This window comes from Sorex araneus, chromosome 1 (genome assembly GCF_027595985.1).
Source record: "Sorex araneus isolate mSorAra2 chromosome 1, mSorAra2.pri, whole genome shotgun sequence".
Lineage (NCBI taxonomy): Eukaryota > Metazoa > Chordata > Mammalia > Eulipotyphla > Soricidae > Sorex > Sorex araneus.
The window spans coordinates 334,475,767-334,536,714 of record NC_073302.1 but is presented as its reverse complement, the minus strand read 5'-3'; the positions used below and the strand labels follow the sequence as shown (position 1 = coordinate 334,536,714).

General features: G+C 46.3%; 1 protein-coding gene across 4 annotated transcripts; it reads right to left on the bottom strand.

Moving 5' to 3' along the window:
* Positions 1-215: 215 nt before the first annotated feature.
* On the bottom strand, positions 216-32,335 carry PLAT (plasminogen activator, tissue type). 4 transcript variants are annotated; one of them, XM_055138970.1, is made up of 14 exons: positions 32,272-32,335; positions 18,281-18,365; positions 17,097-17,136; positions 13,961-14,098; positions 13,318-13,428; positions 12,804-12,978; positions 11,587-11,678; positions 10,065-10,239; positions 9,261-9,346; positions 6,201-6,396; positions 5,965-6,101; positions 5,694-5,834; positions 3,245-3,411; positions 216-797 (listed from the first exon to the last, which is right to left on the bottom strand). In XM_055138970.1, exons 2-14 carry the CDS (start codon positions 18,350-18,352, stop codon positions 639-641), a joined length of 1,689 nt encoding a protein of 562 aa, XP_054994945.1. In that variant the 5' UTR covers positions 18,353-18,365; positions 32,272-32,335; the 3' UTR covers positions 216-638. The 4 variants fall into 4 exon arrangements, with proteins under 4 accessions (XP_054994945.1, XP_054994953.1, XP_054994939.1 ...); XM_055138978.1 differs by having other exon boundaries at positions 32,268-32,315; XM_055138964.1 differs by having other exon boundaries at positions 32,145-32,305.
* Positions 32,336-60,948: the final 28,613 nt, after the last annotated feature.

The following is a 60,948-nucleotide window of genomic DNA, read 5'->3' as shown; positions in this document are numbered from 1 at the left end:
TGGTCAAGCCAAGAACACCTTTCTTCTCTTATTTCACTGTCCACAGACCTAGCACTCTGTTCTATATGCAGTGCATAGTTCATATGGATTGAATGAATGAAAGGAGGGATTTTAGGAGATATTTCAAATTTTTTTTATTTTTTTACCAAATTGAATAACATGAGTAAGTAAGTTGTAGGATTCTGCAAGGGTAACAAAATGTTTCCACTCTGATGGGAAGTGTGTGAAAATATATTTGAATTTATTATTCCAATACAGTATACAGGATTGTGACCACAGAAAGTGAAAACTAAAATTATTTAAACAAATAGGCTAAACCATTTCTATCATTCTATTGTTAAAATACTATAATTTTATTTGATCAAGGTTTATAAAGAAGATTTACAATGAACACAATAGAAATTCCTTCTAAGTGCTGTAGAGAAAGCAAAAGTCAACTAATTGATTTGAAGGATGATTTTGAGGAACTTAAGCTGGCCAGCCAGCCCATCCCTTGCCAGGAGGCTCCACTTGGGTTCCTTATGACTATAAATAGGCATAAATAGCTTCCAAAGCTGCTCACATTAACAAGGCCTTGATGTGTCTTTGAGGAGAAATAGGCAGGGTCTTCCACTATTTCAGGGAACTGGGTATTTCTGTCATGGTCGAATATTGTTTTGAATCCAGTCTAGGTAATTAGTAACTTTGGTGTATACTCCTGGAACATCTTTCTCCCCACAACCAAGGCCCCAGCTGATGATACCAATCAGGGTCATGCGATTGTCATTCATACACACCAGAGGGCCTCCTGAATCACCCTGAAAAAGAGAAAACAGGCAAATTGTTTTGGTTTTGGGTCATACCTGGCTGTGCTAAGGGTCTATTCCTGACTTTGCACTCAGGGACCACTCTTGGCTGAGCTCAAGGAATTGAACCCAGTTGGCCAAAAGCAAGGCAAAGTGCCTTACCCACAGTACATTCTCTTTGGCCCCCAAACAGGTAAATTGTTAGGGAAAAATGTAAACTACTTGGGGAAGGTAGGTGTAAATATTTGTAGTGTTCATATTATACTCATCAAACTACATGGTTTAGAGAGAGAAATTATTTAAAATAAATTTATTTGGAAAGTAAGGGGAGGGAGAAAGAGATGATACTCAAAGAGAACTCATGCTTCTCCAGAGTGGAAAAAAGCACAGTACCTATCTCAGGGAGACTGGGGAATGTGCATTCCACAAAGTATACGCATCTCAGGTAGAGACGTGGGCAAATGTACACAAGGTGAAAGAAAGAAATACATATTTCAGGCAGAGATGCGAGTGGGTTTCCAGAGAGGATAATTTTCTTCTCCATCTATATGTGGAGGGGGGCATGGTTGGGCCACATCTGGGCTCAGGGCTCACTCCTGGCAGCGCTCAGAACTATATTATGGTTCCTGGAATTGAACAGGATGAGCCTAGTACAAGACAAGTACTATCTCTCCTGTCCCTTATCTCAAAAATCTTGACTGTAGATAATTAGGCTAATAATATCTGATAATCTAATAAAGATATTATTAGAAAGTAGGATGGAAAGAATTACTCAAACACTTCAGCTTTTACCACCTTTTCTTAGCTGTGTAGCCTCAGGCTAGCTGTGATGTTGACAGGAAAGTCTATATTGCTTGGTGTGGTTATTAAAGAGATGAATTTGGAGAAAGCAGGAGAAATACCATGAACAAAGGATGTGAGATAGTAAAAGTCTTGGTGCTTGTTAAAAGTCTGGCTATTGTCTTCTTGACTCCAAATAATTTTGTTGCATTTGTTTTTAACCTGGAGTCTTTCGGGAGATAGTGGTTTCACTTTGCATATTGTCTTTTTATGGTTGTTGACTTAAGTGGTGCAGTTGAAGTCTCCAAAGAAGCCATTCAAGAAGAGCTCAAAGGTGGTTAAGGGTCCAAGGGAAAAGGGCGAAGCATGCTGACACCTAAGAGTCAAGAGCCAGAGCTGGCTTCTGCCTTTCTCTACCTCCCAGCCCCTCTCTGAGGGCAGCCTGGCAGGCACACTGGGGCACGGAAATATCTGATCACTAAGAGTTCCAGAGCTGTCCTGGGGCTACTGCTGCTGGTCAGTCTGTGTCCCAAGTCTCAGTTTCTTGTTATCATAAAATAGAATCCTAATAAGTTCAACACAAAGATCCTGAAATAGTTTGCTTTCTAATGAGTTGGGGTCTTTTTTCATACACAAAAATGAACTTTGTTTAAAACTAAGCAATTTAATTCTTAGAGTTTTAAACATTTTTGTTTAACATGAAGTTAATGTTTATGGTTTGGATGTACACAGTGATCACATCTCACCACAATCCAAGTGCCAAAGAGCCACCAATGTCCCTAAATTACTTCCAGTCCAGCTCACCAGGCCCCTCCAACTCTTCCCCTTGATTAGTATTCTTAGTTCTATAATGTAGGACCAATAGATTGTTTACATGTGATACTATCTATGACCTTGTTTTGTTTTTCTGTATGCCACAAATGTGTAAAATCATCCAGTTATTTGCCCTCCCTCTGACGTTTAACACGACAACCCCCAGTTCCATCTGGGTAGTAGTGAAATGCAAGATTTCATCTTCTCTTATAACTACATAACTGTTTGAAATGTTTTTCCCATAAATTGTCTATATCTTACATAGATGCCCATTTCTGCCCCACGCCCCTTCTACAAATCAAACTCCAATTCATAGTCAAGAATTTCTCATAGGCCTGGGGTCTATGGTGTGGCTTGGCGGTGCCCACCGTGTATGAGACTCTCCAGCATCATCAAATATTAATATATGTATATATTGGTTTGGGGCCATATCCAGTAATGCTCAAAGGTTACTCTGGCTCTGTAGTCAGAATTACTCTTGGCAGGGTTCAGGGAACCTGGGTCAGTCACAAGCATGATAATTGCCTTATCTGCTGTACTATATATCCAGTCCCTCCCACCCCCAACCCAGTTTTTTAAAATTTGTGTCATTTTATCATTTTGAGTATAAATCTAGGTTTACAAAAAATCCTGTACCAAGTGGAGTTTCCTGTGTGGATGCTGGGGAAACTCCTGCAGTTTTGTTTTAAGTTTGAGTCACTTTGATCTTTCTCTAACAGCTTTATTCTCTGAGGCCCACACCTATTGTTCTCTGTGGTTCTCTGAGATGAAGTCACTCCATTCTGGATACAGCTTCTTCCCTGTGTAAGCATCTTGTGCCCAAAGGCCCTGGCTCTGCTCGAATTTGGAGAGAAGCTCCAGCTTACCTGGCAGGCATCATGCAAGTTGACGTTGTCTCCATGACTCCGTGTATCCCCAGCACAAAGCATGTTGTCTGTAACAGTTTTGTTAGACAAATACTGTGGCGAACATAGTCTGGCAGGGTATAGCCTGACATGGCCCTCCTTCAGACGCTCAGAATAGAAAAGAGCAGCTGAAATAAAACAGAGAAATGTGTTGATTTCAGAAAAAATTCTTTGAAAATAAAGGGAAGGAGAGAGGCAAATTTCTTAATACCTGATGTTTTTCAAGATTTGACACATACTAGATGGGCGCCTGTGGGACTGCTGGTGTTTCATTTATTGGGCTTAACCTAGAGCTTGACACTTGTAGTACAACTAACATTTTGGACCAGCTGCGGGGAAGGGTGACTCTCACACATCGTAACTAGTAGCATCCCTGGCTTCCACTCACTCCATGCCAGCACACATTTCTTTCATGTGTTGGAACAATCAAGCTCTCCTCGGGGTCAAAATTGCTCTACTGAGCACCACCAGTTTAACCTAATATCTCATTTAATAATTAAAAATCATCTATCCCCATCTGCCCAATGAGGAAACTGAGTCTTGACACAATGTAAGATCAAAACCTAGGTCCAGGCTATGCTGCAGGTCTAGGATTGGAACTCTAGAGCTACAGAATCCAAGACCTCATACTTCATTTCTTATCAGAACTTTTATGCAAAGTAGCACTGTAGCACTGTCATCCCGTTGTTCATCAATTTGCTCAAGCAGGCACCAGTAACGTCTCCATTGTGAGACTTGTTAATGTTTTTAGCATATTGAATACACCACAGGTAGCTTGCCAGGCTCTGCCATGTGGGCGGGATACTCTCGGTAGCTTGCTGGGCTTTCCGAGAGGGACAGAAGAATGGAATCCGGGTCAGCCACATGCAAGGCAAACACCCTACCTGCTGTGCTATCACTTCAGTCCTCAGGAAAAGTAAGCTCTGCAAAGTGTTTGTGCTATTCAGTAAGGCAGGGCAAGAGATGGGCAACCACTGAGCCTGAGCCCCACCATGCCTGCCTGCTTCCTTCCTTCCTTCCTTCCTTCCTTCCTTCCTTCCTTCCTTCCTTCCTTCCTTCCTTCCTTCCTTCCTTCCTTCCTTCCTTCCTTCCTTCCTTCCTTCCTTCCTTCCTGCCTTCCTGCCTTCCTCCCTCCTTCCCTCCCTTCCTTCTTCTCTTCCTTCTTTCCCTCCTTTCCTCTTTCCCCCTTCCTCCCTTCCTCCCTTCTTTTCTTCTTTCCTGCCCTTTTCTTTTTTTGAATCACCATGAGATACACAGTTACAAAGTTGTTCATGATTGGGTTTCAGTCATACAATGTTCCAACACCCAAACCTTCTCCAGTGCACATTTCCTACCACCAATGTTCCTGGTTTGCCCCCTTCCACCCCTTACCCCCAGACTATCTCTATGGCAGGCACTTTCCTTCTCTCTGGCTCTCTCCTCCCTCTTCTTTTCCCTTTCTCTCTTTCTATCTCCTTCACAGTCCCCTTCTAGGCACTGTGATTTGCACTAATGTTACTGAAAGGTTATCATGTATATCACTTTGCCTCTTTTCAACACCCAGTTCTTGTGCAGAGTGATCATTTCCAATTATCATTGTTATAGTGGTCCCTTCTCTGTCCTAACTGCCCTCTTCCAGAACTTGGACCAGCCCTCCCATGGACCACCCTTGTTTCTGCTGTCTTTGGGTATAATTTTCATACTATGATTTTTTTAATTAGTGAGTCTCCATGAAGGGTACAGTTACAGATTTACACATTTTCATGCTTGTGTTTCTCTCATATAATGTTCGAGAACCCATCCCTCCACCAGTGTCCATTCTCCACCACCAATGAACTCAGTGTCCCTCCCACCCTCCAAACCCATCCCCCCACCCCCACCCCGCCTCTGTGGCAGGGTATTCCATTTTGTTCTCTCTCTCCTTTTGGGTGTTGTGGTTTGCTAGGGGTATTGAGTGGTCATCATGTTCAGTCTCTAGTCTACTTTCAGCACGCATCTCCCTTCCCGTGCAGGATCTCCAATCACATTTTACTTGGTGTTCCCTTGTCTCTCTGGGTGAGGCCAGCTTCCAAGCCATGAAGCCAACCTCCTGGTATTATATACTACTATTCTTGGGTGTTAGTCTCCTACTCTGTTATTTTATATTCCACAGATGAATGCAATCTTTCTATGTCTGTCTCTATCTTTCTGACTCATTTCACTTAGCATGATACTTTCCATGTATTATTACTACTTTGCACTTAAATGCAAAGTTCATGACTTCATCTTTTCTAACAGCTGCATAGTATTCCATTGTAACATACTATGATTTTTATATCCTGCAAATGAGTGTGATCATTCAATGCATGACCACTGTTCGCATCTGGTCAACCACTGCATCCCCTGCTGTTCTGCAGGCTGCCAGGATGAGCCCCAACTTCCTTACACTTACATGCCTCATGCTTGCCGTAGCCTGAAATCTCACACTCCGTCCAGTCGGGCAGCTGCAGGCCGGCCTCCGGGAGACACACGGGGCGGACTGAGTCACTCTCCTGGGCGCAGAAGGGTGAGTCTGATTTCAGCTGAAGCAGTGCTGGGAAGAGAGGGAGAAGAATGAGCCGGGGAAGAACTGCTCCTGAGTAGGGGAGTGCGAGGGTGTGGAGGGAGGTGATGCAGGCACACGCCCCGACTTAGAGCTGGTCGGAGGAGTAACGGCATCTTACCAATGTCATTGTTGTAAGTGTCATCATCAAATTCCTTATGGATCAAGTATTTTTTTACTTCAAACTTTTGCTCCTCCTCTCCAGGAACCACGCGGTAGGTTCTGCCCAAGACCACCGTAACGTCTTTGGGAGGAAACCTAAAGAAATAATAGTCTTATCTAGCCTCTCGCAGCGAGTTTCCCTCCTGGCCTGGGGTGACCAGTAGGAGCCCAAGGCCCTGTTTCCTGAGTGCTTACCGGTCCAGGAAGCAGTGGGCCGCAGACAGAACCCAGCAGGAGCTGATGAGCATGCCCCCACACAGAAACCTTTCTCCTGGCGCCCTCCTGTTCCTGACGAAGATGGCAGCCTGCCACGGGTGCGAGGTGATGTCTGTGAAGAGTCCCCCTTTAATGCGGAACTGAGGCTGCTGGGAGCGTCTCACACCACAGGTGGCTGGGAGAGAAAGGTGGTCAAGCACATGACCCAGAGGTGCCCTTTGAGCACCCATCAAGGTTTCTTCCCTGAGGACTTCAAGTTTCTACAGGTTTATGGCACTTTACAGGTTGGTACAGAGGAATTTGGTCATCTCCGTGAACAAAAACCGCAGTGTTGGATGGTTGAGTATAAAGCACAGACCAATCACTACATACTAACATGCATATATTAGACATAGACATATACTCATGATAGATACAGGATGCATGTACAGTTTATCCCTTCTTACACAACATCAGAGAAAGTGAGAAACTTTTCCTCAAGTTTATAACAACCCTGGGATTAGGACCAGGATTGGTTCGACTTCTTCCTATGAAGTTTCATTTCCTCTAGTTGTTTTTCCTGGCTTAGGAAATGGTAAAGCATTGCAAAGTTACGTGGGGGTGAGCTCCCCCCCTTGGCCAGCATTCCCACCTGACCCGCCTTTCAGGCCCTACCAAAATAGCACCTTGCAGAGCTCCTGGCTGTTGCCTTATGTTTTTGCTTGGAGGCTCAAGGGACCATGTGGCATAGGGGATCCATATGGGGTCTCCTGTACAAAAAGTATGCACTCGGCTGGCTGAGCTATGGCTCTGGCCCCACAAGCTATTTTAAATGGATTGTTTGGTTTCTTTTTTTTTTCTTTTTTTCCTTTTTTTTGGTGTGGGGGGGGCGTCACACCCGGCAATGCACAGGGGTACTCCTGGTTCTGTACTCAGGAATTACCCCTGGCAGTGCTAGGGGATCATATGGGATGCTGAGAATTGAACCCAGGTCTGCCATGTACAAGGAAAATGCCCTACCTGCTCTGCTATTGCTCCAGCCCCTTGTCTGGTTTCTTGTTCCTTTGGTCTTTGACTCACACCTGGTGGTACTCATAGCTTACTTTCTACTCTGTGCTCAGGGATCACTCCTGCTAGGGATTGGGGGACTACCTGGGGTGCTGAGGAACAAGCACAGGTTGGCTGCAAGCAAGGCCAGTGCCCTGCCTGCAGTAGTATGGCTCTCACTTCTCCAAGAAGCTTTCTCTACACCCCAGCCTAACAGGAGTGAGCTCACAGATGGCATCCACGGCCTTGGTTGGAAGTTGTGATAGTGGGCTGGAGTGATAGCACAGCGGGTAGAGCATTTGCCTCACATGCGGCTGACCCGGGCTTGATTCCCAGCATCCCATAAAATCCCTGAGCACCACCAGGAATAATTCCTGAGCACAGAGCCAGGAGTAACCCCTGAGCATCGCTGGGTGTAACCCAAAAAGCTTAAAAAAAAAGAAAGTTGTGATAGCTGGTATCTGACTTTGCCGTTTAAACTCTGCGTTCCTTGAGGGACACCCTATGTGTGCATAGGAACCAAGTAATTATAATCCATCCTCAATTCCCATACTAGTTCACCAAAGTGTGATCATTTGAAGTGTGTCTCCAAGTCCTATCACTAGTCCAGTTCTTGGGGAAGGTGGAAGTTCAGTAAGGCCCTCTAGGCTGGTCACTAGGTTCTTGGAAACCTGAAGCTACTTGAAGTGGAACAAGGTCACTCAGAAGAAGACCCTTGATATTGATGCTTTGTCCAGCAGTGACCAGTGGACTTTCCTTCTTCTCATCAATGATGAGCACAACTACACTGAACAAAACAAAGCGACCTGAGGACCTGCTCTACCAGCCTTAGACTCAGACCCAGTGTTACAGATGGGGGGGAGGGGGGAGGTTCTGGTAATGTGAATTGGAACCTGGCACTTAACCCAAACCAAAGGCACAAAGGCTCTGGAAACACAGCAGCATGGAAAGCCAGATCAAGGCTGGACCCAGGCAAGAGGCTTCCCCACTGCAGAGACAAAGGCTACTGAAACTTGAGGATGGACACCAGGAGTTCAGAGCCTTCCCCATGAACAGCCTGATTCACTCCTACTTGCGTGAAGAATTCCAGATCACTGGGCTGGAGCGATAGCACAGCAGGTAAGACATTTGCCTTGCACGCGGCCAACCCGGGTTCGATTCTCAGCATCCCATATGGTCCCCAGAGCACCGCCAGGAGTGATTCCTGAGTGCAGAGCCAGGAGTAACCCCTAAGCATTGCCGGGTGTGACCCAAAAAGAAAAAAAAAAATTCCAGATTGAGGCAATTACAGTAAATGTCTCTATCTAACCCCATCCCCAAAGTGACCAAGTTCTCTCTGCTCTGGAAAGGCCCTCACTCTCAAGCACAAAACTTCTCCTCTCACTTCTCAAACTTGTCTTATTTCACTGTTCGTCTTCCTGAAATCCTTTTTTTGTGGGGGAAGCAGCATCCCCGGGCCCGGCTGGAGTCTAGTGCTGACTCTCCCTCACTACAGAGTGCCCGTCCTCACTCCAGACCAGGCACCTGGCTCTGAGATCAGGTGGTAGGGTCACTTCCCCATGCTGGGCAGAACAGTGTGACTCCAGTGCAGTTTGACAGCTTCTATAAGGTATGCACCCTGCAGGTGCTCCAGCCTAGACTTTTCCAGGCACTCCTCAATGTGACAGAGGTGTGTAGAGAGCATACTCCCCTCTTGAGGCTGCCACCTCATTTCTCACCACTTCCCATAAGTCACCTACAATAATGGGATCAAACCTCAGACCTATCACTTAGAGCCCAGTGAACCCAGGCAGGCCCTGTGGCTGGTAAAAAACTAACACAGCGCACTGACACTGGCACACAATCTGTGTTGATTAACCCACCTACAGAGTGAGCTGCTGGTTGTGTACCCTGGAATTCCTGAGTTATCACACAGAAAGCGGTAAACATTTCTGAAGGAAAACCACACTGCAGAGAGAGAGAGAGAGAGAGAGAGAGAAGGGGTGGGGGTGGGGGGGCAAGAGATGTGCTTACAGCACTGTGGCACATCACAATATTCCCAGGTCAGCTTTCTGTCCTTCAGCACGTGACACCAAGGCTGGGAATCCCCATCTGGATTTCTAGAAGAAAAGGAGCAAAAGTTTTCAATCACTTTTATAAAAAAAAAAAATTTGTTTTTTTATAAGCCATACCTGGCGGCACTCAGAGCTGACTCCTGACTGTGCCCTCAGAGATTACACCTGATGGTGCTCAGGGGACCAGATGGCATGCCAGGAATTGAACCCAGTCAGCTGCCTGCATAGCAAGTGCCCTACCCTCTGTACTATTCCTCCAGCTCCTTCAATCACATTTTAAAATCACATGTTAGACCCAAGAAGAGGGGTGGGGGTAGTTCAGTGAACCAAAGGCAAATACATGGAACATGTAATGGGCCCCCGAGTGCTAGATTCAGCTCTGTCCAGCCCCAGCATTGGGAAACAACTGTGACTGGTTTTCTATCAACAACATAACATTCACAGCTCACGTCACAGGTCTGCTGTGAGCAGCTGGGAGCTCTGCTGTGAAAAGACTGACATCCTTTGAACAAGGCGCCTGGACGGGCAGCCTGAGTGTTGAGTTGGCCATGGGGCAGCACCTCTAATGGGTTTCCCATGGAAAACGTGCATCTTCCTTCCACAATAGGAATCTGACTCTAGCCAGAGCCAGTTCTGACCAGATAATATCCCAGCTCACTCCCACCATACTTTGTCTTTCTGGTGGCATCAAATCTCCCATCTCATGCCCTGATCCTTCCATGATCAAAACACCCAGACACGCCCCTCGTGCTCTGCCACACACCGACAGTAATTGTGTCTGCCCAGACCCAGGGCTTGGGCATTCGCAGTCCACGCCGTGTACTTCTTGTCCACCAGAATCCTGGAATTCCATGGGAGGCAGGAGACCCCAGACATCGTGCGACTATGGGGGCCACGGTACGTTAATCCAGTTTGGGAGTAGCAGTCCTCATTGTTTTCTGGAACAAAAGAAACCTCAACCTGACACAAAACTAATTTGATGCAAGAAAAAAAGAGTGAACCAGGCTTTGTTAGGAAGCCAGAAGTAATCTGCAAAGCCGCAACTGGAGGTGGCCTGCCTCTTTTGGGGAAATGATACCTCCCCTCTCCCCCCATTTCTCTCCTGCCAGTCCTTTACATAAAGATGACACAGGGCTTTCACCCACTGCTAACTGTGTTGTTTGAGAAAGATTCTCAGAACACACAGGCCCATTAGTGATTATTCCTGGAGCTGCTTTCAAAGTAATCAGGGGGTCCTTGGGAAAGAGGGGCTTCAATGCAGGTACATGCAGGTACACATCAGGAGACCCAACCTCGGATTTGCTCTGCCTATGCTCTAAGGGTTTGGGAGCTTGGGAAAGAAGCGAGTATCAACCTTCAGGTGGGTACCTGCTCTTCGTTGCCCCATTTCTCCCCCTACTCTCCCCATATGGAAGTGGCATGTATCCCTCTCTGCCTAAACAGCAGCTTAGAGGGGATTTTTAAGCTTATGCCTCAGTGAGTCACGGTTCAGACCAGTTCCTGTAGGAGGGATGTAGAATCCTCAGTTGCACAGGTATATCAGCCTGAATGCATGTGAATTTTATCTATATAAGAATTATAAAACATGTCTTCCTTACAGGACTGGAGCGATAGCACAGTGGGCAGGGCATTTGCTTTGCATGCGGCCAAGCCGGGTTCAATTCCTCTGTCCCTTTCGGAGAGCCCAGTAAGCTATGGAGAGTATCCCACCCGCACAGCAGACCCTGGCAAATTCCCTGTGGCATATTCGATATGCCAAAAACAGCTACAACAAGTCTCACAATGGAGATGTTACTGGTGCCCACTCGAGCAAATCGATGAACAACGGGATGACAGTGCTACAGTGCTTATTCAAAAAATGACTAGAAATGACTAGAAATGACTGGTCCAGTCTCATCTTCTGGAGATGTTGGAAATAGGGAGGTAAAGAGTTCAACTCCAGGTTAAACTAAAAGCTGGGTGAGGAATTTCACTTTTGTTTGTTTGTTTTTTGGGTCACATTTGGCAGTGCTCATGGCTTACTCCAGGCTCTGTGCTCAGGAATCACTCCTAGTGGGGCCCAAGGAACATATGGGGTGCCAAGGATGAAACACAGGTTGACGGCGTTCAAGGCAGTTACCCTAATCACTGTATTATCACTCCAGACCTTCATTTTTTGGTTTTCTTTTCTCTATAACTAAAATGCCTACCCACTACTCCTCCACCATCTCAGTTGTGGGGGAAGGTGTGGACCTCATCCTCCCAACCCCGCCCCCAGAGGCAGTTCAGGGCGTCTCTTCACTCACCCACAGAGCAGGCAGGGATGCTGCAAAACTCGGGACTATATGTCCCTTCCTTGAAGACATAGCACCACGGCTTTCTGTCTTTGTCTGGGTTTCTGGAAAAGAAAAAGCAGCAGGGAAGGGCCGAGGGATGAAGAGTGAAGCCTCCCCTTTTATATCCAAGAACTTTGACTTGTCTGCTGAGGATACTTAGTGAGATTTCAGTTGCACAGTGGAAAATTGTAGGTGAAAATATATCTGCCTACTTGTACTGATCTCCTGATTCAGAATGGTTTAAGAAGAGAGTGAGGAGAAATTGATAAGCTGACTGTGATAATCAGTTAACTCAGCTAGAGCAGCAGGCCCAACAATCTTACCACATGCTGACTCAGATGTGCGAAGGGATTTGGTGAGTGCATCTCACATCTGCTGGCAGTCACCTTTCATTTCCTTGAAAATGTGAGCGGGTCTCACCCAATTAGGGAGACCTTAAGATCATAAGTGAAGGGGGTTGGAGGGATCAGACAGGGATATAAGCACTTGCCATGCGTGTGGTAGACCATGATTCAAGCTCAGATGCCACATAAGGTTCTCTGGGAATGCCTAGGTGTGGTCCCTGAGCAGAGAGCCAGGAGTAAATCCTGAGCACCACCGGGTGTGGCCCAGAAATGAGAGGGGGCGGAAAGGCAGAAGCTAAGAAGAAATTCTGCCTCGAACTGCACCATCAAGAGATAGAGCTCCTGCCTCAAGATCCAGCCCAGCACCAACGCTTATGCGAGTGCAGTCCCACTGGTACCACAATCAACTGTATGATCTCTAGAGCAAACACTGAGGGTGCAAGTGCCACCACACCGTGTGTGACCCCCATGGGTTGTGTGACAACAGAGAAAGGGAAGACACTAAATCCAAAACTAACCTCCAACATCAACTCTGGTTTGCACTGTCTCAACTCCTGCCTGAGCTTCCAGCTTGCTGGTTCGTGTATAAATCTCAGAGTCACAAGTCCCTCCATCCCGTGAGCCAATTCCTTAAAACCAGTCTCTATGTCTCTTGGGGAGGTGGAGGGTAAGGATGAGAGTGGGGACACACCTGGGCTTACTCCTGCTCTGCATGCAGGGGTCATTCCTGGTGAGGACCATCGTGGGTACTTGGAATTGAACCCGGGTGATGCAATCACCACGCCCATGTACTATGTCTATGCCGATGGCTTCTGCTTCTCTGGTGATGCCCTTCCCTCTCACCTGCAGTAGTTGTGATTCCCCAGACCCAGCTTGATGGCATCTGGCCTCCGCCCGGTGTACCACTTCCCACTCAGCACACTGCTGTTCCAGTTGGCACACTCAGCCCCGCTGTCTGCTGTGCTCCACGTGCCCCGGTAGGTGATGCCCTTGCCCTTGTAGCACGTGGTTCTTGTATCTGTAAGGAGTACATATGACCTCTCACAGGGTAAACCCCGCTTTCACTTGCTTCCCCAGGTATCTCACACCTACTTCCATCAGCACCCATCACCACCACGGCAGGCCTGCTGAGGCGGCCACAGGAGGCCCCTGGCTGACTGATACTACAACCAGATCCAAACTCTGCCAAAGCTCTGACCGCTGCACCCCGCTCTGGTTTTCTATTCCAACCTTGGATGAGCCATCTCTCTCCCCACCCCGCACCCTCGCCTCTGCAAACACACACTTCTTGTCCTGACCTTTGACTTTCTGGGTTGATATTTCCATCCTGCTCTCCCCACACCCATCCTCCACTCACCTACTTCGCAGTATTTCCCAGCAAATCCATCAGGGCACTGGCAGACAAAATCTGAGAAATAGAGAGGCTGCCAACACGTCCCTCCATTGAAGCACCTGGGTTCACTGCAGCCTGTCACAGATAAATAAGCAAGCAGCTAAAATGTTTCAGAATGACTCTCAAAATCATGTAAGCTCCCATCTGAGGTGTGCTCATAATGCCTGACATTAGTCTCTCCGCTTATGAAAAGTATCTGATAACACAGCAAACCAGGAGGTAGGCACCGAGAAAGAAACCGTCTCAGCAAGTGCAGGCTCCGCTTCGTGCCACCGAGTCTCTCTACCTCTGCTCAACACCTTCTCCTTTGCTCAAGTAGCATGTGCTCAGAAGGAGCCTTGAGTGTGACTGGGAAGGAGAAGACGGTGCCTGACCCTGGAGCTGGGCCCTCTGCTAGAATCCCTGCCCTTGCTATTCTGTATTCCTTTTGGGTTTGGTTTGATTTGGGTTTTGCTTTGGAGCTACACCCTATTTGGTGCCTAGAGGTGGCTCCTGGCAATGCTGGGGGCGGGGGCGACTGTCTGCTGCTAGGGATCAAACCTCAGCATCCTCCACCCAAATGTGCACTCCAGCCCTCTATGTTCTCTCTCCACTCAGCCCTTCGTACCTTTGACGGGCACCGAGTGGCACTGAAGCCCGTTCCAGCTGCAGCGACAGTATTCAACCCGGCTGTATCTGATCATGGGGCGCAGCCAGGACTGATGCTGCTGGTAAGTCATCTGTGTTGTCTCATCCCTGCAGACAGCTGTAAGGGAAACCTTCTCACTCACCACACAGCATCTCATCAATGACACCCCCTGGCCTCAGGAGGAAGTCCCTCCACAAGCCCATCCTGATTCATTCCTTACTTTCAGCTAGAAGACAACAAATGCTTCATTTTGTTACCAAGTTCCCCTTTTATTGATTTATTTTGGAAGGGCTATATCTTACCTGTTGGCCTCTGGCCCACATTTGGAAAGAATCTCTGAACTTTTGACTTTAATTCACCTAAAGACTATTCATGTGTACAAGTGCTAGTGATTTTGCCTCACAAAGAATCATCGTCCATTTCCGACCGCAGTGAAAATGGACATGCTAGGCCATGAAAATAGCAGAAAACATGCAGTTTTCACTCGTACTTTTAGCATGCTAAAACAGTTGAAGTACTCACATTAATATTTTTCTGTCTGCAAACCAGAATGTCAACTTAAAAACCTACCAGTAAAGTACTGATCTCTGCTCCGAGTAAAGCATGTACTGTTCTTGCCCTGAGGCACCACAGGTCCAGGCTATCCTTGTAGGAAACTAAGCTATGTGTCCATGTGAGTCACTCTGGGGAAGCTTGTACTTGAGGGGGCATTGCAAAGTCTCCCAGACCCAGAGGTGCTAGAAGGGAGAGGAGAGAGCAGGCCCCAGGGTGCTCTGGGACTGAATCTGGATGTAGAATTCAAAAGGTAATTCAAGTTATGAGCATTCTCTCTCTCTTCCTCCCTCTCTCTCTCTCTCTCTCTCTCTTCTCTACCCCCTCTCTCCTCCCTTCCTTCCTTCCTTCCTTCCTTCCTTCCTTCCTTCCTTCCTTCCTTCCTTCCTTCCTTCCTTCCTTCCTTCCTTCCTTCCTTTCTTCCTTTCTTTTCTTTCTTCCTCTCTTTCTCCCCCTCCCCTTTCCTTCCTTCTCTCTCTCTCTCTCTCTCTCTTTCTTTTTTCTTTTTGGGTCACACCCAGCATGGTACAGGGGTTACTCCTGGCTCTACACTCAGGAATTACTCCTGGCGGTGGTCGGGAGACCATATGGGATGCTGGGAATTGAACCCGGGTTGGCCGTGTGTAAGGCAAATGCCCTACCCTGCTGTGCTATCGCTCCAGCCCCTTTTTCTTTTTATTTGGGGGGAGGGGTCACACCCTGTAGTGCTCAGGGCTTACTTCTGGCTCTGTGCTCAGGGATCGCTCCTGGTGAGCACAAGAGACCATATGGGATGCCATGTGGTAGGGTGTTTGTTCAATACCCAGGTCTGCTATGTGGATGGCAAACACCCTACCTGCTATACTATCTCTCAAACCCCTTTTCTTTCTTTTTTACGCCACTGACGCTCAGGGCTTATTGATGAATTTTTGCTCAGGGATCACTCCTCACAGGGCTTCGGCACCATAATGGCTTCTAGGGATCAAAGCCAGGTCAGCCTCATGCCCCCCTTTGCTTTTCTTGTTTGCTTTTTGGAGGTGCTCAGGGCTTACTCCTGGCTCCATGTCAGGCAAACACCTTAACCCCTGTACTATCTCCAGCCCACAGGAGCAGTTTTAAAATTCTTGTTATCTTAATAGAAATATCCCTCAGGTAGCACTGCACTGTAGCACTGTCGTCCCATTGCTCATTTACTCAAGTAGGCACCAGTAACGTCTCCATTGTGAGACTTGTTACTGTTTTTGGCATGTCGAATACACCACAGGTAGCTTGCCAGACTTTGCCATGTGGGCGGGATACTCTCGGTAGCTTGCCGGGCTCTCCAAGAGGGATGGAGGAATCTAACCCGGGTTGGCTATATGCAAGGCCCTACCCTCTATGCTATTGCTCCAGCCCTGTTTCTAGAAATTAAACACACTAATGTGATACATCACTCTTAATATTGTGTATTCAAGAAAAAAGTGATTTCAAACAAAAAAGATTACACATCTTCAAAATCTGAGTCTCTACAGCAAGAGATCAATGGACCACAGCCACTCATACCAGGTACCATATGGGAGGTGAATTTGGTTTCACAATGAACTAAGTTTACCTGACTCTTATACCTTCATATTTGTTCATTTCAAATATATTCTACAATGCTATCATCCTACTTAGATTTATTTACATCAGTAAATTATTCTTCATTTAAATAAATTAGAATCAGAAATCTGTAAATCATCAAAAATAAACTGTCTGTAGCACTGTTGTTACTCATCGATTTACTCAAGCAGGCACCAGTAACGTTTCCATGTGAGACTTGTTACTGTTTTTGGGACATTGAAAACATCGCGGGGAGCTTGCCAGGCTCTGCTGTGCAGGCAGGATATTCTGGGTAGCTTGCCAGGCTCTCCGAGAGGGACGGAGGAATCAAACCCGGGTCAGCAGCATGCAAGGCAAACACCCTATCCTCTGCACTATCACTCCAATCAGGACAAAAATAAAAACAATAAGAATTTATTTTATTTTTCAAAATGGTTTTTACTGAAGGAATTAGAGAGATAGTGATAGAGAGAGATAGAGAGAGACAGAGAGACACAGAGAGAGCACTACCTGTCCAAGAGAACACGGGCTTCTCCAGAGGAAAGACACCATCCCTCAAGATTTTAGAATGAACTCTAGACATGTCTTACAAAGAGAAAGTCTTCCCACCCCATAGCCATAGTGAGTTTTGCCAACTAGAAATCACGCAGGCTGAGAGCTGCAGTTAACGAAATGCTGAGTGGTGCCTATGGATGGGGGCCAGGAGGAGCCAGAGGCCCCCGGGCAGCCATGGCCTGGCAGTGCCCTGAACAAGGTGCTCTGTCTTCCTGGGCTCCATTTTGTCACTGCTACCCCTGGGACATGGAGCTAACAGGCATCTCTGACTTTGGAGTTCCCTTGTCGGGAAGCGCGTACCCTGCCCTGAGCGCTAAGAGAGAGGGACTGAGAGTGGTGGCCCAGCCAGGCATCACCTACCGCAGGGTGGTAGCGGAGACCCTCGAGAGCCAACACCCCCAGCCCTGTCCCACCTTCCCCGCTGCACTCCGCCTCAGGCTCATCATACCTCTGTATGATCTGGCTCCTCTGCTGAACCGTAGGGTGACCTGTAAAGAAATCAGGTGTGGATGGAGGATCAGCGCGTGCTGTGGGTCTTAAAGCTAAAAGTGGCTCAGCCCAAAGGCCAGCCAACAGCCGCCAGCCACCCGCCCCACAGATCACTGCACCTAGGTGGAACATCCAGTTCCTCTTTCTTGACTGTGCCTACTCTCTTCTAGATGAGAGCTATGCAAATCAACTCCCTGAATATGAAAAATGCTGATAAAAATGATAAAATGTTGATAACAATGCTGATAAAATAGTGAACAATAGATATCCAATATGGTGGTCATTAGTCACACCTGGCCCTACTGGGCAGTTGAGATGTAACTGTTCTAGCTGAGCTGAATTTCATTTTATTTCATTTTTTTAAATATAGGAGTACTGCTATTTATTCAGCCATTGATTAAGCTCATTGAATTGGGCATGAACTCCACATTACTTCTTTTTAAATTGAATATCTGTGAGACAGACTATTACAAAGCTGTTTATAATTGGGTTTCAGTCATACAATGATCCAGCAGCCATCCCTCCACCAGTGTACATTTCCCACCACCAGTGTTCCCTGTTTCACCACCAACAACCCTTACCCCTGTCTCCCTCTATAGAAGGCACTTTCCTTCTTTCTCGCTCTCCCCCCTCCTTTTTTTTGTGCATTATAATTTGTAATACAGGTGCTAAGAGGTCATGGTGTTTGTTCAGGGCATTCGGTATTTTATCAGTACAGTAAGGCTGGAGTATGTGCTGAATTTTAAAATTACGTAAGTTTGAATGTGACTAGCCACATGCGGTCAGTGGCGACAGTGTTGCCTGGTGGAGTTGGAACCCTCTGACTCTCTAAAGTCCCACAGCTCAGCTGCTGCTCCTTCCCCAAGGCTGCTCTGTGTTGTAGGCCCTTCCGAAGAACAAGTGGACAGTAGGCGAGGTGCAGGACTTGGCCAGTCTTCCTGGCTCACAGCAAGAGCACTGTCTTTTAGCATTGCTTTGGGGAATTCATTCCAAACCTTCTTTAAAATCAGTCCTGAAGAAGGCAGCAGCCACAGGGGAGTGGGCGCCCGGGTCTCCTCCGGGAGGGGAGCACGGGGCCCATGGCCTTGCGTCCCTCTGCCTTCTCTTCCTGTCCTCCCCGTCAGGAATGTGCTCTGCACGCACCTGGCTGGCCCCAGGAAATCCCACTGCGCAGAGCAGCAGCGCACACCACAGCTCTCTCAATGGCAGCTGCATCTTCTCAGCGTCTCTGCAGAAAGAGGGGGCGGAGCTTAGTCAGGTGCAGTGGGTCAGAGGGTGAGCTATTGGGACTCTCAGGGTGGGGGGGGCTCTCCCCCAGCTCCCACTGAAGGATGCACCTCAGAAACCTACTCTGCCCATTGTATTCTCACTATTGCAAGGACTCACAACATACTCACAACATAAGCAGCTATCATCCTCACCTCTTGTTGTCACTGCTGGTGTGCTCAGGGCTTACTCCTGGCTCTATGCTCAGGGATCACTGGCAGACTTGGGGGACCATATGGGAACAGGGATGGAACCCAGGTGGGCTGCATGCAAGGCAAGCGCCTTCCCTACTGTACCATCACTGGAGCCCCATCTGCATGATTTCAAAGTGTACGCTTCATTAGCTTCCCTCATTGCTCAGCGGCTAGCCCCCATCCATCCTAGGATTCTTCCCCTGGCAAAACTAAACTCTCTTTGCACCCAAAAAACACTAATTCTCCACTCAGCTGACACCACTGACTGTATCCTGAAGTTTCACTGCACTAGGTACCCAACAAAACAAGAGCTGTCTTTTGTGACGGGCTTGTTTCACTGAGCGTAACACTCTCAAGGTTCATCAGCATCAAGCATGTCAGGATTCTATTCCTTCTGGGGTGAGGCCTCCGGAGCAGTGCTCACGAGCCCAGGGACCACTCTCAACTTGGCTTGGCTCAGTGGTGAAGCCCTGGCAGTGCTAACGGGACACCAAGGCTACACTCAGCAGTGCTCAGGGAGCCATGGTGATACCGGGGACTGAACTCAGGGCCTCCACCCCTTTGAGCTATCGCCCCAGCCCAGAATGTCCTTCCGTTGTAAAGCTAAATAATAGTCCCTGGTCTAGAGGGACCACCTGCTACTAAAATCCCTTCATTTGTAATGGACGCTGGTGGTGCCCAGAGGTTTCTGTGGGCTGAAGGATGAGGGCAGCCTGGCGACCGCAGAGCCTGGCCTGGCTCTCTGGCAGCTTCCTGCCCGGGGAGGCCAGGAGAGGCTCGGACTTTCCCAGAGGAAACCACAGGGGCTTTCTTGCCAGCACCTCTTCCACGCTCGGCTCTTGAGGCAGGGTCTCCGCTCACAGCCCCTTCCCACCCTCTTCCCGTCCAGAGACAGGCCCAGTGATGCGTAGCTGGGGGTGGCAGCAGGGGGCTGGGGGGGTGGGTTAGAGACATCTGGTTTTCGGTCATTAGATTCCCATCTTACTGGACCCTAAATTCCTGCTTTCCAAGTGCCTACCCCAAAGGCCAGCTCGGGCCTCTGAAGTTGAAAGTAGGTTAGTTGGTCGGGTGCTATTTTGCGGTTTGGCCAGTCCGCGCTCACTCCTTTGTCCACCAGAATGAAGTAGGGGTATTTCTTCCCTTGACTCATTTCCCTTCAGTCACAACAACTTTTGGTCCCCGTCTCCCCTCCCACTAATCCCAAGAGTCCTAAGGCACTGCTTTTTCAGAGGCTTCCAGAACGGCCATCAGTGGCTAACTCGGGCTCCCCCTTTGTTTCTCTGCAAAGAACTTTCCTGGAACTAGGCCACAGTCTCTCTGCAGAGCCAGCAGGAAAATTACAGGTAGGGTGGGGGGTGGGGGATGGGAAACGCTTGCTGCCTGACTGATTTCTCTTGGGTCCCTGGGGACAGGCCTCCAAGGGGAAAGCAATGGGGACAGAGAGGAGGTTGCGTTTAGGTGACCCCTCTGGGAGGGCAACAGAAAGAGCCTTTGTTCCTCGGGGTTTATGGGAGGCCCCTCCCTGGCGGGGAGGCTGGTCTCAGGGCCCTTCTCAGGCAGGTTCAGCAGGAACATGCAGGCAGCCAGGAAGCCCTGGGCTCTTCTCAGCTTCCCTTAATTTCTCCCTTTTTTAAAACTTTCCCCAGTTCTTAAATTCCCCCTTTAAAAAAGCATTTTTGCCACACCCAGAAATGCTCAGGCTGACTTCTGGCTCTGAACTCGGAAATTACTCCTGGAAGGGCCGGGATCAAACCCTCGCTTACTAATTTTACCCTATCTCTATAACCTTTAAAAATAGGTCTTCTAAAATGCATTCCCCTTCTTTCTTACTGAATTTATCAAAATTCATATACTTATCAAGAGGTTTCCCCCTTCCTTAATTATCTTAGCCAGCCCTCGAAAATAGGAAGCCTTGGGTTTTGTTTGTTTGTTTGTTTGTTTGCTTTTTGGGTCACACCAGGCGATGCACAGGGGTTGCTCCTGACTCTGCACTCAGGAATTACACCTGGTGGTGCTTGGGGGGCCATATGGAATGCTGGGAATCGAACCTGGGTCTGCCACATGCAAGGCAAACACCCTACCCACTGTACTATCACTCCAGCTACAAGCCTTGGATTTTTATGAGGAAACTTAGAATGCAACATGGAAATGAGCATAAAATAACAACAACTGACTTTTGCATCTTGCATACTGACACAGGCAGGCAGGCAGGGAACCGCACCACCAACACTGCACCATGGCAATGAGTGGTAGTTGGAAGAAATAAAACCAGCTAGTCCTGTGGCTGCCAGAACCCCAGAACCCAGGTTCCAGCACAGACCCAGGGAAGGTTGGCGCCCCTCGGGAGAGATGCTCCCGCAGGAACAAAGGCCTGGCCAAGACTATCAAAGGACGACCTTTAAAAGTTTCTTTTTTCCTTTTTGGTTTTTGGGCCACCCCAGTGGTGCGCAGGGGTTCCTCCTGGCTCTGTGCTCAGAGGTCATGCCGGGTGCCAGGGATGGAGCTCAGGTCAGCCGCATGCAAGGCAAGCAGGCAAGTCTGTCTGAGAGCTGCTGTACTTTTATTCGCAAGTTCCACACTCTTCCCCTTGCCAACCACTCTAGCAACAGGCTCTGCCTTGTGGACTGGGGCAGTCAGAAAGCTTCAAAGAAAGCTCCAACAAAGGGAGGGCACGCAGTGTTGCCGGGCTGCCTGCCCATGCTGTGCCCCCCACCCTGCCCCCGAGACATGCACTCTGGGCTCTCTCCCCTCTGGAGAAGCCTGTGTTCTCTCTTGAGCACGAACTCTCCTTTCCTCTCTTACTCTCCAATATACATTCCTTACTTCCATTTATTTTCCAACTGACTTCACTGTTTACTTCTGAAAGTCTTTTTCCTGCAAGGGAAAGGTGATGGGCAAGAAAGGCCTGAGAAAGGCCTAGGACTAATTTTCCCTGCCAAGGGCAATTGCTCTCTCAGGCACTTCCTTATGTGACAGGCAGTGGAAAGTGCTGATAGATTTCTCAAGACTTCACATGTCAGCTGGGCACCCCCACCAACAAAAATGCCAACCAGCTAGTCCCTGCCATGCGCGGACTAACTAAGGCTTGAGTGTTGGGTTAGTCTTTCCTCTGGACACCTCTCAAGTTATGGTTTAATTTCAAGAAGTCAAGGTTCTCCTGAATGGAACAATTCAGTGCGCCACAGCATTCTCTGGGCAGATGGGAGCCATGGGGTAGGGGGAGAACTGGGTGGGAGCACCCATACTTGCCCCAAGGCCTTTGCAGCTAAGTAATTCACATAGAAGGGTAAGGAGCCCCCTTTTGGGGTCTTCATTTTGGGGAGAATTAGAGATGGTCTCTCATTTACCTTCCTCTTCCCCAGCCAGTTTGGCCTTCTTGGGCCTTGTTGCCTGCGAGGGGCACATGAGATCTCCCTCTCCTGCTATGGGCAGATCACATGAGGCGGGAAAGAATGACAAAGAAGTTAGTCATCCCACCAGCAGGGTCCCAAAGCAGGGGGGAAAAAGGCTGGAGGAAAAAAATGTGCCTTTGTTTTGCTTTTGTTAGAGCTGAGTGCAAAAATGTGGGGGCAGCTCCCCAACAAAGGGCTAAGTGAGCACCAGACATGTAGACTCAGACGCTTGGCCTGGCCTGCCTGGCCCCCCGGAAGGACTCGGACTTCAACTATGTGATGGCCGGCTGCCCCCAGGGAAAGAAGCACCAAACATCATGCTGAGGCCAGGGTGGGAGAGAAGATTTAGAGCCTGGTTTTGAAATACAAAGATCTGTCCTTTTTTTCCAGAGTTCGCTTCCTTTCACTGTAGGTAACAGTTTCTTAGAATTAAAGTACTCAATAATCCTGAAAGCAAGCAGAGGAAAGGAGGGAGGGACAGAAGGAAAGGGAGGAGAAGAGAGAAAGGGACACTATAACATGTTTTGTTGGACCGTAGGCCCTGACACAGAAGTGTTCCTGCAAGTGTAGAGTGGCTCCAAGGACTGAGGCGGATTCTTGCACTCCAGCTCACGAAAGTGACTTTTGCAGATTTGCAAAAGGCATCCTCTCTGGCGGACAAAGTTCAAGCAGACACAGAGCTGGCAATTGGGCAAAAAGTCAATATTAATTAGGAAAAATGGAATATGTGCTTTGGAAGAGAATGTGCAGCCTGGATTTCAAGGCTGTGGGGAGGCTTTGTAAGGCCAGCCTGCATAGCTGAATGGAGTCCAACGTACATCTCCATCCTCCTACCTGGAAGCTGGGCTGTACCCAATTCATCACAGTGACGGAATGATTGTTCTTTGTCTTCTCAAAAGTGACTGCCTTAGGGAAAATGTGAACTATGGAAACCTGAGATGGGATGAATGTTATTTTCTAAGTCCAAAGATATGCCATTTTAGAGACTCATAAATAAGTTTCTGAAGAGACAACAGCTGCAGAGATGCCTCTAGACTTCACAGTCTGAGTCTCACATCCGGGGCACCCCAGAGGGGGGCAGGTGAGCCTACCACCCACCCCAACAGTGCCCCAGCTGGCCCAAACCCCCAGAACCCAACTGCCACATGTTCAGACAAGCCTCATACATGAGAATTAATCTGCTGAAAAATTCAGATATGCAGGTTTTGTGACTGAAATCTCCAGGTTCTCATGGAATCAGGGATAGGGGACATCCCCATATCCCTGTGCTTCAGGGAAACTGGCAGTCATGCCCACAAACTGCTTCTGGCACCAAATATGCTCATTAACTGGCCAAGATCCAGAGACTCAAATAAATCTCGGAAGAGATCAACAAGCTACAGAGATGCTTCCAGATCCCAAAGTTAAGAATTTAATTAGAATTCTATCACCTTATTTAAAATTTTAGAATTCCTGGAGAGACATCTCAAACTCTATATCAATGATGTACCAGGAGTAACACACTACATAGAACAGGATGTAAAGTAGAAGGCAACCAATCTTGATTAAGAGAATATTAACACATGAGACTCAACCTCTAACAACATGTTAGTAATCTCTTATGCAAGGGCTTAATGGCTCCAGGGTGAGATACACCAATCTTCACACACTTTCTTCTAAAGAAATATTTTTTTAATCAATTTTAGCTAATTATTCATAACAAGCAATATAAAATAAGTTATTGAGGACCTATTATGGGGGCAGGCATAAGGGTGGGTGGGAATATTGGAATAATGGGGTGGGAAGGTGCAATGGTGGTGGGATTGGTGTTGAAATAATGGGTGTCTAACTAAACTAATGACTTAATAAAGTTATTTTTTAAAAAAAATTCAAGGAGCTGGAGTGATAGCACAGCGGATAGGGCATTTGCCTTGCACGCGGCTGACCCGAGTTCGATTCCCAGCATCCCATATGGTCCCCCAGCACTGCCAGGAGTAATTCCTGAGTGCACGGACAGGAGTAACCCCTGAGCATCGCCAGACGTGACCCAAAAAGAAAATAAAAAAGAATTCAAGACTAAAATTAAGCAACTAATAAAATTAATAAAACTAATAAAAATTAGTCTCACATCTCGAAGATTCTCTTTCTTTCAAAGAACCCTGAGGCACTCTTGGAGTGCCCCTCATTGTGAACAGACTCCCTCATAATGCACTGCCTTCCTTCCGAAGGTGTCTCCACTCTGAGATATAAAGTCTGCTCCACCCATCCCAAACCAAGTGGATAGATGGTTAGGTTCAGGGCTAATGACATGCAGTAGCTCCCATTGCTGCTGCATAGTGACATAGTGAATGTGTAAACTATGAAATACTTCAAGTGGGCACAAATACTAACATTAAATACTTAACCACATGTCATCAAGTTGTTTGCCATGAAGAAAATGCAGAAATCAATCAAGCTCTATAAGTCTAAATAAAATATAACAGTTATTAAAATATTACAGAACTCTAGTTTCTAATTTTTACATCATGAAAAAGGCAAACACACAAGCAAGCTAGAGGGTGGAGGTTGCAAGGGAAAGACAAAATTTTACATTGTGTGCAAGATTTGCTATCTTATAATTTGGTAATGGATATTCTCAGGTTATTGCTGCTTTGCAAAGCTTTTTTCTGGAAACCTGAGTTAGAAGTCCATCTCAAGAGTACCAAAACCCTAAAGTGACTCACAGCTTTAAGACAAACAACACTTTCCCTTTACCCGTAACCATGAGACCCGATGAATGCCAAAAACGTAGAAAAGAAATGCAGCTACTTACCTTGGAAGCACAGTCATGTTGCAGGGGTCAGAAGAAGAGACAAAGTGACAGGAAAGAAGTATCCCTGGCCACATTTTCAGAGGTTCAGAGACAGTCCCTTGGTAAGCCCTGACCCCCTACCTACCCCACCCCCAGCCCACAGGACCTGCATCCTATAGACACCACACTCTCAGAATAATTCCTGTCTTCAAAAACTGCTGTTGGAGAAGCAAATCTTAACTTTCAAAGAAAAGCAATCTTTCTGAGTGCCAAAGCTTGTTTTCCTTCTTCTTGAATGTTGTTATACCTAGGAAGCCAAAGGGGAAGAGTCTGCTTCTTTTTTTTCTCTTTTTGGGTCACACCTGGCGATGCACAGGGGTTACTCCTGGCTCTGCACTCAGGAATCACTCCTGTCGGTGCTCAGGGGACCATATGGGATGCTGGGAATCGAACCCAGGTCGGCCGCGTGCAAGGCAAACACTCTACCCGCTGTGCTATTGCTCCAGCCCCAGAATCTGCTTCTTAACCTAATTTGATAATGCCAATAAGATGAAAAAGAACGGTGTCCCTGCTCCACCCACTCCATTTCCACACAACTACAGAAGTCAGACTTTCTCTAATGGACTTTCAAAGGATAAGCAGGTAACCTCTAATTAAATGGACCTCTACCTGACTATTCAGAAAAGCCTCTTCTCAGCCATCATTAGTTTATTAATCATCCACTTAGTTCTTTTTTTTTACCACATCTGGTAGTGCTCAGAGTGTACTCCTGGCTCTATGCTCAGAGGTCACTCCTGGTGGGCTCAGGGAACCATATGGTGTGCTGGAGATCAAACCCGGGTCAACTGTGTGCTGGCAAACACCCTGCCCCACCTACTATCTCTGGTCCATCTACTTAATTCTTTATACTTTTCTGGTAATCCTGGTTATCTGGAGGAACCAGAGAGTGTTAAGTGTGGGTTTAGAAAACATAAGTCTATCCTGTGTTCTCTATGATGAAAACAAAAGAACCCCTTTTCTAATGAACACAGATACTTGTGAGGGGAAAACTCATAAAGAATAGAAACCAAGGTTCAGCTGGCAAAAGCCAACTCAATTAGTCAGGGCAATAAAATGTTAACCTTGATTTATGAATCTAAACAAGTTCTGCAATCAAATGTTAATCTAAGAGTGTCCTGTTAGGCAATGGTGTTAATTCCGCATGTTCCTTCCACTCCCTAAAACAAACATCACACAAGGTCATTAAATACACAATAATTTGATGATTTTTTTTTAGTTTCCCTCCAACCTTCAATGTGTCATCATATGACTGTTCGCATTTTAGTCAGCTACATAATATTATAGTATATTTTGGAGAAGTAGCCTGGATGAATTCTACTTACATAACAGCCATTTGAGTATCTACTTTCTGTGAAGCATTGAACTTACAAAATTCTTCTACATCCATTGAATCATTTAAAGTAATGTCATCTCATATTTTAAGATAGATGTGAGAATTAAAATGTCAAAAAAAGTGTATGGAACACTCCCTAAGGTGACACTTGGGTGCGTGGGAAATCAAACCTGGGATACTCAGTTCTACAGAAACTCATGCTCTTCCCACTGCTGCTGCTGTGTCCTGATGTGACAGAGGTGCCATGGTGCTTTCATTAGCTTGGATTGCAATTTGAGAAAAGCAGCTGCTCCCACACAACGCAGGCAGCCTGTGGGGTCTTCCGTTCAAGTCAACCATGGCTTCCCCCACCACCTGAAAGCAGGATGCTCTTAGTTGGTATTCTAAGCTTTTCTACATAAATTAATGATAATAGTATTCTCAGGTACACTTTGGAAAACAACCTGCCAAATCATATCAACTGGAACATTCTATTTTTTTTTTTTTTTGCTTTTTGGGTCATACCCGGAAATACACAGGGGTAACTCCTGGCTCTGCACTCAGGAATTACTCCTGGCAGTGCTTGGGGGACCATATGGGATGCTGGGAATCGAACCTGGGTTGGCTGTGTGCAAGGCAAACGCCCTACCCCCTGTGCTATAGCTCCAGCCCTGGAACTTTATATTTTTAATGGGGCTTGGGAGCTATGGGGGAAGAGTCTGGGGGTTATGGTAGAAACCTATGCCCTCCCACAGCTTGTGAGTGACTGACTTTCTGGTTCTTCTAGTAGGATAATAGCTCCCTCCTAGCTGAATTGTCCCAGTAATTAGAGAAGAGACAGGAAAACGTCTACTCAAAGCCTGGTGCACAGTAGGGCAATGACACTGTCCTGAGGCTCTTCAGAAACAGGAGTGTCAAAGTTTACAGCTCCTCCTGGAACATAACTGCCAGGACGGGGGATGCCAGGCTCACCGGGGCCTACTCATGTTACAGGGTTATTACCAAATACTGTTTCCTAGATTACTTACTACCCTTCTTGTCATAAGCTTTACCCGGATTCTTTACAAATTACAAAATATCACATCCTTCATATCTATGCACAGATCAGCATGAACAGGTGCTAGGGAGGTGTCTTTTATCCGTTTTTAATCTGTTTTCTTATTTGCCTTTCTCAGACCTGTTTATACCACACATATGCTGGTTTTATTTGATTCTCGGGGAAGCTGGAATCTAGGTTTAAAGACAGCTGGAAAACCAGGCCTCACTACTGATAAGTTCCACCTAACTTTGTGCAGTTCATGTAAATGTTTGAAAAACAAAGACATTAAATGAGAAAAACAAGGAAACTAGAGTTTCCTAGAGGGCAAAGAGCTTACTTTCTCTCTGCGGCCCAGATGGCACACTGGACACTGGGCAAACTAACCTTTTCTGAGTATGACTAATGGTTTACAGAGCCAAGCAGCTGGTGGTCTCTCTTAGATTACTTAGACCATAGTTCACACCTGGGCTCAGCTCCCTCAGAGTCCCTGATCCCTATCTTTAAGAACCCTCTTCACAGGGCTGGAGTGATAGCACAGCAGGTAGGGCGTTTGCCTTGCACACGGCCGACCCGGGTTCAAATCCCAGCATCCCATATGGTCCCCTGAGCACCGCCAGGGGTGACTCCTGAGTGCATGAGTGACCCCTGTGCATTGCTGGGTGTGACCCAAAAAAAAAGAACCCTCTTCATATAAATTGTTTATTAAAAGGTCTCTGACAATGGGGCACAAGAAACTCCCTAGGGCCATCTTCTGTGTTTGCAGATCCCCATCTCACCCACTTCAACCTCAAGCCCCAGCTTCGTCTAAGTTCCTCCGTTCTTGAAATCTTGCATTCATCATGAAATGTTGATTAAGTTCTAACTATGCAGCAGGCACAGGCTCCTGGTGCTAAGACACATGTGCTCTATCCCCCCAAACTCAGAATTTAAGAAGGGGTCAGACAAGACAAACATAGTGCAGTACAGCCAGCCCCATGAGGTAAAGGGAGGTGGGTAGAAGACAAGAATGGAGAAGGAGACCCCCCAAGGAATGCGGAGGTGGGATAGCTAACTTTTCTCCTTGAAGTGGGATTTGCCAATGCTTCCTGGATGTGATACTGTGGAAGCTTTTTGTTCCACACAAATAAGAGTTAGGGGCTAGGAGAAGCAGGACAGTGGTTAGGGCACTTTCTTTGTACAAGGTCAACTCAGGTTCAATCCCTGGCAACACATATGGTCCCCTGAGCTCTGCCAGGAGTGATCCCTGAGTGCAGAGCAAGGAGTAATCCTTGAGCACTATCAGATCTTGAACCTTGAACCCCTACCCCAAGGTAGGAGTTACCCGGGCACTGTGCTAAAGCAGATCTTCACCGTGAACCCACTAAGATAAGGTCCCAGATAAGAGTAGCACAGCCAGACCGCTTACTGAGCAGCTAAACGCAAACACTGCTCACTGGACAATCGTGTGTGGATTTTTTTAAAATATATATATATAGATATATAGATATATTATTATAGTTTAGGTTACATGATTACAATAGTGTTGACATTTATGGATTAGATGTATAGATACTGCACCTTGCCAGCCCCAAAGTAAAGGCATATGGTTCATATACTCCAGGCTTTCCCATCAAAAGTGTCCTTAGTTTGAAAACTCAAGAGTTCTAAGCATGAAGAGATCTTTGGAGAAGGAGTTCATTTTGGATTCCCTTAGGCCTAATTGTAGATTAATGGAGTATTTGTGATTGTATAATAAACAGAAAAGATTCTTAATACAAAGGCTTCCTGGTATCTTGTTTCAGCCTAATTTGAAGTGGTCACTTTAGAGTCTCCAGGTAGGATCAGGTCCAGTAGGTCAATCTCCAAATAATCTCTTCAGGCTACTGGAGCATGTGTCAGGAGTATCACAGAGCATTCAATGTACCTCAGTGTACCTTTGGCCAAGAGCCACCTTGGGATCTGGCTGATGGCTGATGTCGGCTGCTGCTAAGGGCACTCAGCTGCATTAGATAGGACCCAATAGTTGTGAGAGTTGATTAATACTTCCTGGGTAGTCATGGTCAGAACCAGAACTGACCTGAGTCATTGCTTAAAAAAATGTTTATGAAATATCTATTGTGTACGAAGCACCTGCAGATTCATTTTTTTTCTGTCCTAAGTCTTATTTTTCAGGTCACCAAGAATTGAGTTTCTCTGTTCCTCTAGTTTTGTTGCCAGAGCTATTTTCCACGAAGGATGTAGAAGAGAAAATGTACAAAATATCACTAAAAAGGTTCAGAGCACGAGCCTCCATAGTGAGGTCCTGAGTGTGAACCCTGGCACTGCACTCACATCATATAACAAATATCGCTGAGAGAATGTGTTATCTTTATAAGTAGAAAACAAATATAATATCAAAAGATGACATGTGTGGATTTGGGGTGAGCCAGAGTAAATGCTTACTGAGATTCACTCTCATTTGAATGTCTTGCTTGTTTCTATTGCTCCTACTTGGTGGTTGCAGGCGCTGCTCCAGGCTGCACATTCAGGGGGAGTTTCCTGAGATGTCTGGGGGATCTTGAAGTGCCTATGACTAAACCCAGGCCTCATGGATACAAAGTACATAATCCAGCTTCTTGAGCTATCAACACAGCCTGAGCTTGAAGCTTCAGTGGGAGACCATGGTCCTCACTCCTCTACCGGTTTCATCTGAGAGCCCCACAAGGATCTGTGAACTACTTTCTTGGATTAAGCTTTAGGGTTTTTTCTCCATGCAAAGAAGATATACCAAAGAACAAATAGAATAGTTTAGTTACTCATTGCCTTACTCATCACCCATCCTAGACATCTTCTCAGAACAGAGCTGGAAATCATTCACGGAAATTAGAATTTTTATTTTGAGACCACAAATGCACAGAACTAAATCACCAAGTCAAATTGCATCTTGTAGCCTGAAATTTTCCTCCCAAGACTTGATTACACAAAGGCGTGTACAGATTAGATCTGACAACACAAAGAAGTATGTGGATTTTTCAATTTGACTGTACTATGAACCATGTTGCCACCTTAGCATCTGACCAAATATAGTTTTGTGTGGAAGCCTGAAAACTAGTGCTGTGCTTCCAGATGGAGCACCTAAGCCATGAGGACCCTGAACTTGCTTTAAAGATTATCATGCTTAAGGGCCATTGAGATAGTACAGGGGTTAGGGTATGTGCACCCAAGTTTTTTTCCCCATACCCCATGGCCCCTGACAATGATGGGTGTGGCCTTGGAGGTCCTACAGTGCCCTGGCAACACCGCATTCTTGGACTCTTGCATTTAACTGTCAGCCCTGTTGACCAAGAAGTTCTTGGAGTGGCCCCTTGGGCCCCCTGCCCTCCTCCTCCCCTCCAAAACACATTCGTGAAGAAAAAAATTCTGTTTGGTCTGATAGTAAACCTCATGGGGCCAGAGAGTGTCCCCAAATGCTCATTTATAAAGGCCTCGACAATTGGCTGGGCTGCTTATTAAAAAAAGGGGCATTTTATTGGCCATCAGCTCTGCTTATATTGATATATGTTAGGTGTCAAGGACGTAATGCTCATGTCCTGCCTCCATGGATACAAACCCCACTCTTGGGATGAAGCAGCTGAGAACAGCACACACCCTGGGAGAATTTGTAGGAGGAACCCACAAAAACACCAAGATGATCTTGGGGACCTGGCAGAGAATGAGACTCTGGGCAGAGGGTAGCTGTCATCTAGCCCAGACAAGTCCCAGAGAGGGCAGCCTGATGGCTCTGGAGTGTTTCAGTAGAGTACGTCAGGAAGAGAAGGCAACTCTTTCTAGTTCCAGATTCAAGCTGTCCTGTGTGGTGCCTCAGCCTGGCTCAGCTCATAGAAACCCTGGCACAGCAGCTCACACTGACCGTCATCCACTGCTTCTGGACAAGTCAGTGTCTGGGTCCCAGAATGAGTCTTCCTGTCCATGAGCAAGAGCTGCTTGGAAGGCCCTTTGAGGGACCTCTGTGTAACAGTTTTATTTGTAAAATTGTTTTTGTGAGGTAGCAAATGCGCACGCACTCACGCACACACACACAGAGGGGGGGGGAGAGAGAGAGAGAAAGAGAGAGAGAGAGAGAGAGAGAGAGAGAGAGAGAATAATTTATTTTCTATCATTCAGGGAAATATTATTGCATCCTGGGCCCCGATAAACCATCTTAGCACACTTCCTTGTGCCCGAGTTGTCATTAGTTACCTGCTTATTTTCCTCTATTCCTCCCTCCCTCCCTGCTCCCCTCCGCATGAGGTTAAGAAAATAAAGATAATGATTGTGGGGATCTACAGTGTCTCCATGGCTGCGCAGACTGCTGCAGGAACGAATGACACCGAAGCTGTTTTCTCCTCCAGTAACTAACTGCCAAGTCCTTAAGGAGACCCTCGCGCTCCGAGGGGCGCAGCCAGAGGGCAGCACTGCGCGGCGGTGCGGGTGCGGGTGCGGGTGCGGGCGTGCCTGCAGAGGCGTTCCCAAAGACCCGCTCCGGGGTCCCCCTCCTGGGTCCCCTCCTGAGTCCCCTCCTGGGTCCCCACCTGAGTCCCCCTTTGGGTTCCCCCTGGGTCCCCTTCTGGGTCTCCCTCCTGGGTCTCCCCCTGAGTCCCTCCTGCTTCCTCCTGGGTCCCCGCCTGGGTCCCGCCTAGTCCCCTCCTGGGTCCCCTCCTGGGTCCCGCCTGGGTCCCCTCCTGGGTCCTCTCCTGGGTCTCCCTCCTGGGTCCCCTCCTGGGTCCCTCCTGGGTCCCTCCTGGGTCCCCTCCTAGGTCCCGCCTGGGTCCCCGCCTGGGTCCTCTCCTGGGTCTCTCTCCTGGGTCCCCTCCTGGGTCCCGCCTGGGTCCCTCCTTGGGTTTTTCCTGGGTCCACTCCTGAGTCTTCCCCTGGGTCCCCTTGCCCGACTCTCAGCCCCCTCTGCCCAGCCCCGGTTTCCTCGCTGCGAGTCCGCAGCCCCGGCCCCGGCTCCCGCGACCCCGCGGCGGCGCTTACCCGCCTCTGCCCCTCGCGCGCCGGAGCCGGGCGGAGGGACGCCCCTCCCGCGCTGAGCGCCGCCGCCCGGAGTCGGGGCTCGGGGACCGGTGCGGAGAGCAGGACCCCAGCCCCGGGTCTCACCTACCGCCGTCCTCGGAGACGCCCGTCCGGCCGCGGCGTGTGCGGCGACTCCCGAGCGGTGGGTGGGGGCGGTAGGATGCCCCGCCGCGGGGCGGGCCGCTGAGGGGGAGGGTTCGCAGGATGCTGCGGAAACGGGCGCGGGGACCAGGGGCTGGACCTTATCGTCCGTCTTTTGGGTCTCCAAAGCCTCTCTTAAGCTCCTCGGAACACAGAACTCTGTCCACTCTGGCGTGTGACTATGGAGACAAGGGCAGCCTTGCCCGAGTTCTGCACAACTTCTCCTGAAGTGTCACTAGCCAGTCGTCCCAAACGAAGGGGGCTTTCCGGGCCCCCGGGTTTGATCTTAGAGGAGAGTGCTCCTGGAGCAGACAGCCTGCTTGGCTTGGTGGCACCTTGCTGACTGACAGAGAGAAGCAGTTTGGTGCAGAAGGAAGAAAGGCTCAGGCTTGAACCAGTTCTCCTGACGATGAGGATGTGGCCTCAGCCAGGAATTTGAATTGTGCTGAACTTCCGAATGTGGAGGGAGCTAGAGACTAGAGCGAGACAAAGCACACGGCCTCTGGCCCGCCTCGCAGGGCCCACCAGATAGTAGTGATGGATTGTCAGCTGAGTCCGTGCATGCCAGTGGGAGGGCACAGGAGATTGGCAGCGGAAATTATGCAGAGAGGTCACATTTCATCTGTCTTGATCCAAATTGGGCTCATTTTTGGCAAAACCATAAGAGATGATTTTAAGGTAGGAAAATAGCCAAAATCAAGTTGTTTTTCCATACTTTGTCATTAGCTGTAACTCTGCAGTTACAAAATAGGGGCTAAGGAGGGAGGAAGGGAGCAATCACACCTAAGAGCTAAAGCTCTCACAGGAGCGGCAGCAAAGGGTGCCCAGACCATGGAGACCTCTTTCCCACCACAGACACTGTTGACTCTGGTGGCCCCCAAGGGACTTACATAAAGCAGAGAGGAGAGAGATGGTCACTTTTCCCTGATCCACCTCTGCCACCCCACTTGTTCTGCTCTGCTCGGGATTTCTCCAGGAGCCGAGGACTCAGGCTGGAGCAAGGGATTGCTCTTTACAGAAAGGAAGCCAGTCCTAGGTCTTTCCCAGGCATTTCAGGTTTCTTGCCTTCTCACAGAAAAGAATTTCAGGTGGAGATGAGCAGTGACATAAAAATAGATTTTTATTTGGAGGTTTTTGAGGAAGGGGAAGGAAGGAGAAAAAAAGAGAGCAGCACACTCAAGAGAGCACACAGGCTCCTCCAAGGCAGAGAGATCCCCTGCACTCACCCCAGCTTTAGATAGGAAGGCACACATCTCAAGAGGGAGAGGCGGGCGGCACACGTGCTCAGGCAGCACATGTGCTTGGCCACGATTCATGGACACGAGCAGCACCTGAGCTAAGGTGGCATAAGTGTGTGCTTCCTTCATTCAAGTTGGCTTTTATTTTTATTTATCTTCTTAAGTCTTTATAAAGTTGTTCATAATGATTTATTATATTCAGTATTCCAACACCAATCCCACCACTATTGCACCTTTCCACCACCATTATTTCAATATTCCCTCAAATTGGTTTACACAGTTTTCTCCCAAGCCGCCCGACAAGGCTTTCTACCGAGGTCAGACTCTGTTGTGAGGGTGGTTGCCAAGGAAGTAGAGTTGAGATTAATTGGAAGTCTTCTTTGAAATTCTTTTTCTTGACCTTTGTTCCAGCTGCACTTGAAGGAGAGAGAGAATGTGTGTGTGTGTGGGGGGGGGGGGGGTAGGGGGGTGTTCAGACTTCTCTGCTCCATGCTGGTTTCAGATAAAGGTCTTATCAGGCCTTAGTTCCTGTGTGCAGGGGTGGGTCTTAGGCCTAGTGGGTTTTATTACTTCCCAGAAATTTCATTGCCTTGGGGGTCCTTCCCATCTTCCCTTTGATGTTGGTTTTGGGGTTAGGGATCATGCTGGTGGTGCTCAGAGGCTACTCTTCACTCCAGGATCACTGCTGGCAATGTGTGTGGGAGGGGGGGTTGCAGGGGGAGGGGGGCTGTGTGCTCAGCCCATGATGCTCTCTCTGGCCCTTTGATGTTTTTGTTTTGTTTTTTTCTTTTGCTTTTTGGGTCACACCCAGCGATGCTCAGGGGTTACTCCTGGCTTTGCACTCAGGAATTACTCCTGGCGGTGCTTGGGGGACCATATGGGATGCCGGGGATTGAACCCGGGTCAACTGCGTGCAAGGCAAACGCCCTACCTGCTGTGCTATCGCTCCGGCCTCCCCTTTGATGTTTTGGTTCAGCAGAGATGGAAGTGGTAGTGAGACTGAACAGTGAATTACATTTAAATACCTGGATAACATCAAGGCTGCAGTGTAGATATCACTTGTATCACTTGTCATCCCATTGATCTTCGATTTGCTCGAGTGGGCGCCAGTAACGTCTCCATTTGTCCCTGTTGCGTGCTAGTGCAGCCCAATGATATTTGCTTGCTCCAGGAACAGGAAGAGCCTTATATCGTTCATTCAGGGATTTGACGAAGAAATCTGACCATCTAGTTGGTGGGCGGCCATGAGGTCTTCTGATGTCCCCTGGAATCCAGTTGGTAACAGCTCTAGTCCAACGGTCCTCTCTGAATCACATTACATGACCGGCCCATCTGATTTTTGATGCCTTGGCAAATGAGACAGCGTCCCTGATTCTTGACCATTGACGGAAGTCAGAACTTCGGATTTCTTCTCTCACTTGAGTGAGATGTGATACTCCTAGCATAGCTCTTTCGATTCCTCTTTGGAATACCCTAATAGCGTTCTCATCCTGTTTGCGTAGGGCCCAGGTCTCTGAGGCATATGTTAGTGCTGGAAGAATGGTGAATCGAAAAGATGTGCCTGGAGTCGGAGGTTCTTTGTTCTCTTAACCACTTCTTCAATGCTCTTGAAGGCATTCCATACTGCTCTCTTCCTCCTGTGCAGTTCTGGCACCAAGTTGTTCCTCATGTTGATTTCTTGACCCAGGTGCACATAGCTGCTACATTCAGAGGTATTTGTTCCATTGAGAGCAAATGGAGCTTCAGGGACCAGTTTGTTTTTCATGAGCATCGTCTTGTTGAGATTCAGCTGCAATCCGACCTTTCCACACTCGTGGTTGAAGTCGGTCAGCATTTGTGCCGCTTGGCTAATGTTTGGTGTTATGAGAACGATGTCACCAGTGAAGCAGAGGTGGTGTAATTGCCCACTGTCTATCTTCACTCCCATTCCTTCCCATTCCAATCGTCACATGATGTTCTCAAGGGTGGCACTGAAGAGTTTCGGTGAAATGGTATCACCCTGCCGAACCCCTCTCTTTACATAAATGATCTTTTCCTTGTAGAATGGTGGGATCCTGGTGGCGAATCCACAATACAGCTGGCGGAGGATTTTGATATACTGAGTTTGAATTCCCTGTTTGGCCAGGGCTTCGATGACGGCTTCAATCTCAACAGAATCGAAGGCCTTCTTTAAGTCAATGAACGTTAGACAGAGCGGCATCTTGAACTCTTGGGAAACTTCAATGAGTTTGGTTTATCATGCTGAATCCCCTTCGGATTTCCCAAGCCAGATAAATACCTCACTGGCCGACCCCCACTACATCCACTGCCATGCTCCAGGCCGCTCTCCGAACACTTGGGCCAAACCTCACACACGAGTGAAGCCCCGCAAAACCAGGTAAGCAGAACTTTGCAACCTTGAACTCTAGGTTCAACGAGACCTGGAAACAAGATCCTCTGTCTGCCTCCTCCAATCTCCGGCATCTGAGGGAGGGGTCAAACCCAGACACCCCACCCTACCCAAGCCAGATAAATACCTCACTGGCCGACCCCCACTACATCCACTACCCAGCCACCGCCAGGCTCCAGGCCACTCTCTGGACCTGGAGCAGACACTTAGTACCCATTATTCCCACACCATATTTGATAAGGTTCAAATTTGGTGTGAACCATGGTAACACCTCTAAGGGCAATTGGAGGCCACCTTAAAAGCCGCTGTCCTTCTCAGAGAGCCTGGCAAGCTACCGAGAGTATCCCGCTCGCACGGCAGAGCCTAGCAAGCTACTTGTGGCATATTCGATATGCCAACAACAATAACAACAATTGACCTCATTGATCTGACACTGAAAGAGCCCAATTATGGCAGCAGTGTGGATATGGAATTATAAAATTGGACAGAGGCAGATGTGAACAAAAGGGGTTGGGGACAGACCTTTCCCACCCTCAGAGCCACCTACAGTTCCACTCATGTGAAGGAATTCCCTTAGGTTCTTAAATCCCAGTAAAATTCCAGTGTGATCAGTTCAACAGGAGATTTGAGGGACCCTCACAGGTGGCCCTGAGCTTGACTAAAATAAACCCAGATGACTGAAACCAGTCTGTGCCTTGGTTGAAGGAACTGGGCCTTTGTGTTGCTAATAAATGTGAGAAAGTTTTCCCTTTCACAGACCTGGAATGTGTGTGTGTGTGGGGGGGGGCAGGTGTAAGGAGGTGAAACATTGGCAGTGGGAGGCCTGATTTTAGGCAAGGGATTGAGGGGAGGTGGGGTGAAGTGTGGCAGGAAAAAACTCTTAGTGAAATCACATCCTTGGAAAATTCTATTAAAACCCCTACCTTTCAAGAAAGAGGAATAAAGCCAAGCCCAGATAAGAGACCAAGTTGGCACGAGAAAACTGGTTCCTGCTGCACTTCCCATCAGATGGTATTTCTGTGATGGGATCCTCCCCCACAAAGCTGGTGAGTCACGGCAAGGAAGTAGGGGAGGCTTTTTCACCAGGTGGAGGACCCCCCCCACAAGCACGTCAGAACCCCGTCAGCTGAATAAGAAAGGGGATGAACAAGTGGCTTATTATGGCCTTTAAGATAATTAAGAACAGAGGCCGGAGGTTTGTATATCATCTAGGAAGGTTTTGGGTCTTTGTTTTTATTTGCTTGTTTTGAGGGCTATACCAGGTTGTTCCCAGGCCTTACCCCTGGCTCTACCCTTAGGGATCACTCACTCCTGGAAGGGCTCAGGGGATCTTGTGGGGTGCTAGGATCAAACTCCCTGGTTGTCTGCATGCAAGGGAAGCACCCTACCTACTGTATTATCTCTCCAGCCCCACATCTAGGAAGTTTAGATTTGCCTAGCCATCTCTCTTTTGGAAGGACAGAATAAATATCATAATGGGTTTGAAATTGGAAGGTACTGTCAGGCCTTCATCCACTACTAGAGACCATCCACTGATGATCACAAGCATGGAAAAGAGACAGGTAGGATAGTATGCATGCTAGGAAATGCCTAGAAATGGCTGCTCTTGTTGCGAATCATTCACAGTATTTCCTTGTACTATTCCTACAATTCTTCTGTAAGTTTGAAATCACTTTAAAATAAAAGTGCAAAAAGGTAGTTATTTTCTGGGAACTGTAATTCTACTTCTAGTCATCCCAGTGAAGCAAAATCTTAAATCCCCACACAAGAACCCTATATGTGCAAAACAATATTTCAATTATCTAAAAATAAAAAATAGCATTTCCAAACAGGACACAACAGGTCAATACCGTGTAGTCATTCTCATGATTGGTAATAATGCCAGAAATAAAAAAACAGATCCTCAAATTGCCTTATCCAAAAGAAGTAGAAAACAACTGACTATAGGCACTGCACTATACACTAAGCACCACATCTAAGGATGGCTAAAGATGGGAGAGAGAAATCATTAGAGCACTGTCTTTTTTTATTGAGATCTTTTTTCAACCTCCTTCTCAACACTTTGAAATTGCTTTGACAAAGGAGAGTCCCTATCGGCACTCTTGAGCAGGCAGTTGTCTCTCACACAGATGCTGGAAGGAAGAGCCTGCCCCCAGGACTGCTTCAGAGGAGCAGGAATTTTCCTTCTCCTGACAGGGAGTTATTCATGAATGTATTCAGGCACCTCTTCATTATGTCTCACTTCATCCTGTTCCTTTGCAGGATAAATGAGTTCCTCAGGCTGGGCTTCCCAGTTCTTCAACAGGATGTCCTGTCCTTGCCCTTAAGCTCTGGTAGAAGTCAGTGGCCCCTTGCAGCCTCGCATCCACCTGTCCCGTCTGAGAACTGGGTTGCTCAGGGAGGTCATGCAGCTGTGAACCAGGAAGTTGATTCTGTCTTTCCTCAGCTATGAATTGCGTGACTCTGTGGCAGTCAGCTCGCCTCGGGCTTTAGCTTCCTTGTGTGTCAGATGAAGAAAAAAACCCATGTTTGAAATTTCGTGGTACAGCTTGGATAATGGCAGAGAAAATGCTTTGAGACAAATGTCATGCGATTGGTGATTTAATATCCCATTATAGAGTTTTTTTGTGGTTTTGACTTTTTCCTGTATCCATTCTCAAGTGGAAGACTTTTCTTCACAGAGGAAGCCTTTTTCTCTTTTCTGGGAGATGCCGAGAGGGACCTCAAGGAGAAAATCTACCTTAGATTTTCTCACAGTGTCTTAAAAACAATAATACTGTCACCCAAATACATGTATTACCTTGTATTTTGTATAACAAATTGTTTTTAAAATAAAAAATATTAGAAAAATACATATATATGCATATATGCATGCTATGTATATGTGCATATATAGGATATTTTAAATTTTGTCATACCAAATGCAAGATAATAATGAAGGAGACTGGGGAGGGTGGAAGAAAAAGGTGATGGGGAAAACAACTTTGTATCAATTTTTCTATAAACTTAAAACTTCTAAAAAGAAACCTATTGGAATCAGAGAGATAGTTGGGGATGGAAGCACTTGCCTTGCATGTCGTCGATGTGGGTTCAATCCCCGGCACTTATATGGTCTTCTCAGCTCTGCCAGGAGTGATCCCTGAGCACGGTCACAAATAAGTTCTGAACACCACCAGGGATGATCCCCCAAAACAAAAACAAAGTAATACAAATAATAATTCTCAATAGTTCAGACTGTGATTCAGAGGTAGAGCATATGCTTTGCATGAGTAAGACCTGGGTTTGAGCCCCCTGGTCTGTAGTTATGTCTGTGTGTGTGTCTGTGTGTGTCTGTAGCACCACACTGTAGCACTGTCGTCCCACTGTTCATCAATTTGCTCGAGGGGGCACCAGTAACGTCTCCATTGTGAGACTTGTTACTGTTTTTGGCATATCGAATACACCACAGGTAGCTTGCCAGGCTCTGCTGTGCGGACGAGATACTCTCAGTAGCTTACCGGGCTCTCCGAGAGGGATGGAGGAATCGAACTCAGGTCAGCCTCATGTAAGGCAAATACCCTACCCACTGTGCTATCACTCCAGCCCGTGTGTGTGTATGTATATACACATAAACACATATATACATACATATCCACAATTATGTATATATGAATATATATTTTTTGTCACACCTGACAATGCTCAGGGCTTACTCCTGACTTTTGCACTCAGGAATTACTCCTGGCGGTGCTTGGGGGACCATATGGGATGCTGGGAATCGAACACGGGTCGGCCACGTGCAAGGGAAATGCCCTATCTGCTGTGGTATCGCTCCAGCCCCCGAATATATATTGTTTAATGTAACTTTTATTCTGGGCAGGGCAGAGATTAGTTGATCTGTGAAGTTATCCTCTCATGGCATATCCCATAAAGATCTCTCAGCATTTTATAATTTTAAGGGTGACTTGGTCAGTTAATTCAGAAGCCTGAACACTGCCAGTCCCTTGCCTTTAGTCTTGAGGACACTGTGAAGACACACGGAGTTGCTGTGTAGGTGCCGGATACTGGTGTCCTACTTTTGTCTGCACTTGCACCACTATGCCTGGTGCCACCAAACCAAATAGCCTCTTCAGAAGTGCTGTATTTGCTTCTGTTTATCCTTTCTAATCCATTTTTTGGGGCAGGATGTACCCAGTGGTGCTTGGGATTGGGGGGATCCATACTGGAACCCAGAGACTCATATGTAACACCTGTATGCTCCACCATTTGGGTCATATTTACAAAGCAAATTTTTTTTTTTTTACTGAATCACCATGTGGAAAGTTACAAAGCATTCAGGCTTAAGTCTCAGTTATACAATGATTGAACACCCATCGCTTCACCAGTGCACATATTCCACCACCAAGAATCCCAGTATACCTCCCCTCCCACCCCCTCCGCCCCGCTTTTGTAGCTGATAATTTTCACTTTACTTAGTAAATTATTTTTTGCAAGCTACCCCTGCCCAATTCAATATGCCAAAAACAGTAACAAATTTCACAATGGAGACGTTACTGGTGCCTGCTCAAGCAAATTGATGAACAATGGGATGACAGTGCTACTATTGTGTTTAAAATTAAAATGACAGCAATTTAATCAATGGCAGAATAAAAAGCAGTACTCTTACATTAAACAAAACAAAATGGCAGCAATAACCAAAACCATCACTGGACCCAAAACAGATCACTGGGCTCTGACTCCAGGCTGACCCCTGAGTGTTAGATTCTGGGACAGGGCCCGCAGGGTGAGGCGCCAAAACCTCTTACCTCAGAGGTGACCTCATCCCTGATAGGAAGTGGGTCCCGGGAGGGGATTTACTCAGGGAGTCTCTGAGTCAGTTCTGTTACTAGCTGGGGAACTGCACGTGTCAGTGACAGGAACACACTGTTTGCTCTGGACCCACCTTCCCTGCAGGATCACGAGCCTCCTGCTGGGGCAACTTCTTCCTGAGTCAAGCACTTTGCCCTGTGAATACAGTTCTGGTATCAGTTTCCACTTCCCTGCTTCTCCGCCTCAGGGAAGTGATGCATATTTTATGAGTTGCTCTTTCCCTCACTGTCTAAATTGTGCACACTTTCCCTGTGTGAGGGACATGCATCAATCTGAATGAAGCTGAGGTGAGATTTCCTCCAGCCTCCATCTATGGCACACTGGGTGCCTACCTGATTGTAGATGGATGGTTTTAATCACATTCCAAACATTGCTCGTCACCTTTCACTGTGTTGGGTCAGGAGTGGCTCAGTCCACAGCTTTTAATAGAAATTGAGGGGAAAACCCAGGCCACGGAACAAGCTCTTGTGGTCTCATTAATGTAACCTGCTACAGCTTAAAGTAAAGACCTTGATGAGTGCTTACTTCCCATACAATTGTGAGAGATAAAGGACATGGACACATTTATTTTCAAGTCACCATTTGGATAAATATGGGAATTGTTTTAAAATGTGAAGAGTTAAATCAGGGTATAAAAAAGACTGTGAGAAGGGACTAGTATTGTGAGTTCACAAAGCGTGGGTGCTGCATGACACATGTGTTTGGCAGGGCCTCCTCAGCAGGGAGACAGAGAGATGGGGGACCACAGCCTCATGGCAAAAATGCCCATTTAATGCAGAGCTGCTATAGCATACTTGTAGAGCATCTGAAAAGGTCAGAAGTGTAGGACTGCATATCTGTGATTTACAGAAGTAAAACATTCCAGCAGAGGCAATTCTCTAGGGGAGATAAACTCAAGAAGATGCTCTGTCTCCCAGGGATATCTATATTGCTTTTTTCTTTCCTTCTATTAATATATATCAAACAATTAAGCAAACAATTAATCAAACAATTAAGTCAACTTCTTACCAATACTTGCGGTCATTTGGATAAACACAGTAAGATAAAGGTCCATATTTAGTTCTCTGGGCTCTTAGTTCTCTGAGAACAAGCAAGACTTTTACTGTAAATCCCAGACTAAGTCCTCAGGCCAGTTCAGCTTGTCCTTCCCCATGGGGGTCCTGTCTCTTAAGTCATACAGCTTGCATCAAGACCATGCATTCACGTTTTCTAGACTGTCCCATTTCGATGCCAGGGTAGCTTTGCCACTTCCCCCGGCCATTCCAGTCTCACGGTGGGACCTCACTTTTGGGGTGTTAGGAACTACAACAACTGAAGCCTGAGTCAAGTAATTATGGTGGATGCCCAGGAGTAGATATATTTCAGAGTCAATCAACTACCAACTATTAGGAGTGTAGCATTAAGGTTTTTAAGCAAAAAACAACATTGTTCTATAGTAAAATATAAAAAGGTTATAGGGGACATAGAACAGCAAGTAATTCACTACAAATAGAAAATCCAGAATTACCAGAAAGTTTTGGCTTATAAGACTGACTTGGGGAACTGTGACAATTAGAAATAAAACACAGGGGCTGGAGTGGTAGGGTGTTTGCCTTTCATGCAGCTGACACAGGTTCGATTCCCAGCATTCCATATGGTCCCCTGAGCACCGCCAGGAGTAGTTCCTGAGTGCATGAGCCAGGAGTAACCCCTGAGCATCGCCAGGTGTGACCCAAAAACCAAAAAAAAAAAGAAATAAAACACAAAGGAAAGGTTAAAGATAATGCTCGCAAGAGCATTATAAGTTTTTTTTTTTTAATTTTTGTTATCTTATATGGTAGTTCACAATATTTAATTACCTTTAATATTCAAATGCCAACCCCACCACCATTACACTTTCCCTCCACCATATTTGGGATGTTTCCATCCCAAATCCTAATCCCTGTCCCAAAGCAGGACCAAAATAATATATTTTATGTTGTTTGTTATGAAAAACCGCTAAAAATTCTACAAAAAAGTATCCATAGAAGGAAGAGTGTGAAGTTGTTCTATTTTGGCAGGGGCCATTAAGACCTTCTATAAGATATCACTAACATGTTGTTAAAGGTTGAGCCTTGTGAACTTTCATATATATATATGTATATTTCCCTCTATGATTGGTTGCCTACTATTTGTACCCCCATCAAATGTGGTGCGGTACTCTTGGAGTATGGATAGGGTGTGTCTTATGACCAGGAATAGATTCACTTGTGGGTGAGGCTCAGCCCAAGCGTGTGGGGAATGGCCTTGAGCATGATGGCAGTTGGTTCTGGAGGTTTTTGGCTGCCAGGGCTGGGTCCCTTGGGCTGGGGAGGGCTTTCACCCCCTCTGGGGCATCCCTAGTGAAACAGCCTGGCACAGGGTCCAGTGGCCTGGGAGTCTTGTAAGTTTCTTTGGGAGGAGGAAAAGGGGCAATTCACTGATGAAGCCTAAAACAGTTAGGGTTAATATTCAACACAATATGACAATAATAGTTGGAAATTATCATACTGGACAAGAACTGAGTGTTGAAATCCGATAGCATTATATACTGAAAGGAATCATTCTGAAAGAAAAATTAAAATAAAATTGAGTCAAACAGAGGTCAAAGAGATAGTACAGTGGGAAGGGTGCTTGCCTTGGTTGGATCCCTCGCATCTTATATGGTCTCTCAAGCTCACCAGTAGTGATTCCTGAGTGAGGAGCCAGGAGTAACCCCTGGCACCACCAGGTATGACACAAAACAAAACAACAACAAAATTGAGTCCGGATGTCATGGTGAAAAACTTTCTCTTGTCTCCTTGAGCTGGGTTGATTGTAATTGTTTGTGAATGATGCTTTGAGAACTCAGCTTTGAGAATTCAAAATGACTGTCCCAGTCATAGGGACTGACAGTTATGGACTTTGGCTAGAGGAGAGCATCAGTGAGCAGTATGTACAGCCAAGCATGGCCAACGCTTGTTAACCTAACCAACTCTTCAACCTCTTGCAATTTTCTCCCCATACTCACCATTTACAATTTCTACTTGAAACTGTGAACCCAAGCCAGAATTGCAGTTCAAATACATTAAATTATCTCCCATCTCAACTCTTTTTTTTTTTTTTTGCTTTTTGGGTCACACCTGGAGATGCACAGGGGTTACTCCTGGCTCTGCACTCAGGAATTACTCCTGGCGGTGCTGAGGGGACCATATGGGATGCTGGGGATCGAACCCAGGTTGGCCGCGTGCAAGGCAAACATCCTACCTACTGTGCTATCACTCCAGCCCCCCCATCTCAACTCTTAATTTATTTACTTATTTATAATTTTTTTGAGTTGGGGGCACACCTGTCACTGCTCAGGGCTTATTCCTAACTTTGCTCAGGGATCACTATTGGTAGAGCTTGGGGAACCATATGTGATGCCAAGAAACGAACCTGGGTATGCTGCCTGCAAGGCAAGAGCCTTCCTAACCATGCCCTCTCTCTGTGACCCCCCAACTCTATTTTGATTCTGTCAAAACCAAGGGGATAGGTTAGTCCCTCGAAGGGTGTTGAGATGGACACTTTAGTTTGGGATAAGTTACAAGCATGCCTGAGGCACCCTAATGATGTGTCTTTATGTCCAGACTGGAGCATGGGCAGGGATAGGAAAGTGGTGCTGAAGATCAGACAGGAGGTCCCTGAGAAGTCCATGGGGCTGACATGAGCAGGGAGAGGAGACTGCTTGTTGTCGAAGTAGAAGGTGGGCTGGACATCACAGGCAGGACTAACTCCGAGAGGGAGGTGCTGCAGGAGGGTCCCTGCTCACCAGGTCCCAAGAGAGGATGCCCAAGGACAATGAAATCTGCGGGGGAGGGGAGAGAGGAGAGACACTAGGAGGAGCCAGATATTTCCGGTGTGTCTCCCATGGGGCTGTGGTGAAGGCCTGATTTGATACGGGGCTCAGACACACCACAAGGCAGCATCTTGGGTGAGTGTTGGAGAAGCCCTTCGACTGGACTCACAGAGGCCGCTGGAATAACTTGTCTGTGGCCACAGAATTGCTTATTAGTACATGAGGGAGCCTCAAAAGGTCAACTCAAATAAAACCTGGGCTCCTGCCAGGACCCCACACGGCAGAAGTGCCCTCCTCCTTCCGGCCACCTATTAATGGCAGCGAATTCAGCTCACAGAGGGATTGCAGTTGTTGATGTTTTTGTCTGTCTGGCGCACAGCCGAGCCCACACCACAACAGAACAGGCTTTCGTTGGCCAACAGGGATCCTGTTGTGGTAGGTTTGCACGCCAAGTGGCTTCCTGTAACACATGCCGCCCCCATGCTTTCCTATCCCTCAGCCCCATGCCTGTCTCTGCAGAGCATCCCTGAGCCTGCAGCTCATTTTTCTTCCCACTGCTGCTCCTGACAGCAGGACACCCCCCTCTCCTCGTGCACCAATCCTCGTGGAGCAGGGCCAAGATGCTGCCAGCACAGCAGGGCTTTGCCCTCCCCACCTGCCTCCCCTTGGACAAATCACTCTTTTTCCATCCCAGAGACGCCAAGCACGTGTCCTTGCCAGCATCAGAAAAGTTATCCCTGCAGATGCAACCTCTCACCGGGCCCTAGCCCCATAGTGCTGGTGGGTCCCCGTGGCTTGTGCTCAGTGAGGATGTGGGAGCTGGAACCTCTCTCATCGTGCTCTTCAGTGCCAGACTGGGAACTCCGCTTTGCAGCTGAGAGGAAGCAGGAGGGATATGTGTGAACGGGCACATCTGAAGCTCGAGTGTCAGCACTGACTCGGTCCAGAGGTCAAACTAGACCCAAGGCCTGCTGTTGAGCAAACCTCTCTTCACAGAACCAGTTTCTTCATCTGCAAAGTGGGAGTGAAATCTAACACCACCTACCCTGGAGCTTCCAGAAAGTCAGTGATCACGTGTGAGACAATGTGAGTTAAATGATTAGCCATGTGAAAAAAAAAAAAAGGTGGCAAGGAAGAGAGGAGTAGGGCTCCCCCCTACACACCACCAGCAACTTAGCTTTGGGGGGTTTTGTTCAGGGCACCCTGGGATCACATTCTGGGTTGCAGATCTAGAGTACTGGGGACTCGGTGTCCAGGGAGCAGAGCACTAGAAAGGCTAGCAATGCCAGAGCCTGGAAGCAGTCAGACCCCCATGTAAGTAGGAAATAGTGCAAGAGGGCTAATTCCTAGAAACAATTCAAGGCAAAGCAAGACAAAAACAACCTGAAGTGATCCCATCCGGTTGGGAGTTAGACAAAAAGTTCAGCATAGTTGTTGAATAATGTACTCACGAACTGAAAGGAGAGTATGTCTTAATCAATGGCGTAAACTTCCTCAATTGTGACAGAAAGGTCAAAGGACAGTGACTCCCCACCAGCACGCTCACCGGCAACATTTGCAGGAGCCCAGGTCACGCACTTCTATTTCCCATGACTTTTGGTGCAGAGGTGACTCTATCATTCACAAATGCAAGGGGCTGTGATGCTGCCCAGATACTTCTGGACCCCATACAGCAAAAGGTGGCACCCTGGGGTCCTGCTCCTCCTAGCACTGGAGTGGCCCCTGACCTCTGTGGCCAGAGCTTCAAACAGCCACATTTCTGCTTTCTGGATTTGAGTATATATATATATTATACACTCAAGGCTACAAGGTGGATAATAAGGCTACAAGCTGGATAATATATATATTATCTTTATATATATTATAAATATATATATATATATATATATGAAGGAGGCTTGAGCTGCTGTGGGGAATTGAATAGCCACCTGCTCTATAGCATGCTCCATGTGTAGGTCTGTCTCATATGCTCTATGCAATAAGGTGAGTGTTGAGATTGACCCATTCTACAGATGTGGAGAACAGAGGCACAAAACTGACAAAACTTGCCTGATGTTTAACATTTAGTAAGTGACAGAATCAGAACTGACTCAACCTGATTCTAGAGTTGGCTTGTGGAACCGTAATGCCCAGTGGAAACATGAGCATACTGAGGCAACTCTTCCAGAGAGAATAGGAAGGGAGAAGATTGGGAAACATTTTGGATCCAAAGTAGAAGCTGCCTGCATTTCTTTCCCATGTTGGTGAGGTGAGGGTAGGTTCCCAGGACCTGTCCTGAGCATTCAAGGGGATCATTGGTCCAGATGCTGGCAAACTGGTCTGTAGGGTAGCTGACCTGAATTTTTGCTCTTCATCTTTCCCTTTATCTTTATGCACAGCTCTTCTACGCCCCTCTGGAAAACCCAGGGATTAATATTCCAGGCGAAAGATCTGGTAGGCTATCACCAAAGAAGTATTCTGGAATGAGCCCAGCAAGGACTATGGGTCTCCCTCCATGGGTTGGGGCATGGGTCTATTACCAGTAGTGAAAAAAAAAAGTATAAGGAAAACAAACAACAACAACAAAAGGATGCAGCATGCTGACCCATGGCAATCCATTTCTTTTTTAAAATTTTTAAATTTTTATTTTTTATTATTGGTGGATCACCCTGAGGTACAATTACAGAGTTATAAACTTCTGTGCTTGTTTTCCAGTCACACAATGATCCAGTACTCATCCCTCCATTAGTGCCCATTTTCCACCACCAATAATGCCAAGATCCCTCCCACCTTCCCCACCCTATATTCCCCTGCCCCACTCCGCCATGCCCCACCCCGCCTCTGTCATTCCCTTTTGTTCTCTCTCTCTTTTTGGGTGTTGTGGTCTGCAATAGAGGTATTGAGTGGCCATCGTGTTTGATCTATAGTCTACTTTCAGCACGCATCTCCCATCCCCAGCGGGTCCTCGAACCACACTTTACCTGGTGTTCCCTTCTCTATCTGAGCTGCCTTTTCCTCCAGCGTGTGAGGACAGCTCCCAAGCTGTGGAGTCAACCTCCTGGTACTTATCTCTACTATTCTTGGGTGCTAGTCTCCCATTCTGTTACTTTATATTCCACAGATGAGTGCAATCTTTCTATGTCTGTGTCTCTCTTTCTGACTCATTTCACTTAACATGATGCAAACATCCTGTATAGATCTATTAGCCCTCTCCTATTTCTTCCTTCAAAACCAGTATTTCCTTTTTGAATTTTAATCTTCTTGATCTATCCAGAGGTGATAAGGTGGTGTTGAAGCCTCCTACTACTATTGTGTTGCTCACAATGTCCTTCTTAAGGTCTGTTAGCAGTTGTTGTAGGTATTTAGCTAGTCCCTCATTGGGTGCATATACATTTAGGATTGTGATTTCTTTGAAATCATTCCCCTAGGACTCTGATTCGCCGTAGACTATTTTGAGGTCTCTTCCGATTGTTTGTTGTTACTGTAGGCTTCCTGCAGCTCATCTTCAAGATCATTGATTCTGTCTTCAGCTGTAGCCATTCTACTGTTGAGGGCACCCATTGACTTTTTTATTTCATCTACTGAATCCTTTATTCGTGACACTACTTTTTGTAGCTTTTTAAATTTCTGTTCTCATTTCTTCCTATATTTTCTCAGCTGTCCATTCCACTGTTCCTTTCATGTCCTCCTTTAATATGCTGGATACCTGTTCTTTCATTTCTTTGAGTTCATTGACCATATTCAGCATTTCATCTTGAAATTATTGGAGAGCTCACATTTGTGGGTAACACCTATTGAAGCTTGTGGACCATTTTCATAGTCCTCTCCTCATGGTGGGGATTTGCGCTGTTTCTTCATGTTGTTGTGGTTGTATGGGGGTGTTCACTATCACTATTCCCTCTTGTCTTGAGGAAGGATTCTAGATGAGTTCAGTTGATGGTGGTCACCTTTGTTTCCCTTCTAGAGTATGTCTTTCCTCTCAGGTGTTCCTCTGAAACTTACGTGAGGTCTCTAGTGAAGCTTTTCAAAATGTGATCCTTTATATTGGGCTTGAATAGATTCTTGTGTTCACCAGTATTTTGGTGAAATTGGAATAGACTAATAGACTGTTGGCCTATTGTGTTTAAGATAGTTAGGATGCTCCTTACAGGATTGGGTGGTCAAGATTGACATGTGACTATAGATTGCTAGGGAAGAGAAAAGCTGGATCCAAAAAAGGCCACATCCCCTGCAGCTATATAGTTGGGGAAGCACCAGCGGGAGGGCTCGGTCTGAGGACACAGGTGCTCGCAGGGAGCAAAGTCACAGCGCTGCAGGATGGCGCACATGGGCGTGTGAGGGAGGGAGAGGAATGGGGGCAGAAAGGGCTCAGGTCCGAGGATGCAGGTGCTGGGGAAGCCATCTGAGGTAGTGGCAATCCATTTCAATCTTTCTCTGCATTGATATCCTGTCCTAATTTCCACGAGTTGGAAGGTACTCTTACATTTTCTTAGCCAAAGGTAAAACAAATCATACTTGTCTAACAAATTCTAGAACTTTTTTGTTTGTTTGTGGGCCACACCCAACAGTTCTTAGGGCTCTGCACTCAGGAATAACTCCTGGAGGGCTTGGGGGACCTTATGGAGTGCTGGGAATCAAACCCAGGTAAGCGGTACACAAGGCAAGAGCCTTACCTGCCTTAATATCTCTATAGCCCCCAAATTCTAGAATTAGAGGAAGTTAACCATTTCACTTAGGATAGCCTCCCTGCACGTTATGCTTCCAAACCAGCATTTCTCAAAGTCGGTGATGCCATCCTCCTGGGAGCGCTGAAGCAATGTGGGTCGGGGTAGTGGTAACCCTTGGTGTGATTAGGGGCACTTACTCCTTCATTTTAAAGAATGTAGATTTACAAGAGGTTACTAAGGACTTTATCTGAAAAGGGAAGTAGTAGGCTAAGTTAGTTTGGGAACCTCTGCTCTCCACCCCCACCGATTGTGGTAGTCCTCCAAGCTCCTTGCCCCAGCTCAGGACTGTCTACAGCCCAGTGGCACAGACCTCACTGCGGGTGGGGAACTAGCCCAGGGCTGATGCTCCTGCCATGCAAGCCTGGGCTGACTCTGAGGACTGGTGGCACTGCATGTGCTGCTCGTGACCTGGCAGCTGTTCCTTTGTGCCAGCAGCCCTGCCTTCTGAAAGCCCCAATACTAACACTGATTTCTGAGCCATCATGCCCAGGTATGTGCAAACCATACAGCCCAAAGATAGGGTGTAAACTTCAATGAGCACAAGTCAAAATACAAGCAGTCACCAAGCCTGGAGGAATGACTCCCTCACTCCACTGAGCATGCCAATAAGCACTCAGTGAACCCTGGCGAGCAGCACAGTCAGAGTGTGTGTGAGCACCACAACCGAGTAAGATGCCAACAAGCAAGTGCATGAGCACCACAGCCGAATTCATGACCCCCAAGAAGCTCCATAGCTAAGATGTGTGATCATCACAACCAAGCATATGCTCAACCTTTGGCCATTGCAACATCAACAATGGAAAAGGAAGGAGGGAGGGGTGTGGAGAAATAATCCTTAATGCCTCAAAGAAATGGAATTGGATGAATTTGACATGGCTGCACAGTAAGGGGAATGCTTGTTTGTTTGTTTGTTTGTTTGTTTATTGAATCACCATGCAATATGGTTATAAAGCTTTCATGTTTGAGTTTCAGTCATACAATGATCAAGCACCCATTCCTTCACCAGTGCACATTTTCTGCCACCAAAATCCTCAGTATCCCCCCTCCCCACATCCCAACCCTCCCCATGTCTGTGTGGCAGACAATTTCCATAATACTCTTTCTCTACTTTGATTACATTCCATATTTCCACAGCAGTCCCACCATTATTATTTGGAATTTTTCCACCACCACTCATACCTGCCAAAAAGGCAATGCTAGACTATTTTGTATTGCTTGCTATGAATAGCATAAGATAATAACAAAAGCTCCTGGAATTCAAAAAATTTAGATTATGAGAGCCCAGAGAGATCTCTGCAGTGAGATGCTCGGTTCCAAGATTCTTTTGTGTGTCCAGGAAATGCTGTTAAGCTGAAGAAAAGCTCCCAAACACTAGGTGTAAAAAGCCAATTGAATGCATAAAGTCATTCTTTCTTCCAGACAAGCTGAGTCAATGAGCTGCTTTCCCTACTGTGGCACTCATCCTTGTGCAGAAGCAGATGCACATGCTGGGCCTGGCTTGGCTCCTGCCCTCCTTTGAGGGAATCTGTTTACAACGAAGCGCCCTCCAGGACCCGCCTTGGGGTCTGCTGAAGGAAAGCGGAATCTCTAAGATGTGAGACTAATTTTTATGACCGAGTAAAGTTGCTTTATTTTACTCTTGCTTTCTTTATAAAAATAACTTTATTAAGTCATTAGTTTGGTAACAGACATTCAATATTCCAACACCAACCCACCACCATTGCACCTTCCCACTAGCATTATTTTCAATATCCCAACCACCCTTAAGCCTGCTCCCATAGCAGGCCCTCAATAGTTTATTTATATTTCTTGTTATAAATAATTTGCTAAAAGGATGATTGTGAGGGTACAGGTGCCACCATGATAGGCTCCTGTAGGGCTAAGAAGCTAGCTAGGCCTAAGTTTCCATTTAGGCACTAAAGAAACTAACACCCTAAAAACCATAGGCAAGGGGGAGCTAGGCATGACGCAGATTGAAAGCCTCGAGTTGGCCTGGCCTAGATGGAAAGCCCCAAGCCTAGCAGGTGGCCAGACACAATCAACAAAGCCTCCTACCCAACACCCAGCCGTAGCCACATTAGGAAAAGCCTGTCAGCTCCTGGAAAAAGTGTGATGTAACTAGGGCTGGAGTGATAGCACAGCGGGTAGGGCATTTGCCTTGCACACAGCTGACCCAGGTTCAATTCCCAGCATCCCATATGGTCCCCTGAGCATCGCCAGGGATAATTTCTGAGTGCAGAGCCAGCAGTAACCCTTGTGCATCGCTGAGTGTGACCCCCTCCAAAAAAAAACTGTGATGTAACAGCCATTGTAATGTTTCTGTAACCCAAACATATATAACCACCTGAGAATTAGAGTTGGGGTCCTTGTCAAAACTCCACTGCGTTGGATGAGTCTTGGACCCTAGCTCAAGCTAGTAATAAAGGTCCTTTGCTTTTGCATTCTCACTTGTGCAACTGGTCTCTCTGCAAACGGGAAACCCTAAACCGGGTATAACAATGATCAAAAAATATTTCCTTAGGAAAAAGATAGTGAAGATTGTTGCGTCTCACCATAAAGCCCTTAAACCTTGTGTAAGAGATTACTGAGATGTTGTTAGAGCAATCTGTGTTTACATTTTGTTAATGGAGACTGGTTGCCTTCTACATTGCATCCCATCCCATCTGGTGTGCTGTTCCTGGTTTATCAGTGTTACAGAGTTTGAGATGTTGCGCTGCCGAAATTGTGGCGATGCACTCCAGGGTGTCCAAAACTTCTAATGGGGTGGAACAGCTGGAGTTAAATTCTTAATTGACTGGTGGCTTTGGGGCGGGTGCTTGACTATCATGCTTCTGAAGGTATAGGGTAACGGGGGAAGGGGAAAAGCTGTAGACTTCAGTCACAAAACCGGTATACCTGAGTTTTTCAACAAATTAATTTCTGGATGATGCTCATCTGAACAGTGGGGTCCAGCCGTGAGCATGGCAGCAGTTGTGGAGTGTGGAGGCTTTCAGCTGCCGAGGCTCTGTTTGTAGGGTCTCACTCGTCTCCCTCCAGGTTGCCTTGGGATGGCTCAGTCTTCTGCAGGATCCAGAAGAAATTTTGTCACTTGTAAATGTCTTTCAAGATTTATTTCTGAATCTCTGGATCATGGCTGGTGTAAAAGTTCCCATGACACCAAAAGTGGTTTGTGGGTGCGACTATTCTCATGTTCGAATATGCTTATTGGGATCTAGAAACCTCAACTTCATCAAACAAATCTTATCATTAAAACCAACCCATGTGTGATATCTCACTAAAAGAGGCAGCCAGGAGGCCAGCATTCATAGGTGTCTGTGTGGTTTTTCCCTTCTCAGACCTTGACTGGATTTTTGCTACTTGCCAAGTTGTATGTTACATACTAGAGATAATAGAGGCAAGGGTCGCTCATTCTCCCCTAAGCAACAGTCTGGAGACAGGGCACAAGTATGTACTAGAGAAGACAGCTGGCAAATGCTTTCTGTGAAGGACTTTTTTTTTTCTGAAAAGGAGATAGGTCAAATAAGTTTGAGAAAAGACCATCGTAACTACAGTACTCTATCGATGCAGCACAAGAGCAGACAATACAACACAGAGCAAACAGTGAAGATGTGTTCTGATGACATTTTATTTACAATGTGGTGAGCTGGCTCTGGGTCTTGGACTGTTCTTTGCCAATCCCTGCCCTGGGATTCAGGTGTACAGGCTAGATCCTGGTATCACCTGGCGACATTGGAGTTGACCTTACAGCACTGTGAAGGACACACTGAGGTGTCAATTTGTACAAAAGTTATGGACATGCCTTGTGGACTGCGATAAATGACAGCATGCTGGCACAAAGGCCCTGCTACACAGCTCACACAGGAACATAGTCAGCTGCAGCCAGGAAGTGTGACTGAGGTTGGGGGAAAGGAGAAGCTGGACAGGAGACTGGAGGAGACTGGACAGCTCAGAAGGGTGCCTCGAGTCGTACTAAGGACTTTGGTCCTTCTCCACAGGGCAGAGGATCAGAACATTCAGGGTCTGGCTCCCAGCCACTGTGAGAGCTTGCAAAAAGAAACTTATGTTCATTCTCACCAAATACAAGTTGGCATTATTCATTTCATTTGGTGAGGAAAACATCTGTCCACAGAAAAGTTTGTTGCTTCCTTTAAGTGTGTGATCAGGATTAAAACAAAGATGCGTTTGTTGCCAGACCCTGGGCCCTCTCACATTCCTCACTGGGCTCTGAGAAACCCTTCCTCCCCAGCCCTTGTTCCTGGCACCCCCACCCCTCCAAGCAGAAAAGGTTTTCAGAATCCCATCATTTCTCAGTTGGGTGGAACGTCAATGGTTATGGGGGAGAAAGTTCAATCCTGGCTACTATGGGATGGAGGTCTTGAGGAGAGGGTCATCGACTCATCACCCCATTAGGCAGATAGGCAGGTGTGTATTCAAAACATAAATATGAAGCCACAACGCTCTCTTGACACCTGTGTTTGGTGGTCTCAGGCCACTTCCCCTACTTGGGACCTGCTAAAGGCAATGGGTGGACAAAGAAGGAAACCAGGGCCAGGCTGGTTGGTATCTGCAGTTTATTCCAGTCTCATCTCCATTCTCTTTTGATTCTTTTTCCCCTGATTTTCCTTGATTCTCTTTTTCCCCAAATTCTCCTTCTGAGTCTCTCTCAACCCCCTTGATTCTTCTCTTCTTGATTCTCCTGGATTCTTCTTGATCCTTCTCCCTGCCCACTCTTACAGCCTTAGTTATATTCTCAGATCATAGGGATTGGGGTAGCAGTTACACACAAGTATGGTCGGTCATACAAACAACAGGTGTAAAGTTTTTCTGTCAGAGGAAGCCTCTCCTAGGACAAATTCTCATCCAGCAAGATGACCCGCGTAAGGGCAAAATACCATTTAGGGGTACGTTTCTCCTTTCCTTAGACCAACAACTATTTAAACATTCATCTTACTTCTACTTCTTAATGATATTAGTCATATTGTATGGACACAGTCAGAGATACATTAAGCTTATAGGGTAGTTCTCCTGGGAACATCTTGCTATAGATCCCTGACTACAGTGCTCAGGCCAAATTAATCTTTCCTAACCCTAGCAGGGTCCTAACCCAGTTGTTACTCTTTGGATCATGACAGAATTTGTCCATGACCATGCTCCTAACTTATAGTTAAGTATCATAGCACTTGGCCTCGACTATTTCAATGCCAGGGTAGCTCACAGATTGCCCTGGGCCTATCCAGTCACTTGTTGGGACCCTATTTTGGGGGATCTAGGAACTAAGGACAACTGAGGCTTAAGTCAAGAAAACAGATGCCCAGGAGTGAATACTATTCGGAGTTAATTAACTCCCAAGTTATAAAAGCAGCATTGTCTTCCTGTGTCTTCACAAAAAGGACATTGCTCTACAGTAAGTATGCGAAGAACATAAGGAGAAGGGAAAAGCAATATATCACTTACAAATACAAATCCAGAGTCCTTCGAAGGATCTGATCTTACAAGTCAACAGAGTGATTTGAGGATAAAGGTGATTGACTGGTTAGGGGAGCAAAACACAAAATAGAGGTTACGGATAAACACAGAGGAGTGGGAGTGCCTCGGTAGTACTGTGATGGGTGTAACCCAATAGGCCTAAGCTCCCTATTCTTGGGGGCACTGTGATGGGTGTAACCCAATAAACCTAAGCTCCCTGCAGCCAGGGAGAAAGGACAAACCAATGTTATCCTATACGCAGGGAGGACAGAAGACCCCCCACAGGATGCTAGAGTGCTCCCATATAGAGATCTGAGAGCCAGAAAGCTCCTAGTTCACTGGGTAGGGAAGGGAGGACACTAGTGTGGGTGGTTTTTCTGCTACATTTCCTTCACCATGGCTGGGCCCACCTGGATCCCTAGCTCTACCGCTCTCCAAGCCCGAGGTCACACAGGGAAAGGGATTCCAGAAATTCCTGATGAGGAGTCATCCCTGTCCCTCAGATTCTTCTGGACCTAATTCATTTGTCGCTGAATTTTTCCACCCCCTGAAAGTAATTGTAATAGCCAAATACAGGTGTCTTTCCCCCTCTCTCCTATCTGCCAGGTATTGGGTAGGTATTCAGGAAGTACTTACTAAATCATATCACCCGTCTCTTTGATTTAGTGCTCCAGCTGGTGTCATCTTCTGCAGCCATTGCACAGTGTGTCCTTTCAACAGTCTGACTTCTGCCCCTTCCCTGTGTGGGGCATGACCTATAGTTCTGGCATCAACCAGGAGATCCTCGGGCCCTTCTACAGACCTATTGGATTAGTCTTTATTCTGTTAAGATCAAAGTGATTCATACAAGTGTTTATATTTGAGAAACTTCAGCTAGTGATTTTGTAGCTATATCCAGAAATAGTCACTCCTCTAATTCTGGTCCCTAAATAACTGCTACAACAATATTTATGTTATTCTAAGTTGTAATATTCTGAGTCCTGAAAAACATTAGTTTCTATAACTTTTAGTTCTTTCCTTTGCATGTCTCTGCCCCATCCCTGCTACTACTAGGATGTGGCTGGCTGGATTTCCCCCAACAATGGCAATTGCATAGGTAAGAAGGAAGTGAGCCCAGAACAATGTTCAAATGACCCATCTGAGGATAAAAGCCAAATACCTCGTCCCCAAAATTTCCCATCTTATATAAACTATGTATATCCTGACTGTGTTTCTTCATTCCTTTGCCAAGCCTTTATAGGTTTAAGTTGAAAATATGGTGAATTTTCCAAGGCCACACACTGGGTGGAAACGAAGTGGCAAGGAAATGAAACGATGACAAAGAGGGTTTCCTAATTGCACCATTGCTTGGAGAAAGACAGCAGAACCCCAGGAGGCCAGGCGGGCTCAGCATGTTCCTTGGCCCAGCGGGCAGGTCTCCACCTTTCTGGCCATGGTGGACCCTCTTGTCATGACTCTGAGTTAGTGAGAGGGAAGACTTCAGAGTAAGCCACGAGTTTTGAATCTTATTTTGCCAGCAGTGTGAACTTTGGAAAGCTGTATGCTCTCTAAGTCAGCTTCTTCCGGTAAAATAAGACTTTTCACAAATGCCCACCATGGCTGGCTGAGATGTCCAGGGCACCTTGGAGTGGGGTGGTCCCTGGGCTGACCCACCCAAACAGAGCCCCAGCAGCCACACTCTAAAATCGCCACCATGCCGCACCGCCCAGACTCAACTGTCTCAGGACTGAGTCTCACCCAGAAATTAATCTGCTGAAAATTTCAGGCATGTGGGTTTGTGACTGAAATCTCCAGGCTTTTGTAGAGATGGACTGCCTTCCTGTGTTTCTGAAAGTCCTAGCAGTCATGCTAACACCCCAAAGCTTCCACTCAGTTAAAGATTTAATTCCAGCTTTAAAACCCCATTAAAAATTCTGGACTTCCTGGAGCACGTGGCCACATTCACAGCCATGAGACATCTCAAACTCTACAACACTGATAAACCAGGAACAGCACAGGAAATTGGATGGAATGCAACATAGAAGGCAATGAATCCTGATTAACAAAATATGAACACAGAAGGCTTAACCTATAACAACATCTTAGTAATCTCTTATTCAAGAACTTAGTGAAAACAACAATTTTTTGTTGGAATAAGCATTATAAAGTAAATTTGCTATGTGCCTAAGGGGGCAGGTTTCCTTCTAATTGGGAAGGAAACTGAGGATATTGGTGAAGGGAATGTCACACTGGTGGTGATGGAACACTAAACTCTTAAAACATCTGTACAATGAAGAACTTTGTAAACCACGGTGATTTTAATAAAAATGAATTTAAAAAAAGGAATGTCCACCATGCTTGCAGAGTCAGAACAGATGATAATGAGAAAAATAGACCCTTCTCCACATTTCAAACAGACTAACTCCAGAAAGCAGGAGATGCCAAGAGGCAACTGAGTCTGGAGGATATGACATAGCCATGGAGTGCATTTGGGATGTTCTTGAAATTGTCATAGTCTTTCTCAGTAACCTTGATAAACCTGGGAAAATGCTCCAATGTGCTCACGTTCTTGAGATGGTCTCTTCCTTGCTTTGCAGATGATATGCTTGAGAATTTCTGCTGCTGTACTCTCCTGTCAGTTGCTACTAATGCCTATCTGATATTCTATGAAACAGAGCTCTCGACTTTGTTTGGGGCCCAGTCTTTGGAGCACAAGCTCTGGTGGGCCCACCAGTGTAATAAAAACTGAATTCTCCCACTACTCAGAGCATGCCATTTGGTTTTTCCCTGGATCTTAGTGAGAATTTCTGTAACAATAAGATGGAACCAAATTAGAGGTCTTCAACTCTCAGAGCTGCTCACTGTCAACTCCTATCAATTAATCCTTCATAATGCCAGCCAGCCTGGTTCACAAATATCCATTGACAAATATACTCACAAATATCCTGTGAGGCAATGAGAAAACTTTCAGACTCAAGGCTCAGCTTCTCTTTCCAGCCTTCTATAGAACTTCTTTCAATGTGCTAAGAAATAGGATACTCTTATTTATAACTAATGGAAGTATTGTTTTTTACCTGTTCTTTAAGAGTTTTAGAAGTGTTAGTTGATAATAGAAATTAAGTAGCTTGCTTTTCTATGATTAATTTTATTATATTAATTTTTACTGTTAGTTATTTAATTTGAGTATCATATTTTTATTATATTTATTTAAAAGAAAGGAATAGTTCTTATTTTTAAGAATCAATATCTTTTTCTTCTGATAACATAACCTGAGATTATCCATGAGTTGGGGGGGTGGGGTTTGAAAGGAGTGGGTATTGGAGTCTGTGGGAGGGAAGTGGGTACACTGGTAATGAGTATGCTGTTGAGATTATATACATGGAAAACTATCACAAACATACTTGAGGCTTGAGATTATTGTTCAAATCTCAAGTCCATCATGTCCATATTCAAGCCCATTGTTTATGGACTTGAGATCTTTATTGCTAAAGTGCTTCAAGGCTATCCTAAATTCCTTTCTTGTCTGTTTTTGAGCTATATCCTGCAGTTCTCAGGACTGTCCCCCTGGCAGTGTGCAGGGAAACTTATGTGGCCCTGAGAATTTGACTAGAGTTGCAGACACAGCTACATGGAAGGGAAATGTATTACTTCTTGTGCTATCTCTCTGACCCCTAAATTTATTTATTTGTTTGTTTGCTATTATTATTATTTATTATTATTGTGGTCATACCCAGCTGTGCTCAGGATTTATTTCTGGTTCTGTGTTCAGGAATCACCCCTGGCAAAGCTTGGAGGACATATGAAGTTCTGGGATTGAATCTCAGCTAGCCACACACCAGGCCAACTCCCATCTGCTGTACTATTTCTCTGACATCATCCCCCACTCAACTAAATTCCATTTTGACCATTGCTGTCTCTAGGCATAGTTGGCCTCTCCCCTTTTCTAGCACATTCTCATTATTTTGCAAAATAGATGACTTCATCCTATTATTTGTTCATGAGCTATTTGTTTAATTTTGGATTTTAAACAAAATGTTGAGTATATAGTTCTGCTTAATTTTTTTATGTCAAGTGTCATTTTTAGTCTTTGCAAACTACAATGTAATTATATTACTTTGTAATTTTCTTATAGAACTTAAAAACATTTCTAGTATATTTTCACTTTTATGAAAGAACATAAATGGAAAATGTTAAGTAGTTTAATTACATTTAGGGAAAAAGTAAAATAGTCCAGAGCAATCATATGTCCTGGCAGCCACACCTGGTAAATTGGGCGCTTGCACAGATTCATCAAGAGTAACTTTCAGTTGGCTGACCATATTCTGACTCATTTCCTCTGAAAGTTCATGTAAGAGACATCACATTATAAATTAAAGATTTGGGGCTTGAGTGATAATACAGTGGGTAAGGTGCTTGCCTTGCATTCAACTGACCTGGTTCAATCCCTGACACCCCATGTGGTCCCCTGAGTCCCACCAGGAATGATCCTTCAGCACAGAGCCAGGAGTAAGCCCCAAGTACCTCCAGGAATACCCCCAAAATTATAGATTATTTTTATTGAAGAGAGAGAAGGAGGTGGTATTTTTTTTTACTTTATAGCTTTTTTGTTTATGTTAAATCTTACTTTGGACTATTCAGGCTTTTATATATAATTGTAAACTAGAGAATATGATTTGTTTATTCTTATAGCAAATGTTGCACCTTTTTATAATGCTTTTCTTCATGAATGCTTACTCTTCTACTAAACTGAGGTTTAGTGGGAGAGGACTCTCAAGTGGTGCTCAAAAGATATGGGAGTCCCACAAGATTATTCATAGCCAACTTGGTAGTTCGATCCAAGGGTCCAAGGATATGAGACTCTCAGGCCCTATAGTGCTGGAGATATCTGGTCACCCAGCAGTGGAAGGGGCCTTGAGGGCCACACCTGGTGGCAAACTCCCAAACCCTTCAGGGCTATACCAAGTGATGCTCAGGGAACCATGTGGTGCCAGAAATTTAATCTGGGTCAGGTGCATAACTATTATACTATCTTCCACCCCTTAGATTTTTGTTGATATGCTAGGTAAATTCGGGTTTAACTGAAGATATCAGTTATAAAACAGACTCCTAGAATTTTAAGCTATTAGGTCTGTCAGGAATATTTTGTCTATAGTAAAATATCTAATTTCTTGTCAGGTTTGGAATTCTATATTCTCTAACATTAAAATTAGCTTTTTAATTATCAATATATAATCCCAAATCAGATAACTTATTCAGTCCAGGGTAATAGGTGACTATTAGTGAACAAATATTTTCATAGCACCAAGAACAACCCACAGTTAAATTATGAATTGCAAAGATAAGCGTTCTTTTATAATAAAGAGATCTAGGGGCTGGAGCAATAGCGCAATGGGTAGGGCATTTGCCTTGCACACGGTCGACCCAGGTTTGATTCCCAGCATCCCATATGGTCCCCTGAGCACTACCAGGAGTAATTCCTGAATGCAGAGTCAGGAATAACCCCTGTGCATTGCTGGGTGTGACCCCCCCAAAAGAGAGAGATTGAGTGGCCACCATTATAATGGAGTGATCAAAATCAGTCTAACAGCGAGTCAACTAACCATATGTGCCTCCCTAATGTGATGTCAAAAGCACTGTAGCACCGTAGCACTGTCATCCCATTGTTCATCAATTTGCTCGATCGGGCACCAGTAACGTCTCCATTGTGAGACTCCTTGTTACTGTTTTTGGAATATTGAATATGCCACAGGTAGCTTGGAAGGCTCTGCTGTGCAGGCGGAATATTCTCAGTAGCTAGCCGGGCTCTCCGAGAGGGACAGAAGAATCGAACCTGGGTCAGTCACGTGCAAGACAAATGCCCTACCCACTGTGCTCCAGTCAAAAGCAAACAATAAATAATTTATCAAGTATTAATATGTGATAACTGAACAAGTGTAAATGAATTAACTATTTTTGTCTTTTTGGGGCATACACAACTGTGCTCAGGGGTCACTCCTGGCAGGGCTTAGGAACCATATGGGATACAGGGGATTGAACTCAGGACAGGCACATACAAGGCAAGCATCTTACCTGCTGTACTCCCCGACCAAATATTTATTTCTCAATGTTTAACTTGAGTCACCAAAGCATTAAACCTAACTTCCAGCTCTCAGGAATCACATGGGAAGGAGAGAAAGTTAAATGA

Excerpts from the sequence above, each read along its gene's own strand:
- PLAT (XM_055138970.1), bottom strand. The coding sequence starts at position 18,352 with ATGCAGCTGCCATTGAGAGAGCTGTGGTGTGCGCTGCTGCTCTGCGCA. Across the intron at positions 13,429-13,960 it reads CCACTCGGTGCCCGTCAAAG|GCTGCAGTGAACCCAGGTGC; the intron begins GTACGAAGGGCT and ends TATCTGTGACAG. Across the intron at positions 11,679-12,803 it reads GGGAATCACAACTACTGCAG|AAACCCAGACAAAGACAGAA; the intron begins GTGAGAGGGAAG and ends TTTCTTTTCCAG.